Source organism: Haliotis asinina, chromosome 2 (assembly GCF_037392515.1).
Source record: "Haliotis asinina isolate JCU_RB_2024 chromosome 2, JCU_Hal_asi_v2, whole genome shotgun sequence".
NCBI lineage: Eukaryota > Metazoa > Mollusca > Gastropoda > Lepetellida > Haliotidae > Haliotis > Haliotis asinina.
The window spans coordinates 16556861-16617808 of NC_090281.1; the positions used below are offsets into that span (position 1 = coordinate 16556861).

The 60948-nt window shown below is 38.3% G+C and overlaps 1 protein-coding gene across 1 annotated transcript; it reads right to left on the reverse strand.

The window, feature by feature from the left end:
* Positions 1-25547: 25547 nt before the first annotated feature.
* LOC137271605 (putative protein FAM47C) lies at positions 25548-57192 on the reverse strand. The gene is made up of 4 exons (XM_067804047.1): positions 57094-57192; positions 26372-27002; positions 26104-26191; positions 25548-25995 (listed from the first exon to the last, which is right to left on the reverse strand). Exons 1-4 carry the CDS (start codon positions 57190-57192, stop codon positions 25548-25550), a joined length of 1266 nt encoding a protein of 421 aa, XP_067660148.1.
* Positions 57193-60948: the final 3756 nt, after the last annotated feature.

Here is a 60948-nt window from a genome sequence, read left to right on the forward strand (position 1 = left end):
GGTACTCCAGTATATAAGATACAAGGTTTTAGAAGAAGATGCCACAATTTAAGGGAAGGTTATGATACCCCAGTATATGAGTAAATACCACTGTTTAAGACAAGATACCACAATTTATGAGAAGATACCACACTGTGGAAGACAAAGCCAGTGTATAAGAAGATGCCACAGTGTGAGATCATACAATACTATACAAGAAGATATAAGAATTTCTGAGAAGATACCATGATTTATGAAAAGATACCACAATGTATGAGATGATGCCTTATTGACATTGTACCATGCAACACAGGGTTGAGATATTTCTTCTTGTGACCTGAATGTGTGATATGTATTGCACAGAGCGAGAACAATGGCTATGAGAGGCAGGAATGAGAGTGTTATACCCTCCGCTAGCTCTCTGACACCACTCCAATGGCCTTAATTGTCACCCATCCAGTAGATAATGTGTGTTATTCATCAGCAATTCTTGGAATGTAGCCAGCACAGACACGGCTTGCAGAAGTGCACTGTGTCTTGACAAAGGCGGATTCATGATACAATGATTTTTTGTATTTTCGGTGATATTGTCACAGAGGGAAGCTTCGGGGTATAGACTGGCACCAACAACTGCTGATAATGGCATAGCCAGAGAGCATGTTGAAGGCATGACGTCATCATTGAGTTTCAGACTTAGATTGTGTCACAATTTGATCCCTTTAGGTTGTAACGTCGTTATGCGATCATTCTACATGACAGAATGAGTGAGGAGAGAATTAAGCAAAGTGTGAAGGCGAGATCATGAAAAAACAAGTGGGAAAATGTGAATAGGCGAATGAAAACAGCAGTTTTGTAATGCATTTTGTTTAATGAACAGTATTTTAGTTTTGAGGAAAGGCCAAAATGATGTTGGTCTTACACTCTCTCAACTAGTCTTGGAAGAATTTTAGCAAAATTCCAATAATATCATGGTGGGGATATCCTGAAAAGTTACATATCAGACATTAATGTTTGGTTACAACACAACACTTAGTGCAAAAGGCCAGTGGTTGACAGCATGAACATGGTTTTCAGAGCATGATGAGTCATGAGGGACACACATTACCAGATGAGTTGTTGCTTATGGCTCCTCAAAAGCTACGGGGCATTTGTCCTGCTACAGAAACACTCACTTTGTAAAGACTTTGATAGTAAGGTTCCACCAAATACCTGTGCACCTAAGTAACCTCCATGTCTTCAAGTGTTTCTCAGTGGTTAGTGTGTTCACCCTAGTTACATAATCGAGTTTGTTTCTGATCTTATTAATTACTTTGAAGTTTTGATTAATGAAACCTTCCAATATGTCAGTTTTGTTACTAAATCTGTCAAATCAATAAAACATTGAGTGGAACAGCCTGCAGTTTTGTCACTCAGTCTGTCAATAACTGTGAAGATCTAGGTTAGAACTGATCTTCAGCAACCCGCTCTTGTAAGTGGTGACTAATGGTATCGGGTTGTCGGGCTTGCTGACTTAGTTGACACATGTCATCGTATCCAAGCTGCATAGTTTGATGCTCATAATGGATTTTCTGCAATGTATCTGAAATATATCTGAGTTTGGTCTTTAGCAACAAATTGTCAAACCAAGCAACCAGGGTTTGTCAGTCTTTATGCTTGGATCACAGCTTGGCTTTTAACTGCAACTATTGGAGGCACTAAAGACTGACATCTTGTGTCTGAAGTGAACTTATTGTTCAGTGAAAGACAGTTCTTAAGAATATCTAAAATATTATGAAATGGAAATTACTTCTTCTTTCCTGAAACTGCATAGATCTTGACTTGCCGAATATTATAGATTTTGCACAGGCTTTATTGAGTCTTTTTATTTCACTTTCTGTATGACCAACTAGAATCACAACCAACATGGCACATTACATCCATGGAAACAAGTCTCTGTTCCTATACATATATATGCCAGCTTGATGCTGTGTGTGAATAGTTAGGAGGATGGTTTTTGGTACTAGCACTAAAAGATCACTGAAAAACAGTAAAGAAAGTTGGTAACCATTCATGCGTTGCTAGTGATTACCTACTCCAACTAGTAAAACTCCCATCAAACCTGTGTAGTACCACATTATAGAGATGTAACACTAGCATTAACGTGTAGTATGGCAGATGTACTGTTGATGATGATGGTGCTGCTGCTGCTGCTGCTGCTGCTGATGGTGTTACTGCTACAGATGCTGATGTCCAGGAAGGATGTACTTGGGGACTGTTGCCTCATAGCAACTTTTTGAACTGGAATTATATCAGGTTAAAAGAGTTAAGAATTAAAAAAGTAAAAGTCAAGTATTTAGAGAATGTATAATGTGTCCATGTATCAGACAGCTTACTGTGTTTCCTTGAAAGGTTACCATGGCCACCAGTGTCATCTGTCATAAACACATGCAAAGGCAGGGCATTTTGTCTGTTGTTTGCTGAACATGATGATTGGATGAGCTGTGCTGGGGTTAAAATAGGTACTAAGAAATAAGAAGTAGTTAATCTCAGATTAAGTCTGTATAATGAGTGAAGGTTCATGGATGACAGCTTGAAAAGTTACCACATCCTGTCCACAGTGGCATTTGTTGTCACAAACACATGCAAAGGCATGGCATGGTGTCTTTTGTTCTCAGAATTCCATGATTTATAAGAGCTAGAAAATGTAAGATGTCATCAAGAACAGACATTTGTTCCTTGCTTTTAAAAAATAATTCAGTTGAATAAAATAAAACATTTTGTGAGCTCATTCAAATCCCATGTATCATATCTGGCTTACTAGATGGCAGCATAGTGTACCAGGATGACAGCGGAATACAACTCCAGCTTGTACCATTCAATCAATATCAAAGTCTTTTTGGCCATGGTGGCATTTGTGTATCTGTATGAATAAACAGTTTTTCATGTAGTGAAAACCGTATTAAATGAAGAATAATATCAGAATAGCACATGCAACACTGAGAAACTCTTTACTCGTTACGGGAATGATTATTGAACTTATACCTTTGTGTGTTAGATGTTATCAGGTATTCTTTATTGCGGTTATCTTGGTGTATGCACATATTTTTTCATCAGCAACACATATTGAAACCTTCCTTTTCATTACTTTTGAATAAATATTATTCCAGACATATTTACACTGACTTTGCTCCCATCAGTTTCATTCTGACCAGAAGTTGCTAGCAGTAATCCTCAAACGATATACATTTGAGGACCACCAATGAAGTTTAATTTTGAATCCATGTTTTGTTTTGTTTTTGTTTTTTTTTTAAATCTCTAAATGTGATGATGTTGATTATTTTCATTAGATTACTGTAATTCCATCTTCTCAGGAATGTGAAACCCAAAAGAACATAACTGATAATCTAATTTGTAAATTGATTAAGCAAATGATGTGTCAGGCTAACGTTTGACGTCAGTACTAATATAACAGCATTGAGGCTGAAGCGAAAAGACACCACATACGTTATTAATGCAGTCTATTATTAGGATTGTGTTATTTTGGATGTGTGCGTACATAGCAATCATCTATTATTTACAAAGTTTCACAAGTGCCTGAGCTACAAAAAAGCACCATCCATCCGTCGCCTCGTCACCTTTGGTTTCTGCACATAGTTGTCTCCCCTTACTCTCCCTTGCTGCTGTTATTGCATCAAGTCGAGGTCGGAGTCTCATGAATAATTGTGAGTTTCATCATGCAGTTTTCAGTGGAGGGCCACTTTTTATTGGAATTCTGAGAGCAGAAATCCCTATTCCATGGAGAACTCATGAAATTTTAATACCATCACTTTGTAAACTAATTTTCAGAAGTGCAATGCTAGGTTGAGCCTGGAGTGGGAGAACACAAAGCTAAATTATAGAGACTAACAGTAACTTTGAAGAAGGGTTGAGGGTTTTACAGGGTTGATATTCAGTCTAGAAAGTTTAATTTCTCTTTATGTGCTCCAGTGGTTAAACCGTCCGAGGATTACGATGACAATCAAAATGGGGCAGAGGATGTCACTGGTTGGATGATAGTCTTCTCTTGCCAGATCAACTCCCGCTAATAAAACCCGAGTGTCTGTCATCTTGTCATTAAAGATTAAAGAGATGGAATGTATGCCCAAAAAATATTGTAATTAAATCCCATTTTGGTGAAAGTATTTGCTTTATGGTTGACTGTTTTAACCGTTTATATGCTCAGTAAGTATATCCATTTAGCAACAGTGTTGCATGTCAGACTGTAGGATGATTCTAGAGATATGGCCCATATTTGTATCTCAAGAGAGATGACTCAGATACCGTTTTTTGGACAAAAAATATGAAAAAATGTTTCTCAGATGTTAATTTATGTGCTTTTCTCAGATTTTACAACTTGATGAAAATGTGATTAAATCAACACTTGAAACTCAATCAAAAAATAATCAGAAGAAATCAGTTAGCAATTTTTCATTTAAGGGCATTTTTCAGACATTTTCTTTTAAGGAATGGCCAAGGTTTTCCAAGTTATTTATGGTGAAAATGTGTTGTATTTGATATCGTGGATGATATTTGGCTGCTCGTCGGCACATGTGTTATTTATAGTTGTGATTTTCAAATTTCTTTTTAATTCAACCAATTTATAACTGTTTGAAGTTGAACCATTTCAATCATTTAAGTAGGTGCAGATATTTAATTCAGTTCTCTATTTTCTTGAAGTGTTACAATTCATCAGGGTTTTCATATATATTATGGAAAACATTTGACAGAATGATATGCTGGGCAGAGGAATGTACACAATTTATTACATATTTTTCATCTGAAGCGCATTAGTAAGAAATTCACCTAGGTAATTATGTAATATTTTGGACAGTAAATAATTATACAAGTTTATAAACATATATTTCCAGTCATTTTGTTTAATATAATTATGGCTTATTTCATTATGTTTAGAACATTTAAGGATAAACCGAAATTTGTCCTGTACTAGAGACTTTGCATAATCTTTCATTTATATTTAAGTTTAACATGTACCTGTTCCTGTTGAAAAGTATGGGATGGATGATAAGTTTGGTTTTATATTGTTTGCAGAGAGGAGGTATACATTTACGGAGGTCATATTGTAAACTGTGCTTTATATGAAACTAATATATCGAGTGCACTTTGAAGATAGAGACAACTAACTTGTAACATACTGAAAGGCAAAGATTTGTTATTTGATAACTAAGAAATTATGATGAAGTTCCTTAGCATACCAAATGTCTCCAAACCTGATACTTGTCAAAATACATTTAATCTGATATGCCCAATTCTGCACATTACACCTTGCAACATTATAATGTAAATATTCATAACAACCTGAAAACAGGCAGTGATCTGTAACTAACAATTTACTCCAATGTTTGACTGACTGACAGAGTGAGTTTGGTTTTACACCACTTTGTGGAATTTGCCAGCAACATCATAGCTTGAGACACCAGAAATGGGCATCACACATTGTACCAATGTGAGGTTTCAAACCCAGGTCTTCGGCATGCCAGTATTTTATGATTTGAAATATTCTTACAAGATATGAGTGTTACTGTGCAGGTGGACATGGATTTAAATAGGTATAAAGGCATAAAAGCATAAAGGCACAGGTCTGTGGTTCGAATCCCAGCTTTGGACTTGGAACTGTTGTGTGGCCCAGGATGTGCCTTCTGTTGAAGAAGGAGTATGTAGCAAGGTGTGGAGTCATCCCAGACATGACATCCTTACCTTGTCAGCTTGTTGACGCAGTTAACCTCTTTGGTCATGTGGATCAGGCATCCAACATCAGATCAGAAGGTCTGTGGTTCAATCCCAGCATGGGACTCAGAAATTTTATGGCGCCTACATGGGTGACCAACATGGGTCTGAGCACATTCATATTGATTTTCTATACTCTAAGTCTCATTACCCTGGTATGTGATCTGGGACGTGCCTTCTGTTGATAGGGAAGTATGTAGCAGGGCGTGAAGTCGTCCGACAGAGAACATCCTTACCTTATCAGCTTGCTACCTCTTTGGTCATGTGGACAAGGCATCCAACTTTGAATCAGAAAATCAGTGGTTTGATTCTCAGATTTTTAAACATTATGGTCACCAAATACAAATGGTCTGAAAGGTCAACCAAGTGTCTTGTGATCCTTGTCTGGTATGATACATCTCCGATAAGGGTGTTCCCAACCTTCCCAACATTTTTGTCATCACTTACCTATATTTAAACACCATTTACAAAGAGATAATCTTATTAATGAGTTGTTTGCACTGTAAGTACTGATGAGTCAAGATGGCAGTTACCAATCAGTGTCATTGTGGAACATGTATTGTCTCCCGGAAGGTTAGATAAGCCTGTCAGTTGCCATGTGTCTACACCAACCCCTGGAATGTCTGTATTATATAGTCCTTCCTAGTAACACAATTAATTTGTGTATATAAAATGACTCCTGACAGAAAGGAAATGTTTTCCATCGCTAGTTTAAAGTTATACACATTCAAATGAAGATAAGCACACAGCTACCATACACAATTATCTGCTAATTACCTACTTAATGATTTTTTTAGCTACCTTACATGTTCAGGTAACAAGGTTTGTCTGTAGCGGTTGATGTTCGTTATTAGTAACAGAATTACTCTCCAGTACAGAGTTGAAGGTCATGTATATTTGAAACATTCAGCATTTACGTATAGGTCGAATGTAATTGTCTTATATAGTGTGGTGCTGAAGTGCTTTAATCCCACATATTACGTTATGAGTTATACTGCTCAAAAGAATTTAAGGAATGCCCTGGTCTTTTGTATTGCTATTATTTATTAACACCTTGATAAACATTATATGGTAATATGAAAGACTTTGGTTTTCTGTAATTTTGTTGAGTAATGCATATAATATTTCACTCAAAAAATCTGTTTAAAATTCCTTTTAGGAAAGGTGGTTGTAGGGACAGATCTATGAAAGGGCAGATAGCATTTGTTGTTGAGAAATGCAACTGCTTTATATTTGCAAAGTAATGATATTTACTGCAGAGTGTAGTGTTGAAATGTTGATAGGTGATGTGTAGACCAGTTTGTGTTTGTCTTAAGTATCACTGAAAATAAACCTGCTCTTTTTCTGTCATTCAACATATTTCAATCTTATTTCTTCACTGAAAAAATCGGTTCTGGTTTAATGAGAAACATGTCTGATGTGTAGAATCAGCAGATGTTGTTAGCGCATAGCATTGGAATTATACCATTTAATTCATCATAGACAAAAACGGCTGATATTTATGGAGCTGAAATGGAGAAACCCCGTGGAAATAACTTGTTAATAATTATGTTTTAATTTCAGGATGTCCTTCCCCCATGTTGACATGTTTCCGGAACCACGGCAGATCCGCAGTGTCAGTAATCCTGCATTGAGAGTACATTTCCTGTCCAAGCATAATTACAAGGCAAGTCTGTAAAACATGGAAACTTTTAACAGAAAATTTTTAAAAACTTTAATCACTTTTTGGATGTTTTAATTGGAGACTTCAGTTTAAGAGCATGCCAAACATGCAAGCATTGCCATGTTTTTTCATTTTTTAACAACAGGGAATATAAACTGTTAGAATTAAATTGCCCAAATTAGTGAAATGCTCAGCATGCTAATTCTCAGCTTGTTATTATGACAACTCAGGACTGACCACATCCAGTCCTGTTGTAAATGATTTTAATGCGATGTATGGGTACAATACAATGTGGATACCAAGTGAACAAACTCTTCATAGCTAATCATTGATCCCCTTTTATGCATCAGAATATCATTTTTCATATTTGACAAATATAAAAAAGTTCAGAATAATATCAAACATTGCATGCTCAATGCATGTTTATCTGTACATGAAAGGAAAAAAGTATTTCATGAAATGTTTCCTGTATAAATGAAAAGGAAATGTAATTTCCTTTAAATTTTGTCAGCTAAATCAGCATGGAGAACTCAGATATGATTTATATATTAATTCAAAATTAGCATAACGTTTCAATTTAGTTGGGTTTTTTCTATGTGTAACCATGTGTTGCCATGTGGGACTGATTCTGGTACTATCAATTGCATCTCATCACACGTACATGTGCTTGATGTTGGCCGAGCCGTACACTCAGCCTTGCAGAATGAATTGAATACAACTGCCAGTTGTGTCAGAATGGATTCTTCAACAATTCTGAATTTAGCCTAATCCAAAAATATGGACATGAATCTTTTCTGTTAAAAAAAAAAGATTTTATTTTACAGATTTAAGATTTTAATCTTGTTGGATTTCTCATTCTCAGATATTTGAAACTTGGAATTAAGATAGATAGTGAATCCAAAGAAAATCGATCCATGAAATGCCAGATGAACTTGTGATAAAATGATAGTACCATATCTAGATTTGCACTGGGTGTGATATGTAATTTATATCCTGTTATCAGGGTATGAAACTCCAACAAAATTTCAACCAGACCACAGAGCTAGTTTGATGTAAAATTTGTCAGGTCTGACCAAAACTTACCTACCCACAAAATAAATATCTTCCCATGCATGTATCAGTTTTAGCCTGAATTTAAGAATCTTGGTGTCCAGGTTCAAATTAACCCACCCTTGCTGGTCAGATTGGCAGGTATTTCAAACAATGTTGTTAGTTATATCATTGCACCACATTTATGTGTATATTTGTTTTGAGAAACTGTGTGACATATTGCAATAGAGCCCTTTGGGGACAAGTTGGATCTGAATCCTGATTGGTTCTGGCCTGACCTATGCCTGATCCTTGTAGAACAAATGTTGGCTCCTTGCTGTTCTTGGCTGGTCACTGGATGTTCCTGCTTGAATCAATCCTGACTCCTTGCTGTTCTTATCTGGTTCCTGGGTGTTTCTATTTGGATCAATGCTGGTTCCTTGCCTTTCTTGGCTTTGTTAGACTTTTGTTGGATGTCCCTGGTTGGATCAATGCTGACTCCTTGCTGTTCTTGGCTGGTTACTGGGTGTTCCTGTAATCGGTGCTGGCTCCTTGCCTTTCTTGGCTTTGTTGGACTTTTGTTGGATGTTCCTGGGTGGATCAATGCTGACTCCATGCTTTTCTTGGATGGTTACTGGGTGTTCCTGTAATCAATGCTGGCTCCTTGCCTTTCTTGGCTTTGATGGACTTTTGTTGGATGTCCCTGGTTGGATCAATGCTGACTCCATGCTGTTCTTGGATGGTTACTGGGTGTTCCTGTAATCAATGCTGGCTCCTTGCCTTTCTTGGCTTCGTTGGACTTTTGTTGGATGTCCCTGATTGGATCAATGCTGACTCCATGCTGTTCTTGGCTGGTTACTGGATGTTCATGCATCAATCAATGCTGGCTGATGGCTGTTCTTGGCTTTTACTTGGATCAGTGCTGCTCCATGATGTTCCTGCCTTAACATGTCCAACCTGCAACCTTTTACCATTGTTCATGTTAAGTCTTATCACCAGCTGATGATACTTAAAGTATCTCTATGTTCAACATTGCAAAACACAGATTTGTTGTTGGTCTGGTTCCTGGACATAAGATGACATAATTACAACATTATCAGATATTCAACATATTTTTAAGTTCAGCATTGGGAGGTAGACTAGTCTAATGGTTAACTTAAATCCATCACTGTGAAACCATGTGAAAATATCTCAGTCACTCAGCAATGGTGTGTTTATATCCTTATTATGTACTTCCCAGGCTGGCAGTGATGGACCTTTTCTATGCTTGTCTCTGTCAATAATTATCTAGTGTTTATTTTTCCCTGACATTTCGCACTCTGTGGTACCAGGTAACATTCAACAAACATTCAGACAAGTTTTATTAGCTGTTGAAAGCTTGCTCCATAGAGTTCATGTTTAGAGTCCTGGAGTTGTCTACCCTTGGTGCTAAACCAATATCCAGCTTGTAATAATGTAAAATAAACACACACACAAATGAAGAAAATGGCAACAATGACTGCAATAAATCATAAGACTTGTCTGTAAGTTTGTTTGTACTGTTGGCAGGATACATGGAACTGCAGCACTGGGGGTGTCTCAAGTAGCCTTCATGAACCACAAAGTACACTGGACTTGGCCAGGTGTTGAAGTTGTATAGTGTTCTTGATGATTCCACATGAACAGGTAGCTGACTGGCACTCAAGTGACAGCTTGAGTGACAGAACTGGAGATTGTTGACTTTGGAACCTTTTATTGCTCTGACAGAATGTTGTCTGACTGGTTGGTTTGTTTATTGCTGCACACAGCAGTATTACAGCTACATGGTAGCAGTCTGTAAATAATCATGCATGGACAAGTGGATCCAGTGATCAAATCCACTGATCAACAGCTTGAGCATTGATCTACACGTTTGCGATACATTGACGTGTCAACCATGTCACTCAGCGTGACCACCCAAACATGTTGGTTGCCTTTTTCGACAAGCATGGGTTTATGAAGATTGTGGATGTTCACATTTTTTTTAACATAATGAGTGACAGAACTGGAGGCTGTTCCACTCAGTCTTTTAATTGATTTGATAAATGTAGTGAACTGAAGGCAGTTTGACTGGAATGTGGATTTGACAGAATTTGAGACAGAAATGGTGACTTTCTCTGTACAGGCTTGACAGCATAAGTGACAAACTGGAAAAGTTTTCACTGAATCTATTAATTTATTTGACAGAACCTTTGACAGAACTTGAGACATTTCTACTACAGGCTTGACAGCATGAGAGACAGAACTGGAGACATTTCCTCTGAATCTATTCATTGATTTGATAGAATGAGTGACAGAAGTAGCAACATTTCTGTTGAATCTATTCATTGATTTGACAGATTGAGTGACAGACCTAGAGACATTTCCACTACTGGCTTGACAGAATGAGTGACAGAGCTGGAGACATTTCCACTGAATCTGTCGACTGATTTGACAAACTCACTGACATTTCCACTGCAGGCTTGACACAATCAGCTAGTGAATCAAGAGGCAATTCCTAAGTAACAGCACTTATTGTCCATGAAGGTAGGTGGGGAAATGTTGAGGAAAGGTGTCTGGCATCCTAACCAGAATTAGTACAGCCTGACACCAGCTTAATTCTGACCCCCTGTAGTGGTGATTAGAGGGCTTGATAAGCTAACTGAACATATCATGCAAAGTGATTCTTGGAGATCATTTTGGTGTTGTGCTGCTGACAGAACTGCATTAACCCATTGATACATCAATAATGCATTGATTAACCCATTGATAACAATGCATGAACCCATTAGTATTCAATCAGATGACCTCATAATTGTGGAAAAGTTGACAGAAGATTAAGTCAGGTATTAACTTCTTACACTGCTCGCACTAAATTATACATTTACCAAATTGTAGGTCAAGCAGGCTGTTACCAAGCTAACAATGCATGATCCTCTGGTCTGTCTGACCAAATATAATTCTGCTAACATGGCTTGAATCCAGTTGAATGTCAAACCAAATGACCTCATGGTTCAAGACAGGGACCCAGTAGTACACCAAACCACCTAATGGTACACCAAACCAAATGAACTCTTGGTATAAGACAGGGACCCATTGGTACATCAAACCAGATGACCTCTTGGAATAAGAAAGGAACCCAATTGTGCACCAAACCAAATGACCTCTTGGTACAAGACAGGGGCTCAGTGGTACATCAAACAAGATGACCTCTTGGTACAAGACAGGGACCCATTTGTACACCAAACCAAATGACCTCTTGGTACAAGACAGGGACCCATTTGTACACCAAACCAAATGACCTCTTGGTACAAGACAGGGACCCATTTGTACACCAAACCAAATGACCTCTTGGTACAAGACAAGGACTTCATGGTACTTCAAACTTGTTGACCTCATATTAAACAGTTCATGTAGTAATAATGGTAGTGTATGTGGAGTAGAAGTTGCAGTGTGTCAAGTTTGTAAGCTGTAAATATGCCTTCCGGGTCGACACTTTCCACGACACCTGTTGTCTAGACAACCACAAGCTTCCTCTGGTGGCAGAACACCTCACAACACTAAGCAGATAGAAATCTCTTGATTAACTTGCCTCAAAGAACTTTAGTCAGTAAATCCTTTTCAGACTCTTTTTGAAGTGTGAGACTTGTGTTAGATCATGTCATGAGAGCTACAGAGATCTTCGTATCAGTCAATTGTGGATAGATTATTAGGTTATTTTTGCATGGACAGATAAAAATGTGTAACTATTTTTGCATTTGCTTTGTGTTTTTGTATTGGCTTTTGGGGGCATTTTTTCCTCTGTACCAGGAAACTTTTTTTATGCTTGTGCTGGTGTATTTAAGTTATTGTTTTCTGGGTTTTATCTTAACAGTGGCTTGGACACATTTCGCCTGGTTCGCTGTTTATACATGTCAGTTATTTAAGGATACATGGTGATTTGAGGGGAATTATTTCAAGGAGTTGTTGAGTAGCTGTACATTAAATGCTGACAAAGGAATGTGGTTTACATTTTGTCTATTGATAATTTTTGTAAGCAACCAAAAAGGGAATGTGGTTTACAATTTGATGTTAACTGGTTGTTGTAGGAAGACTTGTTTGTGAAACAGTAGTCATGAACTATTGTAATCTGTCTTACATAAGCTGCCAAACTTGGAAGAGAAATTTATGCTTTTTATATAAATCAGGAAGACTTGAAGGTTTTTTCCTGACGCAACTAAATAAACATGTCTTGAGTCATAACTGGATGAAGAATGTGTGAGTAGGATGATGGGGACAGTTGGAAAGGAAGAAAGTGTATTTGTGGGTTTTTTTCCATTTCCATTTTCTTACATTTCCTCTTCTGCCTAGCTTCTTCCATTTCCTCTAGCTTCTTCCTCCATTTCCTCATTTTTACTCTTTCATCCACTTCTCTTTCCTACCTTCTTCCTACAATTCCGCATTTGTCTTACTTCAACCGCTTCCTCTCATCTATATTCTTCCTCCAATTCATCTTTTGTTGTCTTCATCCACAAACTATCTTCTTTTTTATTTCCATTTTTATTCCTTCCACAACCTTTCTTGTCTATATCCTTCTCTATCTCTCTTGTCTCCCTTCTCTACATGTTTTCTCTTTTCTACCTTCCTCCAGTTTGTCTCTTTTCTCTCTTCCTCTTCCTCCCTTACCAACCCTCTTCGTCAGCTTCCCTCTTGGCTATCTTGTTCCTCCAGTTCTACATCATCTTCTTCCCCTTCTGTCTTCTTTTTCCACTTCCTTTGAAGGGTTCATTCCACCCATGCCGGCACTGCTAAATGAAATACTGCGCTGAGGAATACTAAACAGAAATACACACCCAAGACTTCCTTTTCCAGAACAGTTGTATATGTTATGTTTATTTTAATCAGATGAAGTCCAGAAGCATATTCCCAAGCTACACTCAAACACACCAATCAACCGATCCTGGTTCTGTTATAGCCAACATGACCAGCATGTATACGTAGCCTCGTCATCCTCCATCAATCAAACACAGACACCAGACGATCATGTATAACACTCTCATTACCTCATAGGTACAACATGTTATGTTCACTCAGTCGCCCTTCCCTAAAACCATGTTGTGTGGTTTGGTGAGCACAGGCTGCACTTCTTATCCACATAAATCCCCCTGAGCTGACACAACTTGTCTGTCGTTCCTGGAAACACTACAAGGTTTAAGAGTGAGGTTTAGGTATCCTCTGCTTCTGCAACCACATGCTCTACAACTGAGATAATACCATCAATAATTATTGTCCTCTTTTTAGCGGATAATTTATGTCAAATTATTTTTCCTCTTTTCTACCACCCTCACTTGACCCTCCTGTTGTGTCAATAATTTATATCAGTATTTGACAGTGTGTTTCTGTTCTCAAACTGCATGCTTTTATCATGTTTTAAGTGAAAAGATGTATTCATGTTTTATGATCATTGAATAAATCAGATCCAGTGCCAAAGCTAAATGATATTGACATGTTTCGTATTTGGTCTCACCTATAACAGAAATATTTCACAATTTGCATAAGAGGACTTAACACACTCTGACATGTAATGATCATTATTTTGGCTCAGCTTTCAGGAGAAAATTTGAAATTTTGTGGGAGAACACATTGTGACATCCTACAGGTTGACATGCACACATCCCACTTTACCCTGACTTCTCCCGAGCAGCCGCAGATGCAAGAAGCCCGCTTGGACTGATTAAAGTGTCAATTCGCATCACTACTTGAGTATTTTATTGTAGAAGAAAACAGTTGATGTTTAATGCAGCTGCAGTATAATGGCTGTGTTATTGTTGCCGGAGAAATTCCTGTGCACAAACATGCACGACTTGGACGTAACTCAAACATTTGACATTTCTTCATTGACATCCTCTTGTCTGTTGTGTTAACACTGATTGGTGACAATTGGAGAGTCTTCTTTTCTTTATTTGCATATTCGTATTATTCACAGATTCTAAGCTGCATTCCTGACAACTGCAAATGAGGTAGAGTTACGTTTCTATGCATTTATGAATTTCTTGCAGGAATTAAAGCAACACTGAAAGAAATAAATCGTTTCATAATTCCAACATCTATGGATTAGGAATGAGGCTTGAAATAAATGAGTAAATGTGGTCAAATCCCCAAAATAATTAGGCAGTATACTTAGTGGTTTGTGTGGCATTCATTCTATGTTTAGGTTCCATTATCAATAATCAGGGTTCATAGCCATTTAGTCCTATGAAGATCAGATTTAGTAATTGTCTTAAAAAAACGACATATCAGTTGGTTGTTGAGCTTGACTTAGATGATGCCTATCATTGTATCCCAATTCAATTCTTATGGTGTCAATTACTGGATTGTCTGGTCCAGACTTGATTTTTTACAGATTATTGTGTTAAACAATACCCATTTTGACCAGAAGAAGAGGAAATCTTTACTTTGATATGGTAAGTATGTCATCTGTGGGACAACTCCACACCCTGCTGCACTGACAGGGTAAGGATGTCATCTGTTGGATAACTCGACTTCCTGCTACACTGACAAAGTAAGGATGTCATCTGTGAGATAACTCCACACCTTGCTACACTGACAGGGTAAGGATGTCATCTGTTGGATAACTCGACTTCCTGCTACACTGACAAAGTAAGGATGTCATCTGTGGTATGACTCCACACCCTTTGCATTGACAGGGCAAGGATGTCATCTGTGGGATGACTCCACACCCTGCTACACTGACAGGGTCAGGATGTCTTCTGTTTATTGACGCCACACCCTGCTGCACTTACAGGGTCAGGATGCCATCTGTGGGATGACTCCACACCCTGCTACACTGACAGGGTAAGGATGTCTCTGTTGGATAACTCGACTACCTGCTACACTGACAAAGTAAGGATGTCATCTGTGAGATAACTCCACTCCTTGCTACACTGACAAAGTAAGGATGTCATCTGTGGTATGACTCCACACCCTTTTGCATTGACAGGGTAAGGATGTCATCTGTTGGATGACTCCACACCCTGCTACACTGACAGGGTCTGGATGTCTTCTGTTTGATGACGCCACACCCTGCTGCACTGACAGGGTCAGGATGTCTTCTGTTTGATGACGCCACACCCTGCTACACTGACAGGGTCAGGATGTCTTCTGTTTGATGACGCCACACCCTGCTGCACTGACAGGGTCAGGATGTCATCTGTGGGATGACTCCACACTGTGCTGCACTAAGTTAAGGATGTCATCTGTATCAGTATCCTAGTCATGTCTTGCAACAACACAAAGAAGTGGTTCACATTGTCCTGAATCAAACCCTGAACTCATATTTGACAAGCATCACATTAACATGAACAGGTTCACCATCTTTTATCAATAATGGAAATTCATAAAAACTGTTGCCTCCAATATGCCATCCATGGCAGTGATTTTGTGAGTAGAATGAACAGATTCACCAGGTTTCCTCCTAACATTGAGGGCAATTAATATGTTAGCATCGTCAAGGTCGTTGCAACAATGTTCATTTTTAATGTCCTTATCATGATGATATATCAGTGTAACCTCCAAAATATCAGGGAAATCTGCTTTCAGTGTTCCAATTGCTTTCTGATAGGTCATGAATATTACAAAGAATTCCAATTGCATTAGTTTGTGGCTCTGCATGCAGGTTTCCTTGTGTAATGGGTGTCACTTAGAGTCTTTTAAAAAGGGAAGTGGAATATCAATGCAACAGTTAAAGCTCCTGGGAGGTTGATATTAGCTAACCACAATGAGTATACCTGCACATACATGAATATAATCTTCAATGTCTAGGCATGATGTTAATAATGTAAATACCTGTAAAGATCCGGATTGAATATTGTTCTTCAGTAACCCATGCTTGTCATAGGAGGTGATTAACAGGACCAGGTGGTCAGACTTGGTTGACATGTTTAGTTAATACTCTAACCCACTCACACCAACCCAGCCACATGTTTGGCAGAAACTCTGACCCGTTTACATCAACCCAGCCACATGTTTGGCAGAAACTCTGACCAGCTCTCATCAGCCCAGCCACACATTGGGCAGAACATCAACCCACCACATGTTTGGCAGAAACTCTGACCAGCTCACATTAACCCAGCCACACATTGGGCAGAACATCAGCCCAGCCATGTGTTTGGCAGAAACTCTGACCAGCTCTCATCAACCAGGCACGTTTGGCAGAAACTCTGACCTCCTTCCATCAACACAGCCACATGTTTGGCAGAAACTCTGACCAGCTCTCATCAACCAGGCACGTTTGGCAGAAACTCTGACCTTCTTCCATCAACACAGCCACATGTTTGGCAGAAACTCTGACCAGCTCACATTAACCCAGCCACATGTTTGGCAGAAACTCTGACCCACTTTCATCAACCCAGCCACATGTTTGGCAAAAAGTCTGACCAGCTCACATCAACCCAGCCACATGTTTGGCAGAAACTCGCTGTCATCAACCCGGGCACGTTTTGTGTCACTTGAAGGTCAACACTCATCTTTGTGGTTTTCCTGATTAGCATCAGTCCTGAATCAAGCATCACCCTTAACAGCAGTATCCTGCCAGATCCGGACTTGTTGCCCATAACCAGCATGTTAGGGGCATTATTTTTCTGGCTGAAGCAACATGACTATAAAACCTCCCCCTATGGCTACACAAACACATTCTTCCACATGACCACCCTCACCTGATTAGGCCAGGCTATCACGAATGACATAACGCCTTGTAATTGAGCGCCATCGTTTACATTCCACCGCTTTTAACCGTTTGATCCCATATTTTCTTCTCCTAGACCCCATTTCCGTGCATTACCCAGGTACCACTACTAGCCACTTAGATGAGAGGAAAGTGTCGGTGACTGCTTGTCGTGTTGCGATGTGCCTGTGTATTCCATGACACCCCATGCTGCTGCTGCATATGCTGTAGCGGTGATGTTGCAAATGAGGAGTTGTGCATCTGCACCACTGCCACTGAGCGTGTTGTGTAATGCAATAGATCATATTACAAATATGCAGACTTGGTCTTAAAGTGCTTCTGACTTGTTCATCCTCAACATTTATGGCAAGGCAGTTAATGTCAACCAGCCATTATCTCAACTTGACACAAGTCTGTGTTATCATTTTACATATCACAAATTGGACTAAAACTCATTTGTAACTTTTGATTGCATCGATTTTACTCCTTCTGTGTATTATACCAGTGCAATATGGCTGTAATTCATTCTACTGCAGACGAATGGCTCAGCAATCTATGACATGCACTAGCAACAGTTCCTGAAAGCAAATCTTGTTCAATCTTTATGTGGTAATGCTGTTTTCTAATTTTGAGGAATGTTCATTGTGTGTGCAGTGAACCAACATGTCCTGCACGACCCTTACCTCTATATTTCAGTGGTGTCAACCTATCTTAAATCTACTATTTGTCAAAAAGTTGTTATAAATTTGCTTTTACACAAGATTCTCAGATAGCCCATGTGTGAAGAATTTAAACAGAGTATTTTATCCAGAAGTGTCATCTTCGTCAAGGAAACTTCATCACAGTGTGGATTCCACACTGCTATGGCGTCAACCATTAACCTCATTATCAATCTGTGGATGCAGTTGCTGGTTCTCTGTAATGAGCTACAGTGTCACCACTGGTTACTAGGTTCAGGTTCATTTCCTGCGCTCAGCTTTATCACCATTTGGTTTCCCATGTTCCTGTACTGAAATACATGATCAACCATTGTGTTGCCAAGGTTACAGTACTCAACTTTATCATAACGTTTCATTATGCTACTGTACTCAACTTCATCACCATTCATAAGGTTACAGTACTGAAATTCATCACCATTTATGTTACAGGACTCAACTTCATTATCATTTGTAAGGTTACAGTACTCAATATCACCATTTATAAAGATACAGTACTCAACTTCATCATCACCATTCATAAGGTTACAGTACTCAACTTCATGACCATTTATAATGCTACAGTACTCAATTTCATCACCATTTTTAAGGTTACATCACTCAACTTCATCATCACTATTTATAAAGTTCCTGAACTTTATAAATACTACTGAACTTCATCACCATGTTGTTTCTGAGGTTACAATACTGAACTGCATCACCATTGGTGTTTCTGAGGATACAGTACTGAACTTCATCACCATGGTGTTTCTGAGGTTACAATACTGACCTTCATCACCATGGTGTTTCTGAGGTTACCATAATCAGCTTAATCACCATGGTGTTTCTGAGGTTAGAATGTTGACCTTCATTACCATGGTGTTTCTGAGGTTACCATAATCAGCTTCATCACCATGGTGTTTCTTAGGTTAGAATGCTGACCTTCATTACCATGGTGTTTCTGAGGTTACAATTATCAACTTCATCACAGTGGTGTTTCTGAGGTTACCATAATCAGCTTCATCACCATGGTGTTTCTGAGGTTACAATAATCAGCTTCATCACCATGGTGTTTCTGAGGTTTGTAACTGGTGCCTAGTGAATGTTAGTCACGCCCAGTGACAGTGGAACCTAGCAGACACTCAACAAGTGTTGGTTGGCTGCTGAGATAATGTTCTTTGTGTTGTGGTTTTTTTTTCATAATTGGTCTCTATGTGATCAGTAAAAGTTGTCTGCAGGTTTTGTATGGGTGATTCCCAAGAAAATTTCCCAATCCAAGTCAAATAAAGTCATAATAAAAAGAATAATAGGTTTCCATTCTTGTTTATTATAAAAAATGTATCAAGAAGTTAGATCCAGTCAAATACTCAGAAGCCAACAATCCTGCATCTTTCTTCCTCTCTCTGCCTTATCTGTATCCTACTCAAATACAGTTAACTTTTGATTTGTCCTTTCTTCATCTCTCTGCCTTATCTGTATCCTACTCAAATACAGTTAACTTTTGATTTGTCCACCCCTTATACCTATTCCTGAAAATAAAAAGACAAACCCTACTTGTTCCTATGCTATTTGTCTCCCTGCCACTAAATCAATACCATATCCCAAAAACGATAAACAATAAATGGTACAAGACTCACAGTCATTGTAAAACGTACCTGATGCTGGTATCAGATGACTGATGATTTCCTACCTAGAGTAGGCTTACATAGCTGACATCGGGCCACATAACTGGGGAAATCTCAAATTTATCCAATGCGTACACTCCTTGCATCTCTGCCCTTCGAAATGGCATGCAAGAAGCGTGACATCATCCTGTCTCTCCAGCCACAAGGTCCTCTTGGGCAAAAGCTTATACATATATAGGACTACAAAGGTTGGTACTACATCAGCCACCCACCCAGCTACCTAACCTACCCCACCCATTATGAAATACCCATATTTACGTTACCTTTCTATACTTTGATAACCCATGACACCATGTTACAGCATTCAGCTTCATCACTGTGATGTTTCCAAGGTTAATACTCTAGTTCAACATCACTATGGTGTTTGAGAAGTTACAGAGCCCCACATCATCACCTTGATGTTTTCAAGATTACAAAATTCTACTTCAACATCACAGTGGTGTTTGTCAAGTTACAGAACCCAACTTCATCACCACAATGTTTCCAAGTTTACAATACTTTTCTTCAACATCACTATGGTGTTTGTCAAGTTACAGAGCCCAACTTCATCACCACAATGTTTCCAAGTTTACAATACTTTTCATCAACATCACTATGGTGTTTGTCAAGTTACAGAACCCAACTTCATCACCACAATGTTTCCAAGTTTACAATACTTTTCTTCAACATCACTATGGTGTTTGTCAAGTTACAGAACCCAACTTCATCACCACAATGTTTCCAAGTTTACAATTCTTTTCTTCAACATCACTATGGTGTTTGTCAAGTTACAGAGCCCAACATCATGACCACTGTGCTGGCTCCAGTTTGATTATCAAGTGGAACACATATGGGAGACCCAGTTTTTGGTCTCCTGTCCTGGAAACAGCTGGATATTGCTGAAAGAAATATAAAAAATAAACACTCAGTGATGCACTCACATGCACCAAATTTTAGGTTATGTCATTGATTTCTGGATTCTCAATATAGCAAATCTGTTGACCTTTCAGACATGAGCTTCTTACACCATATGTCTAAATCTGTCCCAGAATACTTAAATATTGATGCTGATCACTGCATCATGAACCTCGGGAGACAATCTTGTACTATTTGCCATAACACTATCTATATACAACAGCTTGCACACTGTTTATCAGATTACTTGGAAATATACTTGGAAGGTGTTAACAATGGAATATGGTGGAATATGTGTGTCAAATTTCGCAGGATTGCTTGCAACATCAGAGGTCTATCGAAAGTTATACCAAGATGATTAATTCCTTTCCCAGTTCTGGTGCTTGATACTTAGTGAAGAATGGTTAAAAGCTTTCAGAGTTCCACTAACATTATATGTGATCAGTAAAGCATCACTATACATGACGGTATATGTCTCTGGTATCATTACGATGTCATCAAGTGACAGTCAATACACCGTTGATGGCTGCTTTTGATCACGGCTCACATGACAAGATGGTAACTTTATGGACTTTGTCGGCTATCAGTGATGAATTATTTTTGTAATGACGGAATCTTGCAGAGTCTTATTCACAGTCACACAATGCCAGCAGACATGATGGAATTGCTTAGGAAAATAGCATCAGAGTCTGGGAAGATTGAGAATTCTTCTCAGCAAAGACCAGAGAACTTTGAAACTTTTTTTTACTGTCAAGTTTCAATCAATATGCTTTTTGTTGAACTATTTTGAAACAAATTTAGAAGATACTTTCAAACCAAATAGTTCAGTAAGTATTCTCTAAATTGGTATAAGAGCACATAATATTACAAGATTTCTTACAGCATTACATTTCTTATAGTGATGAGTGAAGAACAGTCGTTCCTTATGTTGCAGATGTACTCTGCCAGGAGATGGTAGGTGAATTACAAAGAATGTAATTATCAAAGATTAAGTTTTTTAACCATAACTTTTGAAACAAATGTTTTGACAAAAGTACTTTTTTTTCTATGGAATTAAGCATTTTGTCTTTTTAATCTTTTGAGAAATTCATGTTTAGCAAAATGTTTGGCTAACCTTGGGCAAAAACAACAGAAAAAATAATTGTCATGTCCAATCAGATGAAAATATTCTTTGAAATCGTAAATGTTGTCTGTTGTAGAACCAGATCAATTACTCATGAGATAGTTTGTGAGACTAGTTGAATTCAACCGTTATGACTATTCCACACTCTCACCACATGGCTGCTTGTGGCTATATTGCTCTATAAGACTGATTTCACAAGGGATATTACTCGTAATTCGACCAGTTTGTGAAGGAGGATGATTTGATTTGAACTGATGCAGACTTCAAAAATGATGCTTTGATATATGCCTATGTACCTAAAACTCAATGTCTATACATCCTGCCAGCTGTGGGAAATACAGAGCTTGCCTTATTTCAAATGGCTGTATCAATTTGGTTTGATTAATCAGAAATCAAATCTTAAACCTTAGTTTCGATCTTCAGTAACCATTTCCACTGTTTTGATTCAATATTTGAATACCCATGTAAATTATTTCCACGCAGCCAGAACATAAATTTGATTCCAACTAAAGCAGTTTCAAGCATTAGAATAAGGCAATATGTGATTGGTTGATGCCAGGCTAATTATCCAATGAGGATGGTTGTTAGCAGACATCGCCAAATTGACGATGGATTTCATGCTGAAAAAACCTGACTCTGAAAGTTAATGTTGATATCTAATGTTTTTACTTGTATGGAAAATCAGATTGAAAATGATCAAATCAAGTGTTCAATATCGAAAATCAAATCGAATGGAGGTCTTGGTGAATCCTTGCAGCCCTGTTGTTTCAGTGATGCTGGGTAGCTGACAAACACTTGCTTTCTATGCAAATTGTAGGTGTTGGGTGGGCAAGACATGCACACCCTGTACGTTTGCCTTATATGTCCACTGATTTTCATTCATTCATTTATGAAATATGTTGCTGAAGACAAATGTTATTCCGGATCCTGTTCAGTTGGAGATTAGCATGTGAGACATCTGTGGAACCTTGCCAGACATCTGTGGGACCAAGAAATCTTGCCAGACATCTGTGGGACCAAGAGATCTTGCCAGACATCTGTGGGACCAAGAGATCTTGCCAGACATCTGTGGGACCAAGAAATCTTGCCAGACATCTGTGGGACCAAGAAATCTTGCCAGACATCTGTGGGACCAAGAGATCTTGCCAGACATCTGTGGGACCAAGAGATCTTGCCAGACATCTGTGGGACCAAGAAATCTTGCCAGACATCTGTGGGACCAAGAGATCTTGCCAGACATCTGTGGGACCAAGAAATCTTGCCAGACATCTGTGGGACCAAGAGATCTTGCCAGACATCTGTGGGACCAAGAGATCTTGCCAGACATCTGTGGGACCAAGAGATCTTGCCAGACATCTGTGGGACCAAGAGATCTTGCCAGACATCTGTGGGACCAAGAGATCTTGCCAGACATCTGTGGGACCAAGAAATCTTGCCAGACATCTGTGGGACCAAGAGATCTTGCCAGACATCTGTGGGACCAAGAGATCTTGCCAGACATCTGTGGGACCAAGAGATCTTGCCAGACATCTGTGGGACCAAGAGATCTTGCCAGACATCTGTGGGACCAAGAGATCTTGCCAGACATCTGTGGGACCAAGAGATCTTGCCAGACATCTGTGGGACCAAGAAATCTTGCCAGACATCTGTGGGACCAAGAGATCTTGCCAGACATCTGTGGGACCAAGAGATCTTGCCAGACATCTGTGGGACCAAGAAATCTTGCCAGACATCTGTGGGACCAAGAGATCTTGCCAGACATCTGTGGGACCAAGAGATCTTGCCAGACATCTGTGGGACCAAGAGATCTTGCCAGACATCTGTGGGACCAAGAGATCTTGCCAGACATCTGTGGGACCAAGAAATCTTGCCAGACATCTGTGGGACCAAGAGATCTTGCCAGACATCTGTGGGACCAAGAAATCTTGCCAGACATCTGTGGGACCAAGAGATCTTGCCAGACATCTGTGGGACCAAGAGATCTTGCCAGACATCTGTGGGACCAAGAGATCTTGCCAGACATCTGTGGGACCAAGAGATCTTGCCAGACATCTGTGGGACCAAGAAATCTTGCCAGACATCTGTGGGACCAAGAAATCTTGCCAGACATCTGTGGGACCAAGAGATCTTGCCAGACATCTGTGGGACCAAGAAATCTTGCCAGACATCTGTGGGACCAAGAGATCTTGCCAGACATCTGTGGGACCAAGAGATCTTGCCAGACATCTGTGGGACCAAGAGATCTTGCCAGACATCTGTGGGACCAAGAGATCTTGCCAGACATCTATGGGACCTTGCCAGACATAAATGGGATCTTGCCAGACATCTATGGGACCTTGCCAGGCATCTATGGAACCTTGCCAGGCATCCATGGAACCTTGCCAGACATCTGTGGAACCTGGCGAGACATCTGTGGAACCTGGCGAGACATCTGTGGAACCATGCCAGACTTCTATGGAATCTTGTCAGACTTCTATAGAACAATCAGCAACCCATGCTTGTCGTAACAGGCAGCAATAGGGATCAAGTGGTCATGCTCACTGACTTGGCTGACACATGTCATTGTGTCCCATTTGTGTAGATGAATGTTCATTCTCTTAATCACTGGGTTATCTGGTCTGGACTCAATTATAGATAGATACCATGTAACTGCAGTGAGTCAGTATGGGAGTGAGTATGGTTTTGCACTGGATTTATACATGTGGGGAATCGAACGCAGATTTTCAGTATTCTGCAGTATTGTAGATGTCTTTGGCAAACACATTGGCAGATATCCTCCTACCTCTCTCACTCACTCACTTGTATCATGTCCTCATCAGTTTGTTTTACGCACGTGTTATTTTGTCTCTGGTTTGGCTCAGCCAGACTCTGTCTCTTGTCCAGGGAAAACATATTTTGGCAAAAAATACAAGATCTGTGACACTGAAATTTAAAGTTAATGATTTGATTTTTGAAGGTTTGTCAGTAAACTGATCCACCATGCTTGTAACTCCTGACATAGATGAGCTTATGAAATATGTTGAAGGTGATTCTTTGGGCATTTAATTATTTCACCACCCACTCACTCACTACACCCTGATAGCTATTGTCAAACAATCAATGCTGTACGTTCAGCCTTGACACGAGGCATTTTGTTCCAGGAAAATTCCACACAATACACTAGAAAAAATAGTTTCTGTAGAACATTGCAGAGTATGTATATCATGAAATATTCACCCTGCAGCAGCCAACTGTGTTTATCTTGTGAATAAGAACTCTTAACTTGATCACTGTATTTGACAAGTGTGATTGTATAGGGAACCTCTCTGTCTCACAAAGATAATATTTTTATGACTGGGTTTGAAAGAACAAATAATAGAGTTACAGAACAAACCTCATTTTTCTCATTTCACAGTTTTATTGAAAAAAATACTTTTTTCCATTAACAAAATGATCATGACCAGATTTCGTGTTGAAAAAATGTTGATTCAGCATTTTCATTGTACAAACATTAAATCATTGCATGATCACTGATTTCATTCAGAAAAGAAAAAAATAAAGTTATTCCCATGCTGCTTGTTGCGATCATCGAATGTAAATTGCCAGCGTGAAGTTAATGTGATCGTGACAGTGTACGAGTTTACCTGTGTGACCAGCTGTCTGGCTTCTGGGAAGACTTGGTGTCATTGTTACATAATAAGCATATAAAGTGTTAACCATTAGACAGGTGGCACTGTATCCACATTCATTACTTAATGCATCAGTGTGACAAGCCACCGTACTGACATACTCCCTGTTGTTGTTCATCAACTCTTATTGTCAGGCGATACAGGCATATCGACTGACTGTACACCATAGGTAGATAAAAGCTTTTATTGTTCAGGTTGGATTTGACTTATTTTTTATTGAAGTGATTATATTTCAGTGTGCCCTTTCTTGTGACATTGATGGGATGACACATGTGTTGCCATCATGTAATATAGGCTGTATGACATGGGTATACCTAGATGGGAGACTGGTGACCTGGGTACTGTAATGCCTACATAGTACTGGTGACCTGGGTACTGTAATGCCTACATGGTACTGGTGACCTGGGTACTGTAATGGCTATATGGGAGACTGGTGGCCTGGGTACTGCAATGCCTACATGGGAGACTGATGACCTGGGTACTGTAATGCCTACATCGAATACTGGGGACCTTGGTACTGTAATGCCTACATGGGAGCCTGGTGACCTGGGTACTGGAATGCCTACATTGAATACTGGTGACCTTGGTACTGTAATACCTACATGGGAGACTGGTAACCTGGGTACTGTAATACCTACATGGAAGACTGGTGACCTGGGTACTGTGATACCTACATTGAAGACTGGTGACCTGGGTACTGTAATGCCTACATGGAAGACTGGTGACCTGGATACTGTACTGCCTACATGGGAGACTGGTAACCTGGATACTGTAATGCCTACATGGAAGACTGGTGACCTGGGTACTGTAATACCGACATGGAATACTGCTGACCTGGGTACTGTAATACCTACATGGAATACTGGTGACCTGGGTACTGTAATACCGACATGGAATACTGCTGACCTGGGTACTGTAATACCTACATGGAAGACTGGTGACCTGGGTACTGTAATACGTACATGGAAGACTGGTGACCTGGGTACTGTAATGCCTACATCGAATACTGGGGACCTTGGTACTGTAATGCCTACATGGGAGCCTGGTGACCTGGGTACTGGAATGCCTACATGGAATACTGGTGACCTGGGTACTGTAATACCTACATGGAAGACTGGTGACCTGGGTACTGTAATACGTACATGGAATGCTGGTGACCTGGGTACTGTAATACGTACATGGAAGACTGGTGACCTGGGTATTGTAATACCTACATGGAAGACTGGTGACCTGGGTACTGTAATACCTACATGGAAGACTGGTGACCTGGGTACTGTAATACGTACATGGAATGCTGGTGACCTGGGTACTGTAATACGTACATGGAAGACTGGTGACCTGGGTACTGTAATACCTACATGGAAGACTGGTGACCTGGGTACTGTAATACCTACATGGAAGACTGGTGACCTGGGTACTGTAATACCTACATGGAAGACTGGTGACCTGGGTACTGTAATACGTACATGGAATGCTGGTGACCTGGGTACTGTAATACGTACATGGAAGACTGGTGACCTGGGTACTGTAATACCTACATGGAAGACTGGTGACCTGGGTACTGTAATACCTACATGGAATGCTGGTGACCTGGGTACTGTAATACGTACATGGAAGACTGGTGACCTGGGTATTGTAATACCTACATGGAAGACTGGTGACCTGGGTACTGTAATACCTACATGGAAGACTGGTGACCTGGGTACTGTAATACGTACATGGAAGACTGGTGACCTGGGTACTGTAATACCTACATGGAATGCTGGTGACCTGGGTACTATAGTACCTACATGGGAGATGGTGGACTTCTTTTATGTAACTCTTGCTGTTTTTGATAAACAGAAATGATGCTGAAAAATATCTACAGAAACACTGTATCAGGGCTAATGGTCTTTTAATGTTGTATACACATTCATATCTGGCCAATTTCATGGTGTTTATCATTTATACAAACTGTGTAATATATATTGAATTTCAACCAAAGTTGGAATTGTCCAGGGCTTGCTTCCTGCATCAATTATTCATTTGTGCCTTATTTGACATTAGGTGGTGTACATAGTCATTACTTCAACCAGTATTTGTCCTTCAAACAGAAGCATTAAATGGGGCTGGTTTTGGTTATGTTAAAATACTTTGATCTTTGCTTATGACATCATTCACTGGAATGCCTGGTCCAGACTCCATTTACGGGCATACGTCATGCAGGTGTAATGTTGTTGTGGTGGAGGTAGCTTAGTGGTTAAAGCATTAGCTCTTCACACCAAAGACCCGGGTTCAAAACCCACATGGGTACAATGTGTGAAGCTAACTTCTGGTGCCCCTCGTGATAATGCTGGAATATTGCTAAAGGCAGAGCAAAGGCCAACTCACTCACTCACACACTCACTCACTCACTCAGTACTGTTGTTGCATATGGCTTTAACAAGGTGCATACATTGACTGAGCTGATGCCAGCAATAATATGACTACAGTTTCTGTATCCTGTATTAGATGATCTAATCAAGCCAGATCAAAGAGATGTCACCTGTACACTGACTGACAGCAATACTTCCAGTAATCAGCGATATTCCAACACCTGACCAGCAACTATCGGTCAGATGGGGACAGCTCCGCATCCACAGGACATCGCTAGTATCATCATCGTGACAAAGCAAACATTTCACTCAGCTGGTACCTTTATTGCTGTGTGATAGTTCTCTTGTCAGGGAGCAATGCCAGATTACGTCATTCAATACCTGATCCTTGAAAGAGACTTATTGTTCTGAGTTTCACCTACTGTCTTTCAATCACAGGCAAGGAAACACAGGTGTATAATAACAGCACTCTTTGTGAGATGCACCCTCTTTATACAGTGATCAGTGATGAAGATATGCTTTGTAAAAATTGCAGTATTTTTTATCTCATTGAAGCATCAGATATATATATATTTCAAACTGGGAAAACATAGGTCATTTAATTTGATTTTGGGTAAGTCATGTGTAAGTCTCCCAAAGTTGGTGTTATAAAGGGAGTGATGTAATTTGGGATTTTGAGGGACTCTGGTGATTGGTATTGTCATCAAATTAGTTTCGGACTTCTAAGATTACTGGAATCATCTTTCACAAGACCTGTGTCATACGTTTAGGTTTGTTTCTTAATATAAGTGAGCTCCTTGCATGATCTGCCAAAATAAATTAGCCATTGTTATGTTTCATGCTTCGTCCATTAGCACCTCACTTGATTTCATTTCAGATTTTCATCATTGATAGAAATTGGATATTTTTGCAAGTCTGGTAGCTTGATATGTTTGTATCAGAATTTCAATTAATCACTTGTAGTTCGCGTGTCAAGCAGGCATTCATATTACCATGTTTCGCTTTGAGAGATTTCAGAGGTCACCAATTTCTATGGGGATTTCACCTCTGAGTTTTGTTGTGCAGATATTTGATATGAACAAGTTGCTAATGCAGCTATTCGCTGATACTGTTGCTCAAGTCAGCGTCACACGACTCACTTGGAAATCTCTGTGAATAAACCTAGGTCAAATTGTCAAATTTTGGCGCCATCATTTGGGTAAAAACTGAAATTGGACTAAATCCACATGGTTTGGGGTGATGGCGATGGCACCTTACATAAGGAGTAGAGTTCCACAAAGTGATTTTAGGTGTGTATGATAAGGATTAAAATCACTCATCTGTTAAACTGCTGATGTTTAAGTTGTACAACTATTAGATTAAAAGGAAACTGGATGATTCCTCTTTATGGCATTAATAAAGACTGTACTGGTATGACTTGAATGCAAAAACAATGTTTTTCAAACACATACAACTAAATTTAAACTTCCCTACCCAAGCCTGTAACATGTCAGGACATTTTGTGATTAGAAGCTCACTGGCTTGTCAACCATTTGCACATTCTTTGTGACTAATTATTTCCTATGTTGAAAGAAAAATGCAACACTGTGTAAAGGGCAGCAAGTGACAATAATATTTATGACTAAAGTAGTTTTTACACTGTTCTTTCCAGCATTTACAATGAATGTGATTTTTTTAGAGACTAAAATAATTAATTGGATAGTGAATCAATCATTATATCTTGCAAGGAATCCCATGAAATAAATGTCTGGATTTTTAGAGCCAATTTTTGTAATATGTTGAAAAAAGTGATGGTTGGATTTAATTCGCTGCATTATTTCTGAAAAGTGAGTGAGATTTACTCTACTTTTTGAAATATTCCAGCAATATCATGGTTGGGACACAAGATACCTTTTTCATGCATTGTCTCCATGTGGGGAATCAAACTCAGGTGTTCAGCATGATGAGTGAATGCTTTAACCACTGGATTACCCAATCTCCCCATTACTGGAAAGACAACTTGTGGTAGCTGAGTAGTGAATTTGAAAAACAGTTCAAATCTGTTCAGTCCAGACATCAGTTCTCACAGTTCTCTTTCAGGAATAAGAAATTATAATGTATTTGTTTTATGATCCTTGAAACATGTTCCTGCGTTGATTTTCAGGTGAATAATTGACTTGGCTTTGTATGTGTTTGTGACTGGTGCCGGCTGTGGTTCAGGATTTATGAACATAGATTCACCCTTTTCGTGAGGACTTCATGTCATCACTGGTTGAAAGTAATTCATTAACACACATCTGATATAGAGAGAATCACACAATGGCCTGGTTTCTTAAGACTCTGGAGAAGGTTTTATCGCTTTTATTAACAGAAATGCATACCCACTCATTCAAGAACATTTTCTGGTTTTCGCTGTATTCGAATGTGTGAGGTTTCTTTCCCCATCCTACAATGGCTGAATACTGATTCAGGTTAGGAATGTATATTAGTGTCCCAGCTATTAACTCATTCCTTTCAGTAAACACAAATATTTCTCAAACTTTCCAAACATCCCCAAAGATTTAGTTTATTAGAAATCCTAAGACTATATTCAATTCTTGTGGTTTATGAGTTGAACAGAAAATGTTTTCTATCCATTTATACTGTAGTGTTTGCCCTGCCTCATTCTCAACTGACCAAGTCATACTTTTCATTTGGCTAAAATGAGATTGTCAATGATTTATATCTCTCATATTGCCTCTGTCCTTTCGCCAGCTCACCCGTCATCCTTCTGCCTCCATTGTGTATCATAACACCATTCCAACACACTACACGGGGGAAATATTGAACTGAGCTTTTATTGGGAAATGTCAGCTCCAGTAATCAACTGTTCATTCCCAGAATTTAAAGCCACCAAGGCTATCCTCCATGTTTCAAAGACCAGTAATTGGAATTGGTGATAACTTGTAATGACTGAAACAAGATGGCTACCCTTGACGAAGAAGGTACATGACGAGCGATAGAAGCAACGCGTACCTTGTCAGACTTTCCCTGTGATTATTGAGTGATTGCTCTGAGGACAACACCTATCAGAGAGGCTGATTTACCTAGGACGAGTAGTCATTTTCCGCGATCAAGCTTGCCCAGTGAGCATTAACGCCGTGCTTTTATCCATTTAGTCGCCAGTCCAAGCTCTTGTCAGACCAGCATGTCTCTGCCGCGCTTTCATTATTAGGTAACCATGGAAACGTACAAAAATTCTCCTGGAGGAAATCTCTAGGTAGTGAAAGTAACCATCAATTTCCTACTCTGACACCTAATACATGGAGATGGTGGGAGCTAGAGGACAAGATAATGTAGAATTATTTTGTATGACACGTTCGGTCATCAACACTGTCATCATGTACCATACAGACCAACATACAGCATACAAACATACACTGGACCTGTCAACCAGTGACATCTAGAAATATAGCAATTTTCAACGAAGAATAATTCTGTTCTTTGCCATATCCATATTCAGCTTCTCATGGGGCAACATTAACTAGAAATGCAACTTATGAACTGAATTTTTGTTAATGAGTTTGTGTAAAGTGCAATAAAAATCTTTGGATTTTTAACGTTTGATTACCAAAGAGTTAAAGTGATTTCCAGACAAGCATACAATCATAATCCAGTTCCTTGTGTGTTTGCCTGTTATTGACAGGGTTGTACATGTTGATAAGCAAAACAATCTCAGTGACTGTCCTAAATCTAAGCTGAAGTAAACTCAGGACACTGGACATGCTTGTATTTCTTTGTAGAACAAGCACCTGTCTCAGTGCCATATGTGCATGGAGTCAGTGTGTGATAAACAGTCACTTAAGAAGGTTATGAAAATACTACAAGCTATGAACCACACTACTCAGAGACCCTCAACCTATCTATTCTGTCCCTCCTGCCTACTTGCCACACTGAGACACAATGAATCCCACAATCACTCACCTTTGGTAACCCTCACTTACTCACTCACTCACTCACCCACTCACTCAACCTGTATCAATTTCACTTGTGTTCCCTTCTTATTACTCACTTGCTCACTCACTCAATCTCTCACTCAACCTGTATCAATCTCACTTCAAAGCACCAACCCATCCACTCGCTCACTCACTCACTCACTCACATGCATTCATTCACTCACTCACTCTCCTCTCATCCACCCAGCCATCCAACCACTCAACCACCTACCTCATTCCAACATTGATTTGTTGAGGACCGTAACACTATTATAGAACATTCCCAGAGCTATCAGACAAGGTTCTGATGCAACCACCAGCCACAGTTATGAGTTTTGTGATATACAGCTTGTGAAAATGGCAAAGAGCCATCAACAGTGGTAACACACAATCAGTGCATTGGTGTGTAGTGAAAGAGCTGCAGTTATGGCCATATCTTCTGCTTTACTTACCATCCACACACCTCTGTAGAGACACACCAAACATTACGATCTGTGTGATTTATTTATCTTTGTCCATACAGCTTATCCACCGCCGTCTCACTGATCTCCATGGTTGATGAATTTCAATCAAAATATTGTTGTCTGCGGAATCAAAATTTGCATTAAAACCTCTTTCAGCCAAACAGCATTACGATTATGTGTTATCAGTGCCATTCTGTTATCCATGCTATTTGCTGTTATTGCCCTTCTGTAGAGGCAGGAGACTGAGGAACCCTGGGACAGAATGTCACAGGAAGTGGAGTGTCTGCCAGATGAACTTTAACCTTTGCTGATGAACATCAAAGACAGCCATCAGGCTAAGCTAACAGTTCAAAATGAGATTTGTTCAACAGTTAATGGTAGTCACAAGTAAAGTTTCAGGAATAAATTCTTTTGTGATGTACATATATTTAAAGTGATTCCATAGTATCTGGCTATCTCAATAGTTGTTATTTTAGGCTCCAACCACTATGGATTTCTGTTGTCTTGATTGGCTTATAATAGAATGGGTGTGTCTGCAATGCAGTATTTTTCTGATTGATGCTACTGATTTCATAATGTTGTCTGCTTTTTGTGTTTATGATCAAACAAGATGTCTTTGAAGTTTTTATTATTATTATTGCAACATTTATTTCTAAGAATAAATTGTGATGTATTTGTTTTACATTTATACCTACGACTGGAATAAACAGTCTTTATGGATGATCAACTTCTTTATTGTGCAATAGTGATGTTTCAGTAAAGATACTTATACCATTTTCATGCCAGAAACCAGTATAAGTAGCTGTACCAAAATATCGCTACTGTACAATAAACAAATTGATCGTCAATAAATACTTGTCGTTCTTATTGTTTGCAACTTCTAGAATGCCTCTCACACAGTTCCAGGGAGACTGAAGTCTATTTTTAAGTTTTTAGGGGATTCATAAATCATTTAGAAGTGTATCAAATAATCGAGTGCTTCAGAGTTTAAACTTTTTTTCATTAATTTACCTAAACATGCCTGAGCATTTGAATATTTGGTGCATAAACTGTCATTTTCATTTCATACATCATAACATAGAGTAAGAATATATGAAGCAAGCCCACAACACTCCATTGCTTGTGAAATTGTGGGGACCGATATGTTCCCCAGGTATCTTCCACTTGTCACCCAATGGAGACCAAGGTGAGAGTAGGTCCCCAACACTCAAGTGCTTGTCATCCTATTGAGGCCAAGTCAAGAGTAGGTCCCCAACACTCAAATGCTTTTCACCCTGTGGGACCAAGGCAAGAGTAGGTCCTCAACACTGTATTGCTGGTCATGCCATTTGGAGATTGCCCCTACAACACTGAAATGCTTGTCACTCTATAGATAGAACTTATCACCAGAACTCTATTGCTCATCACCTGATGGATAAATAAGGTTAGAAAAGGTCTCCAGATGTCAGCCCATGAAGACCTAAGCTAGAACATGTCTCCAAGTGTCTGTTACGTGCCATTCCTTGTCAGCCCTGGTTAGAATATGTCACCAGTACTTATCTGTTTGTCAGCCAATGGTAGCCTGGGTTGGAATACCTCCCCATGGCTCAAACACCTGACCTGCTCAAACACCTGACCTGCTCAAACACCTGACCTGCTCAAACACCTGACCTGCTCAAACACTGGCTGATATGCATTGACATTCAGCACATTCAATACCACTCATTTATGCATGTTCAACAACATAAACACAAGCACTCTTGTGATTGTATAAGCCTTTTGTATAAAGTGGTATGTGCCTGAATAGCTAGACTAGCACAAGTCTGTAAGGCAATAATTATAAGTTGAAAGATAATTCATAAAAAATATGTGTCAAACAATAACAAATTACCCCTACAACAGACGTGCAGTGATGGGTAGCCTAGTAGTTAAAGTGTTGATTTGTCATGCTGAAGACCCGAGTTTGATTCCACACACATGTACAATGTGTGAAGTCCATTTCTGGTCCTCCCACTGTGGTGCTGCTGGAATGTTGCAAAAATGGCATAAAACCAAACTCACTCACTCACTCACTACAATCACTAACATCCTTGTACTGTTCAAGATTTGCCCCTTTACATGACAGAATCACTATGCATCAGTGCACAAAGTACGGCCTTGGAACAAGGCTACTAAAGAACAGACAGTATGCATGATGGTGTGTAATAGCATTATTACCTTTATCCGTGCTGTCTTTTGCTAGGTTCTAGTTTCTTGTCAAGTAAAAGATGAAATAAAAATGTGTTGTATGTGTGCAATTGAATAAACTGCTTGACTTCATGTACACAGTGGTTCTGCCATTAATCAAGAAACTATTGGCCTGTAATTTAGTTAAGTAGCCAAAAGAAATAATACTAGATATTTGTGGAAAATAAATTCACTGCATATAAAGGTCATAAATAGAAAAATTACAGCTCAGAAAATCTGAAGCTTTTCTGCTTAGGGTTGTCTGCAGATTTTGAATGCTGGCATTTCAATGCATTCCCTGGTCTAGAAATGGGCTGCCAGATTACATACCCAGAATGACTCACAGTGACATTTACATCCTTTCACAAAACTAAATAAACACTTTTTATCAAAGAAGATTTCAGTTATCTTCATCGTTTGATACTTTATGTTGCTACAATACATACGTGGAGATTATACACTACATTCATTTCAACTGTACAAATTTCATCACACTTAATTAAATTTTATTGATTATCTTGCAGCATGCCTTGTCAACAGTAATGTCATCTTGTCTGAAGAGAGCCACAATGGTGGAGAAATTGAATAGATATATGCTCTTATTATGACTGTCGATATTTGTCTACGATGAGAGGACAAGGTAAGCTAATCTGACTATGGGCCATTCTGGCAGTTAAATCAACCAGTTATAAAGCAGTCTAAATGTTCCACCACAGAACAGCCTGTTACAAAATACATGGTTGAAGAAAACCAGAACCAACATTCCAAGTAATCACAACCTCCTGTAAATGCTGCATTTTGTACACTTTTAATCATGAAAAGGTCGTGTTCAGAAATAGCTCCTTATCAATTGTCAATAAAATTATATATGTATGTTCTTGTGAAGAGGTCAGGTTTCAGAGAAATAATGGATGGAGATCATCTGTTATTGTTCCTGATACTGTGCTAGGAAAATTTATCCATAACAATTGGGAACCAGTGTTCCATACCAGGGTTGGTTAGTGATGGATCTTGTTTCCATTTATATTGGTTGATAGTCATTGTAAGTGTTTTTGAATTTAATCGAGAACAGTGAAGTGCAATATTGGGTGATATACCCCATGAAGGCTGTAAATGTTCTTGAATTTAATTGGGAACAGTGAAGTACAATATTGGGTGATATACCCCATGAAGGCTGTAAATGTTCTTGAATTTAATTGGGAACAGTGAAGTACAATATAGGGTGATATATCCCATGAAGTAAATGTTGTTGCATTAATAAACCAGGAAGTTTAAGTTGTACAACTATCAGATTTAAAAGGAAATTGGATGGGTTTTTGTACGGCATCGATAAATACTACTGGCATGACTTGAATGTTAAAAATAGTTTTTTAAGACACAGAATTCAATTTACACTTTTCTACTCATGTATATTATGCCAGGATGTCTGAAGATTAGAAGCCCACTGGCTTGTCAACCATTGTATGCATTCTTTGTGCTGATTATTTCCTATCTTGAAGGAAGACTCTGTGTAAAGAGCAGCAAGTGATAATAATATTGATGATTGAAGTAATTTTGTATGCAGCAATGAAGCATTGATTATTTTCAATTTTTGTTTGTCCAAAAGATCTTTAGATAAGATATTGTGTTGGTGATTTTGATTGAATCAAACACTGAAAATCACATGGATTCATATGTAAGATGTTTTCGCATTTAACCTGAGATTAGTACACTTAAATGTTGGGTTTAATTCCTGTATCCTTGTTCTTCAATGCAGAAGAATGACAAACAATTGTGAGTGGTTTGTCCATGAAAATGTCAATTTCTTGGACTTGATGCAGGAGAATATAGTGTAAAATGTGGTGATATATCCCATGATTGCTATAAATGTTCTTGAATTTGACAACTGGACAATAAAGTGCAATATTGGGTTATACAGGTTAATTTGATGCAGAACAGTTAAGTGCAATACTAGATTATATATCCCTTAAAGTTTTTTCCTTTTGTACTTTTTGGTATAATTCAACCATACAATTAATTATTTGTTTTATCATATTCATTGTATATTCCACTACAAATATGCATAAGCACAGTTCTTCAGTGGACAAAATAACAGAAACAGCATATATTGTTTATGCCAGAAAATGAAAGTTTGAATAAATTAACTTGGAAAACATATGGTCACCTACTATAGATACAGTTAAAGCCTTATGCATAGCAGAACTGTGTAACACAACACCTGTCATTGTGATGTGATACATACAGTTAGTTGACAATGGTCACTTGTCTTTGTTCTCATCATGTTTAATACAGCTGACCAGGAACCCAACAGGTGCTTGCTGTGGGAATATAGCAGTATTGATGACAGTATTGAACTGTCATTAAGGACTGGTTTATATAGATAGTGGTGTGAACACAGTTAACATGCAAGGTTGAGGGCATTAGAATCAATACAATTTTATTCACTGAACCATATTCTTGCTTAAGATGGCATATATTTTAAACTGAAAGTGTATTGTTATAGCGAAGAAATTCCGGTGAAGTGAAGGTGTGTTGTAAAGGTGGAGAAATTCCTGTAAAGTGAAGGTGTATTGTCAAGGTGGGAAAATCCAGGAAAGTGAGGGTGTATTGTAAAGGTGGAGAGATTCCACTAAAGTTATGGTGTGTTGTTGAGGTTGAAAGATTCCAGTAAAGTGAAGGTTTGTTGTTAAGGTGGAAAGACTCTTGTAAAGTGAAGGTGTGTTGTTAAGGTAGAGACATCCCTGTAAAGTGAAGGTGCATTGTAAAGGTGGAGAGATTCCACTAAAGTTAAGGTGCGTGGTAAAGGTGGAGAGATTCCACTAAAGTTAAGGTGTGTTGTTAAGGTGGAAAGATTCTAGTCAAGTAAAGGTGTATTTTTAGGTGGAAAGATTCTAGTAAAGTGAAGGTGTATTGTTAGGTGGAAAGATACCAGTGCAGTGAAGGTATGTTGTAAAGATGGAGAGATATCAGTAAAGTGAAGGTGTATTGTTAAGGGGGAGATATTCCACTAAAGTGAAGGTGTATTGTTAAGGGGGAGATATTCCACTAAAGTTAAGGTGTGTAGTTAAGGTGGGAAATTCCACTAAAGTGAAGGTGTGTTGTTAAGGGGGAAAGATTCTAGTAAAGTGAAGGTGTATTGTTAGGTGGAAAGATACCAGTGAAGTGAAGGTATGTTGTAAAGGTGGAGAGATATCAGTAAAGTGAAGGTGTATTGTTAGGTGGAAAGATTCTAGTCAAGTGAAGGTGTATTGTTAGGTGGAAAGATTCTAGTCAAGTGATGGTGTGTTGTTAGGTGGAAAGATACCAGAGAAGTGAAGGTATGTTGTAAAGGTGGAGAGATATCAGTAAAGTGAAGGTGTATTGTTAAGGGGGAGACATTCCACTAAAGTTAAGGTGTGTAGTTAAGGTGGGAAATTCCACTAAAGTGAAGGTGTGTTGTTAAGGGGGAAAGATTCTAGTAAAGTGAAGGTGTATTGTTATGGTGGAAAGATTCTTGTCAAGTGAAGGTGTATTGTTAGGTGGAAAGATTCTAGTAAAGTGAAGGTGTATTGTTAGGTGGAAAGATTCTAGTAAAGTGATGGTGTGTTGTTAGGTGGAAAGATACCAGTGAAGTGAAGGTATGTTGTAAAGGTGGAGAGATATCAGTAAAGTGAAGATGTATTGTTAAGGGGAAGATATTCCATTAAAGTGAAGGTGTGACGTTAAGATGGAGTGATTCCTGTAAAATGAATGTATATATTGAGAGATACTGGTAAATTTGGGTGTGAGGTTAATCAAACATCACAACCATCCCAATATTGACTGAATCACAAACATGGCTGTTTAGTGCTAAGGTATGTGAATGATACATCACTCTCTAGTGTTGTAATCTGCAAAGCAAATAAGGATTTTTGCAAAATGTTGTGCAAAATTGATGATGATATTTCAGTTAGGTAGAAATTAATGTATCAGTTTTCACATGAATAGTCATTTCAAAGGATGCGTATTGATCGATAGAGATCTACTGCAAATATGTGATATTTGTGACTTCTTGTGTATATGTCATATATACATATGATTTGTGGGAATATACATATGATTTGTGGGAATATACATATGATTTGTGGGATTTGTCATCATCATCATCATCATCATTATCATCATCATCACTATTGGCACTACGCCAGATTCAGAAGTATACCTGGTCTCTGATTTGAGCAGAAAGATAAAAATAACCTGAAATACTGTTACCGTGGTAACAAAAACGTTTTCCTTCATTCCAAGCTATTCCTGAAAACATCCATTTCAACATGTAAAAGGTTTATTGAAAATTTCCTTTTTAGATGAAAACCTGAACCTTTTCTGTTGTTTTTAGTGGAGCTGCAGTTATATTGATAATTGTTATTGCCTAAGGGCCAGCAAGGTATATGTATGTTTTCTACGATCAATATCTCACCAGTTCCACATCATTATCACATTCTCAGGAGGTACCTATAGCATCCTTTTCACAACGGATGGAATGGTTCTCACTTTCACCAAGAATCTATCCTGCAAATATCAACCATATTCGCCAGTCTCCAGGGACTGGGCTTGGAATATTTTCAGGGCTTTTTTTTTGTCTGTGTCATCTTTACATAAACAATTATTTCTGACAGCATGTGCTGATGTTGTACATGTTGTGAACACATCTGATATTCACCTGATTTGGATTAAATTTAAGAGATATGTGCAACAAATCCTGTCTGAGTAAAGGAAGAAATTAGTGTTGCCTCACAATATTTCTCAGTCATCTTGACATAATCAATTTTGTCTTTGTTGAAATTTGTGTAATTTGAGAAATGTTTAAATATTGATTGAAATTCATTTGTTTGGTTTTGTTCTTCACATTTTTTCACCGGTTGTTTGTTTGAATGTCTCTGCCTATAGATTCAGTGATAACGTCTTGCATGTTCATGTGTTTGTTGAAGATCATCGGCCTGATTAAACAGTGTTAACCCTCAATAATACCCTAGAACATAATTGAAGGAAGACAGAATTCATCCATCTCATGCAAACACTTTAGGGGACAGACCTTCTTAACGATTTATGTTAATCATGATATATTGGAAAATGGAACCGCTGGTCATTTATCATGGTTGTGGAGGGACACTGCTCGTAAGGTGAGGTCGTGAAAAATGTCCCAGCAAAGATGGTGTCAAACAAAAGATATCACAGATATATTTTGGAGGTGTTAGTATGGTGCAGGGGAACATGTTATTTGCATTTAGGGGTCAGGAAAAGATGTGACAGATTAGCAAAAAAATATGATACTGTCCTGAGACCAATCCCCACCCTATCTGTCCTGTAACAAATGACCAATCACTAATGAGCTCTGACAGGCAAATTGAGTTGATGTCTGTTTATTGTCCAACTGACTCACCAGATTGCAATCATTAAAATTTAATTTGACAACTATTCTAGTTATATATGTGTACACATTGTCATCTGGCCTCAGCTTCTGTCATTAAGCAGAACTGATTTCATGACAGGTGTCCTTAATAAGAATATAATTTATCCTTTGACATCAGACATATGAGGGCCATTTTAATAGAGATCTGAACCAAGTTTCTGTTTTTTGAAGGAGAAACCGTTAAAGGGCAAGAAACTGAAATAGAAAAATATCCAGATGCCATTGGTCAGCATAGATCATAAATATATATATATTCACTATATGTATTGTATTTCTATAATCTTTCTACCTACTATGTCTATGCAACATATGTCATGTTTGGGATTTCACTTTCTTAGTAAAGTACAAATTCTAGTACTTTTTTGGTTGAGTCCCATCCTCAGAGTCAGGCACCTAATCTCCAGCACACAAAGTCAGCCGCCTAGCCCGCTCAGCCACCACGACTTCCAAAGTGGAAGTCGGACAACTGGTAGTCAAGACTGCGTACTATGTGTACCCCTCTGATAAGTGTGAACTGGCACGGCTCCCACGACCAACAGCTATGATTATATGATGCCATGTAGAAAGTGGTCAAATGTAACGTATGTCATAGTTGGGATTTCACTTTCTTAGTAAAATACAAATTCTAGTACATTTTTGGTTGAGTCCCATACAGGATTTGAACTCGCACCTTCAGAGTCAGGCACCTAATCACCAGCACACAAAGTCAGCCGCCTAGCCCGCTCAGCCACCGCGACTTCCAAATGAAAGTCGGACAACTGGTAGTCTAGATTGCATACTTTGTGTACCCCACTGATATGTGTGAATTGGCACTGCTCCCATGGCCAAAAGCTATGATTACACGAAGCCATTTAGAAAGAGGTCAAATTGACTCATGTCATGCACAGATCGATGCTCATGTTGTTGATCACTGTATTGTCTGGTCCAGACTTGATTATTTACAGACCGCCGCCATATAGCTGGAATATTACTGAGTGTGGCATAAAAATCAACTCCCTCACTCACTCAGAAGTTCATGGAAAATAAATTCTAAAGTCATAATTGATAATGACGAAATATTGATTCATTATTGTGTCTGTATTTTGTCTTCAAAGGATAAGATATTTATTGCTTAGCATTCCAGAGAGGAATAGTGGTAATATTCTATAAACTGAAAAGTAAACAATGTAGGTTCAACATCACAGGAAAAGATTTATTACACATCTGCGTCATTTTATGAATATATTTGTGACAGAACTAATTGGGTTTTTTTTCAGGTGTGTGATTGAGATTACTACTATGTATGCAGTAATTTGGGAAAAGGCCTTCCCATACAGATACAGTGATTGTGTTCACTTCTTTTACAAAAACTACAGAACAACAAGCCCTGCACTGTTATACTGAAGACAGTAAAGGTACTTGCCTTGCCTAATGCATGGAATTAAGGGAATACATCAAGGATGGCAGCCATTTAAATTTGCTAGCGTTTACAATACACACACTAATGCACAGACAAGCATGTGCGCACATGCACAAATGCATGTGTGCATGCACGCACACACATGCGCATGTATATATATATATTAACATAGATATATACATACATTAACACAGATCCATACAAACATGCACACACAAACATATACATTCACTTACAAACACACACATGAGCACGCACATGGACATCCAGTGACCCACAGATAGATAGAGAGACACACACGAACACACATGTACATGCAAGCAAAGATAGAAATATATATGCTTATACAGAAGCATGCAAAAAGACATGTGCATGCATGCACTCATGCACACACAAAGAGCCACAGATGCAGATAGAAAAACACACAAGCACAAACACACAGATGTACACACAAGCAAAGACAGACACATGCATGCATACATGAGTCCATCTGTCTGTCCTACTGGATATGTGCACACAAACACACAGATACATGCACATACACTCACAGACACAAAGATACACGTGTACACACACACACACGCATCCACACACACACGCATCCACACACATGCATCCACACATGCACACGCACACACACACACACACATGCACACACACACACACATGCATCCACACACACGCATGCATCAACTCCAACTCACCTCCCACAAAAAGTGCACTTGCCCCTTCTTGCATGGTGCAATATGTGGATTGATGCATTGTGCAGACTCTGCGATTCACACACACAATACCCCAGACAATAGTGCAACTGCTCATATCAGTCAACAGGAAAATAGTACATACAGAATGCTACTTTCTGCAGACATGGTTTCAGGCAGGATAAACATCTGTCTGATTATTGCTATCTTGTGATCTATTGGAATTTAGCATCAGATGAAATTTGAAGGTTTCACAAATGATGACATGAAATGTTATAGTTTAATCAGCTGCTGGAGTCTTGATTTGAGGCATGGATTCTTCATACACTCCAGTCACATGTTTTTGTCTAGTGATATTCACAGACAGTGTACATGTTTTGTAAAATATGAAATGGTAAGAGAACTGGTTATAGTATATTTGAGACAAAATGCATTTTTTGTCAAATATTTTATAAAAGTTCAGGACATTCTCCCATTATATATTTATATTTTAACAGTCAGACATCCATACAGTTGGATGAGAAAGGGATCATATTTTCAATATCTTTCCAAAGCATGCCTATCGTGATTCATTGTACGTGACGCTGATATGAAGCCAATACTACCTGCTTTGAAAGAGTCTCAGCAAATTGTAAAAACTGCACGTTCAGCTGAGTGTAGAAAATGTCGACCTGTTTTCTGTAAGTCGTGTGTGATGTATTTTTAATGCCGTTGGCTGAGCATTGTCAGCTACCAGCAAGGCCATCACTGTCCCCTAATCAATACCGTAGTGAGAAAGCACAATGTAGATGTGTATGCTGGAATCTGTCTCTACACAGGTACAAAGCCTAACGAGGTTATCTCGGACAGGTAACAGCATCTAGATTGTGTGAGCTGTATTTTGGACGATATTCAGAGAATTGACGATACTATTGTTCACGAAGGAGACACTGCCATCTGTTTAGAACCAGGACTTATTGTGTCCACAAAAGCAGGTAAATATGATGCAGGTGTATTTATTTGAGCTGCAGGTGTGTGTGATACCATCCAGAGATGTCTTAAGTATATTGGGATATATATCCCATTTTAGCTTTCATGCAAATGAGTCATAATTAAAATTTTGCCTGACAACAGATGGACACTTTTATTTATTTTGGTATAATTTATATATATTATTGTGAAACATGAGTTGATGTTAGGTATAATTGTGTGTGCAAGCTTCTATCAGTGTTTGCATTGACTGGAAGTGTGGCAGTGTTTAATGCAGCATTTAGGTAGATACAAGGAAACTGTTGTAATGGAAAGATTCACAATGTAAATTAATGCTTTTTACATATATGTGTTCTCAGTGGTGCATGACGTAAATGACACTGACGTTTGTTGTGGGGTTGTCAACAGAGCAAGACTGCACTGAAACAATAGTTATTGTGATATACACTGAATCTTGCTTATCTGGTTTGATGTATATTGACTGATTAATATTGTCTGATATTTACATTGAATCCCACTAATGTGGTCTGATATACACATTGAATCCCACTAATGTGGTTGGATATATACACTGAATCCCACTAAAGTGGTTGGATATATACATTGAATTCCACTAATGTGGTTGGATATATATATGTTGAATCCCACTGATATGGTCTGATGTATTCATTGCATCACACTAATGTGGTCAGATATATATATAAATGTTGAATCCCAAAAATGTGTTCTGATATTTATGATGAGTCCCAGTAATGTGGTCCGATGTATGTATATTGATTGACTGATTAATATGGTCTGATATATACATTGAAACCAACTAATCTAGCCAGATATAAAGATTGACTGTCAGTAATTTGATCGGATATATACAGACTAATTTCATTAATCTAGTCAGACTTTCGTTAAGCTGATTTGGTATTAAGACTCAGGTGCCCTTTTCAAAATGTTCATCAGTGCTTTGTAGATGTTGCTATCCAGGGAATAAGATACATAATTTGTCTGATACTGTGTAGTGGACATCATATTGACATACCACAGAGTGAAAAGACAGACCTGGTACTAGTGCCAAAGGCTGGCATGGAGGCTCTGTTGCTTGACACAAGTCATGATAAATTATCAGCTTTGAGAAACATGAAATTGACCTTCGTTCTGATTAATTACAAGGGAGGTCTGTATGAAAAATGTGTTCACAAATAAAAAAAACTTCTATATTGTGAAATATTGAACATTAGATGCTTCGTCAACTTGAAGTGAGAAGTAGCATGCTTTATGAACCTGAGGATTCAATACGAGCTGGAGAGAAGATATTAATAGACATTGATCTTGGAATTCTGTGGAATGAAATGTACCTGAAGAAATGGACATGGGTAGACACTGACAGAGATGTTATCAGTGTGAACAGGTAGAATAGCTTTAAGTCCTCTCTATGACTAGAGGGAGATGGGGTAGTCTAGTGTTTAAAGTGTTGGATAATTATGCCTAAAATCCAGATTCCCCACATGGTGCAATGGTTTGTCAGTAGGACTGATAATAGTCTTATTAACTGAGGACACAATAATTCAACATCTATCAAAGACGTAACGATCAAACAAATAATTGTATGACAGAATGTTCAATTTGTCACTAATTTCTTTCCATTCTGAAGCCAAAATAGGGCCATAAATCTGCATATTTAAAAACAGAATAGAGAACTGTTACATGACAGTAAGCTGAAAGAAAGGACATGGTTTCAAAGTGAGGCTGATAGAGCCGACTATCAATTCTTCAATTTATTATCACATTATCAGTGTCTTATGCTGATTGGACTGAACTGTGAGGCCTGAACACATCCATTGATCCATGATGAAAGGGTAGTAAGCAAACACCTGCCACGTCTCGGACAGCACTGACAGGTTTGATGTGATGAACTACTGATGGAACTGTTTGATATAGGGAATACGTAAATATATAGCACAGGGACGGGATAATATTGGCTTATGACATGAGTATTTGAAGACTGCATGTTTTAGTGTATCTTACTATTGTTACTCTTTGATGTGTCTGATCAACAGGGTTGGTAGTGTGGCTTCAGTTGGAGGGTAATTATGGAAAATAGGAAGTAATATTTTACTTATGAAGATGGGAGAAGACGACAAGTGTAAGGAATACATGCAGATCTATCAGACGCCATCTTGAAAGAACTCTTTGTAGCTTTATGTAGGTTTTAATGAAGATGCGTGTGAGTGTTTGTTGTTTTATTCAGCTTTGTGACAGCAGTGAATAATCTTGACCAGAAAAAAAAAACAGTGATCGATATCGTAAGCATTGATCCAGGGTGGTATGATAGTTCCATGAGATGGATGAAGATCAGTCTGAATTGGTATTCAGCTACCCATGATGGTTCTAAGAGCAACTAACATGATCAGGAGATTGTTTGATGACTTGGTTGCATTATTGCTGAAACAAACAATGAAATTAAACAAACAAACTAAACAACCATGACCCTAATCTGTTAATATATTTTGTCTAAGGAATGCAAGCAGTAGTTTTGTCCAAATATACCACAAAAAGATTCTATAGAATAAGATTTGTTCATGTCACTAAACTTATGAGAGTAATATGAAAACATCATGTATTCCTTAACTTCTTTTGAGTAGTAGATATTCATCATCATGGTCCGGATGACACATGCAGAATAATATGTTTAGTTACTTCACCAAGTTGTTGTCCTGTAGCTTTATGAGCATCTTGTTTACCAAGAAGAAATCAAATCTAATGCATAAGCTGTGTAGTTTTTGCCAATATTTGGGTAAAGAGTGTTAAATTTGATGTCCTATTAGTCATCACTGGTAAACAGTCTCCGGGACATCCACCAACAATAACAGCATTTTTATACTCTACACACATTATAAATCATTCAAGCATTTTTAATTGCAAGGTGAATAATTTTCCAAGTGATAGTAACCATTGATTGCTTTTTATAACCAACTGGTACATAACGGAAGGCCAGGATGTCACAATGGCCCACTGTTGTCACCAACTTGAACCATATATTGATTTTGGTTCAGAATGTCACTAGCGTTAGAACCCAAGCTGTGTTAGGCAAACATAATGGGAATTGTCATGGTGTTGTGTAGTGGAGCTGTACCATGTATGGAATTGGTGGTCCAGGGCTCAGTGTGACATGACAACAGTGCTCTTAGAGTGGAGTTCACGCACGTTTCCTGCTCTGATCTATATTGTCAATACCATTATGCGTGATTGTGTTGTAATTGTATTGCACGGAAAAGTACATGTTGTTTTGTATTTGCTAGTGACTAAACAAAGTATACACTTTGATGAATTATTGATAATAAATAAGACTGATAAACAGTTATTCAATGGCAGTGTATATGATACAGGTCTCATAGTGGTGGGTTTTATTACATTTGGTTTTCAGGGTTTCAGGAACCATTTTCCGTCTAGTAATGAGATTTGGAAATTGCTGTCACTTCCGGTTTTCAAGTGACTATTTTCTTTAGCCCTTTGTCCTGTAAAGATGTGGGTTAGAATTGATCTTTTGGACCAATGCTTGCCGTAGGAGGCAACTAATGGGATCTGTTGGTCAGATTTGCAGACTTGGTTGTCTGATGTCATCATATCCCAACTGCATAGATTGATGCTCATGCTGCTGATCACTGAATTGTCTGGTCCATACTCAAGTATTTACAGATCACGACCATGTAGCTGGAATATTGCTGAATGTGGCGTATAGCTAAGCTCACTTGCTCACTGATTAGCCTATTTCTTTACTTATGTGAGATTATATGTATGATTTATGGCACATAGGTTATTCAGTTTGATCACCTCCTAAATGGATGTTTTTCCTTGAGGATATATTCACACAATGCCATTTAGAAAGTGATCAAATGTAACATATAGGATTATACGTTCTCAGTAAAGTACAAATTCTAGTACTTTTTGGGTTAAGTCCCATCCAGGATTCAAACCCGCACCTTCAGAGTCAGGCGCCTAATCACCAGCACACAAAGTCAGGCGTCTAGCCCACTCAGCCACAGCGACTTCCATGTGGAAGTGACTCTGAGAGTGCGGATTTGAATCCTGGATGGGACTTAACCATAACAGTAATATAATGTGTACTTTACTAAGAAAGTGTAATCCCCAATATGACATATGTTACATGAAGGATATGGATAGTCCATCTGTCTCGTCAATACTTACCTTGACTCCTGAACTGTGTCAGTTCCTTTATGAAAGTTGGTATGCACATCAGACATATATATATTCATACAATTTTTCACACCTATTATTTTTTCACTCCAATACGTTTCAAATGACGGATCATTATAAGTTCATTTTTTTTTAAATAGTAATCTTTTCAGTACGTCTTCTTGAAACAAAGGCTTGTTGTGAACTGGTGCCAACTGCTTTTTAAACCATTCAGTTTATTTTGATGAAAGTAAATCAGATATTTGCATCATACAGCCATGAAGTCTAAACTTGATTCAGCTTGGTGACATACAGAGCAATGTTTACTGAAATAAAGGCACAATATCTGATATTTAGTCTGGAATTGTGCACCTTCATACTGTATTCTAAATATATATTATTTCCAGATGTTATTTGTCAAATTGCTACAAATGATATTGAAATATGTCATAACTTATTCATGTTCTATCAAATTTAGCAAGCATTAAGAAATCACTGAAGTTATTGTAGTGTCATTTGCAATAAAATGGTATTATAATCTATAAAAACACTTTTTAACTTTTTGCTCATATTGCTATCAAGTTTAACAATGTCTGTCACTTTAGGTGTCTTTTCCATTTGGCAGTCATGGACACATTGATAAATAGCAATATTCAGGTTAGTTAGATCTGTATGTCTGATTGATCTGATATGAAAAAATATAAATATTCAGCTCAATCATACGACAATGCATCAACACTGTACTCCATAATTGATCACATGAAAATGTGTTTTCTGACCATTACAAAGGACTGGTGAAAGAACAAGAACCTTAAAGTAAACATTTAACAATAAACATCCTATTTAGCTGTTTACTCATAGAAAAATATTCACAAACTTGTAATAACTTGGCCAAAATATATAACAGCATCATAATTTCAGTCCCAATAATCAGTAAACATTTTAACACACCATTAATGCATGAGAAAAAGCCTCACTGCACTGCTTTACAATGCCAAACCATTGTTAATGCAAGAAGAATAAAGAATATTCCAACTAGAATCTCCCAAGGGATCTGAGAATGAATATTGAATGTACACTGATCCAATGACAGAGGAAATAGCAATATAAGACCAGGATGTTCATAGGAGGAATGGAATCTGGTGCAGGGTAAATGGACCTATTTCTGTTTTACTGGTCACAGGTTAAGCTTTGTAAACTTGACATTGCTAGTAGTAGCCAAGTGGCGAAAGTGTTCGCTTGTCACGCTGAAGACCCTGGTTAGATTTTCCACATGAGTACAATGTGAGACCCTGTTCTAGTGTCCTCTGTCACGACGTTGCGCAAATTTTATGTACGGAGGCATAGTGTCATTCAAGAATTTACACTTACACTAGTATAACATTGTGTGAATAGCAACCTTTGTCAAACCTGTAATACAATTGGACAGGTGGGCATTGAGGTGCAAAGTAACAATGTCTTTCAGTTTTTAAATCTTTTTCTTTTAGTTACATCTAGAAGTTGGTGTGATGAAGAAAGGGGATGCTTCTGTTGAAATACAGCTTCTTTATAGCAATATAATCATGGAGGTGAATAAGGGAACACATGAAAGTACAAGTGTCCCTTTAGTCATTTCCAGGTTTCATCACAAGCTTAATGTTGCACTGTGAGTGAAATTCCAGAAATAGGTAAAGGAACACTTGTACATTCTTATACTCACTGTTTATTTCTGTGAATATATCTATGCATGTTTTGCTGTAGATGCTAACATTCTGACTTGCTCAGTAACAGTGATATTAAGAGCACTGAAATGTTGTAAGTTTGGTAGCTAACCCTCTTGTCAGTCTTTAAATCGCTATTACCTCTTCTGTTCAGAATGCTCAGCCAAATGCTCTCAAACCATCAAATATATAATCAAATTTTGAATGAACTTTAAATTTGATGTTTTCAACCTACACTTGGAATATGTGGGCCAAATATCAAAAACAGTTACCTCCACTGTTGAGCTGTAACATTTAGATATACACTTGACTTATTTTGAGATCATGTATGTGTATCGTTGAGAAAAAGATCAAAGTATAAAACTGAGTTGTGTGCAAGTAGAGCCACAATTGATACTTTTCAAATTAACATGATTTCACTATTGGGATAAATATTTTACTGAGTTTTACCCAAACATCAGTCTGTTCGATATCGTTATCAGTAATATTATCTGTGGGCACTTTTATCTCCTGTGTCGATGGAGTCGGTTCTTTATCTTGGAGTATTGTGAAACATAATATCGGATCATATAATCCAGACCAATTTATGGTGCTGCCACTATTTTCTGACTCTGCAGACTTCAACCATTTCCATTTTTCTGTGTGAGTCCAGAATCAGACCTGCTTGTGGAGAATTGTGCGACTGCAGCCATCTTTGAGCCATAGACAACTGTACGCAAAAAAATAAGAATTTCATGTTGACATTATAGAAATACTAGATTTGTAGTTTAAAAGACGATGATGACAAATCGATCGCAACATTTCATTACAACTATTTGAGAAAAAGTAAAACCTTTATTAATATTATATGTGGTGTTGATTCTGTCTGAAATCTGAAACCTTTCTGTATAGTTCTGAACTATAACAGACACAGAATATGTGTTACTACAGCTACACTATAGACCGAAGCTGAAATGTATTGTGGACTTAATGTCTTGTAAAGATATAAAACTTGTGAGCTAGTGACCTAGATTGTGGCCATCTTGAAGATGGATTGATTGCAAGATGTATATGTCCCCTGATTATCGATATCTGCCAGACAGGTAGCTGGTAGTATCTATATCACATGGCAATGTGAAGCATCTGATTGGTCAGCTTGTGATGGAAGTGCTGGAAGTCTGTAGACTATCACTGGCACACTTAATACTAATCCATGACAGTGTCAGATTAGACACCACCCCTGTCTGGCTTCATGTTTGTATTATAATGATCACATCAACCTATACCCCCTTAGTGTGTGTGCTACAACCTGTCATAGTGTTTACTGAATGCTTTATGTCTTAACTTGTGACGCATTGTAATATGTAGTGGCCTGATTTCCACAGGACATGTTGCTACTAATGAACACTTAAGATTTTTTCACAGTACACCATCAACCTCAGTATTGACCTAGTTGTACAGTATTCAGTAATTGTCATGATAATTGAATAGGTTCCCAGTATTCAATAGTATATTATTCATAATAGTTAGTATGATAATCAGCTTGAGGTAGAACAGGTTCCCAGTAATCAACAGTTATTATGATAATCAGCTTGAGGTAGAACAGGTCCCCAGTAATCAACAGTTAATATGATTGTCAACTTGAGGTAGAACAGGTCCCCAGTAATCAACAGTTATTATGATAATCAACTTGAGCTATAATCGGTTATAGTTAGCAATCGTATTATGATAATTGACTTGGGATAGGTTGGGTTCCCAGCGTTCAGTAGTTCTTATGATAATCAACTTGAGCTAGAACAGGTCCTCAGTAATCAACAGTTATTATGATAATGAACTTGAGCTAGAATAGGTTCCAAGTACTCCTTGGATATTATGATAATATACTTGCATTAGGATAGGTTTGTAGCATTAAACAGTTCTTGTGATAATTACATTGAGGTGGAATAGGTTCTCAGTATTCAATAGTTATTATGATAAAATGCTTGATATAGAATAGGCTCTCAGTATTCAATAGTTATTATGACAATCAACTTGAGCTAGGATTTGTTCCCATTATTCAGTAGATATCATGATAATCAACTTGAGTTAGGAAAGAATCAACTTGTGCTGACTTATGTCTCTGCTCACTGCAATCGTAAAGATAATCCACTAAAGAGATTGATTCATTACAGTGTATGATCTGTGAGCCTCATGATACAGCTGAGGTATATTTGACACTGACATGTTTCTTCTTACGATTGATTATCCAACCTATAGATTCACTAATTCACTACTCTTTTATCATGGAGTAAAACTTGTATCATGAATGAACACGTCAGAGGCATGGCAAAAAAACCAACATTTCAGCCGCAAGTTGCTTTTCACAAATTTTGCTTCTTAGTTCTTAAATGTAATCAATTGAATGTTTTTACAAAATAAATATCTCCCTCTACCCAGAAATAGAAAGATGTACCATCTTCTATCAGTTGTAACTCCATTATAAACCTTCTTTTCAGTTGAGCTGTATACAGAATTCCTTCCTGAACACAGCATTAGTTGATTACAGTCCCTTTGATAGAAGGATCAATTCAAACCAGTTGATGTTTTTAGATTTCCACCTCATCTATCAGCTTGCTGTTCAAAAATCAAAGTTCAAAGTACACCCCAAAGCAGGTTTCATCCTATTCGTTGATCCAGAGATCTTGGCTTGGCTCTGCTCCATCAAGTGACTGAAATGCTACGACTGTCATAAGACTGTACTTGCAATCAAGCTACCACTCGTAAATGCCTACATCACCAATCATCTTGTATCTCCCTGAACTGTACATGATTCCTCACAATCCCTGAACCACATTATTTCCCCAACTGCCTGGCCCTCCTTGCAGTGTAGTCTGCCTCACAGTCCCTAAACCTAGACTGTCCCACAGTCCCTGAACACATTATTCAACCCTGATTCACATTATTTTCCCTACTGCCTAGTCTGTACTGTCTCACAATCCCTGAACTACATTATTTCCCCCACTGCCTGGCCCTCCTTGCAGTGTAGTCTGCCTCACAGTCCCTGAACCTAGACTGTCCCACAGTCCCTGAACCACATTATTTTCCCTACTGCCTAGTCTGTACTGTCTCACAATTCCTGAACCACATTATTTTCCCTACTGCCTAGTCTGTACTGTCTCACAATTCCTGAACCACATTATTTTCCCTACTGCCTAGTCTGTACTGTCTCACAATCCCTGAACCACATTATTTTCCCTTCCACTTAGCTATTTCTATAATGCTCAAGTCCTAAATGAAGCAAGTCTAGACTTCCAGAGGTTTTAAATCTTCCATCTCACTGTGGTTCTGTTCAGTTCAAAAGGAATTGTTTCTTCTTATCAAAGTTATATATATTCAGAGATTTTGCATCAGTCAGCACACCTTCCTGTCCACCAAGCCTACACCTCTGTCCACTAAAGGTATACCCTCTCCCAACACAATGCACTGGTTCACCCAAGCTACAACAGACTACCAACTGTATGCATGTACAGGAAATTCCAGTATGTGTGTGGATATCTAGCCACACTCCATTTGACTGTTACCAAACATGTTACCCCTTGTTACATCACACTATCAACATCCCATGGTGTGGAACAAATTGTTACATAACACGCTGACCCATTACCCAATCCTCCCGCCCCATGTGGCCCACCATAGTTTGAGCTACACCTAGTCATACAGGGTGACAATCAACGACCTTGGTGTCACTAAGTGGCTTAGTACCACAATCAGTGGAGAAGAAAGCACTCAGTGGCTCTACCCATTCAACTTTCACACTTTGTTAATCTTATCTCCTTATACTGATTGAATTGATCAGTGATCCAGAACAGGTAGTTGTTCATTAGTACTTACGTGGATCCTTATATCACAGTGACATGCAGGAGACTTGCTACAGTGATGCTCCTAAATGGGGACAAATAAATAAATAAGTAAGTTAAGGCAGTGTACAATTGATTTTCTTTCCAGCGACCCACTTCAAAGTCGCCAGTTTCTGTTAGATAATTACCTGACATAGGTAGGACTGACTGTTGGGGGAAGGAGGGGTTCTCTGGTGTAGTAATGTCATGGTGGTTCAGTCCAGTTTTAAACAGGTGCCCTTCACTGTTGAATTGTCAGTTTTTCCTTGCAAAACTGGAACAACATACCATCTAACTGACATGAAGATAGATAACAGATCAGTAAGGATTAGAAACCATTTGATAAATATTATCATATTATACTGGGTCCGCTGCTGCTGCTGCTGCTGCTACTGCTGCTGCTGCTGATGATGATGATGATTAGGAGGACAACAAAGGTGGTGATGATAAAGACGATGGTGACAATGATGATGATGGCTGGCACTCACTTGCACACATGCATCCATACATGAACACACATGCATGGACACGCACACATGCATGCACACGCTATTATCACTACTACCAAGGCAGGTGCCCCTCCGAGCCCAAATATCAGTTACTTGTCAGATTATGACAGCACACTTTGTCTGTCTAAATCTGTGACATATGTGAGAACATTGTGGTCTCATGACTTCCTGCTAATTAGGCATCTCCATAACAAACAACCCTTGGTTGCTCTGAAATATCGGCCCAACTTTAGGTGCCAATCACTTCAACTTAAGAGATTTCATCCTATTTCTTGTACAGTAATACCTCAAAAGTTTCCCCACCTTGCCCACTTTAAGTCCACTGTTGTCTATTTAAGGTATATCTGTCTCCATGTGGATGGTGTCTAGCATTCAACTAATGCAGTTAGTGGACATTCTGAAATCTCAAACATCATTTTTCATATTGATTCTTCGGTTTATTTCAATCACTGGAATGTGAGAAGTTTTACAGTAAATGTGTAATGGTAACAGATGAGGTTGTTCGCTGATAAACCACCTTGTTAAGTGAAAAAGTGTAACAAGTAGAGAAGAAGTAGACTTCACATGAACTAGGAGGGGGAAATCTAGTTTGATAGATGTCAATTATACAGTGCTCATTTCTAAGGGAATTTGAAAAAAAGTGTGAATCTCTGAAGATCTTCCTGGTGTGTCTATAACAAACTGATAGGGCTGTTTTAGCCAGACATTTCAACTAAGGCCAGACCAATTTTATTTCTTGTTTTAAGGATCTGGTATTTGCATTTTTTTAAGAATAAGAAAACAAAATTAATTTTACATGCTCAAAAAATTGAATCCTGAGGTTTTCATTGGCCAAAAATGTAAAAATTACACAAAATTCATTTTGTAAATCGTGGTTTTTTTTTGGGCACATGTACACTTAATATGTTGTCAAATATGAAACACTTTTTGTATTTGAAAGGAATATTGCGTTCTCTAGTGATTTTTTAATGTTAATTTTCTCTCCTACCTTTAGGGTTTCTGAGGGAAAAAATCCATAAAACAAGACATATAACTGATCTGGCCTAAATCAGTGTTGAAATGAGATATGGTTTTATGTATTTAATTTAAACTGAACCTTCTGGCCTTGTCTGTGTATCTGTCTTTGTCTCTTCTGCTATAATGTTACACACCTTCCTCACTTCCTGGCTCTTTTGCAGGGATTGTCAAGAATGCTTTTTCCTGTGTTTACAGAAGTATCATGTTTATAAATTTAGAAATGGGAGAGTGATTGAACTGGTGGGGTGCCTGGGGATGGAGAAGCAAGAATGAGGGTTTGGGGGGTGGGGTGGGTGAGACAGGATTTGGAGGCACAGTGTGTCATTTTTCAGAAAACCTGATGTGTCATGTGAACAATTAAATGCTCTTACTAGAATTTACAATACAGGAGCAGAATCATTACATTTTTCATATTCAATAAAAATATTTTTAGTTTTAACTTTTCAAAACTTTACATTTACACTTTCATGTGTCTTTGATGCAAAGTTTACCTTTTGACCTTCTAAGAGAAGAATCACTATGAAAGTATTCTTCGTTCAGCTCACAGATGTGCTTCATCCAAACAAAGATCACTGATTTACCAAGAGGTACAAGAACAGAATCAGTGTTTTAATTACACACTCAGTATACGAATCTAACTCCCCAAATCCTGCACTGTGATGCTAGATTTTATGTATTGACTTGTATGAAAAACAAAACTTATCATGATTTATATGAAAGCAGATCTAAATACCTCTAATATCAACAGCAGAACAAATTGTTTTTTAAATTATAAGATGAGAGAAATGTGATAAATGATTTCACAGGCTACATGTCTGTCTGACATCCACCCTCACCATCCAATCCCCGACTCCTCTTGGTAAGGTTGTGTCAACCAAACAAAGATCACTAAATCATTTTTTGTTAGGTATTTGCCAGCCCATTTCTTGTGTCCTCTGCTGTTATATTGCTGGAAAATTTATAAAAGTGACTTAACACACACTCACTCACTCACTCACTCACTCACTCACTCACTCACTCACTCACTCACTCACTCACTCACTCACTCACTCACTCACTCACTCACTGTGACATAGTAGGGCTGACAACCATGGCATTGTCACATATTTTTCTTATCAGTTTTTCACTATTTCTCATTATTCACATGTGCATATCATAGTGTTTTGCACATCTTTTGTCAGTTGACGTTTTGGGTTACATATCTGTGGGAGTGTTATTGTTTAAGCGTGGAGAAATATACATGAAGAACACTACTGGCAACTTACAGCAGTTATAATTAATTCTTACAATGTCAACAAAAACTTACCAGAGCAAGAATGGAGAGTTATTACGAATGCTTTTGTTATGACTGTTCACAGCTCCAACAGCAGGCTGTGGGGAGAATTGTGTTGCCACTGGTGACAGAGATTGGGTTAAGGGTTATATAAGAAATGCACTTGAAACTTGATGTGTGAAGTTTTGGCAGGCGTCTCAACTTGTTAACAATGACAGACCAATATTCGGAGAGTCCCAAGAGGTTTTTGCCAGGAGCGCTGCCCAGAACACTAAATCTTGTCTTTTATAGAGTTCAGTTTTAAAATTCTAAACACTTTGTGAAAGCTGTGGGGTAAATTCTTTAGATTTATGAAGAAATCCACTTATGTTGTGTGATTGTTTCTGTCGTGCGTTGAGCACTATTGCAATCTGCTGACTTGGATTGTAAGCTTGAAGTCGACTCAAGGAGCATCTATCCTGATTTATCAGTTTACACTATTGCACTTCATTGACAATCTCCAGCTTTGGAGATAAACAAGTCTACAAGCATGAAGATGTCCATTACTAGGAGGAGATTTTGATGTTCAAGTGAAACTTTTATGGGGCGTACTGAAATGGTGTGCAAGTTAAATTCTATACCCGAAAAACAGTTCTTCATTGAAACATCTTTCTTTCAAATTTATATCTGTTTTGATGTCATGAAAGTCTCCTTCGTGCTTCTTAACAACTTTCTATACATTGGCTTGTCCTTAGCATTCTTGTATTGAGTCGTCTTCTAGTTAGGTGGGATAACTGTATTGCACAAGTAAGTTACATCTATGGGGAAATGTTTTTGTATTTTGGAACCAGTCTGAGCCAATGTTTGTCACGTCTGATAATGGTAAATATAATGAGTTGTTTGTTCCTGGTTGGTATTTCATTCCAGGTTTTCTTTACACATGTTTCCTATTGTCTCCAATGAAGGAATGCAAAATGTCCTTGGAGTTTGCTTGGGGATTCAGGAAAATTCTAACTGAAATTGCAGACTGCATTTTTTAATGTTCTGTTCCTATACTGATTTGAATTAAGACATTTAATTGAATATTCAATTAATCAGCCCCATAGTACACTACTGCCTAGATATCTTATAAGCAATAATAATTTGTTTGTGTACTTGTTCATTCAGGGGGTTATCCATCAGTCCTTCGGTCCACTCCCTCAGCCACCCACTCATTCACTCCAGTTCATTATAGCAAACACCCTGCTTGTTTTCACTACAACTTCATTTCGTTAGTGAATACGATGATATAGTAACAAGCAACTGGATGAAGAGCATAGCATGGGGCTGAAAGGACTTTGGTGTTATTTGGCACCTATTTTATTTCTTCTTTTTTTTCTAGTGTACTCACCTAAAGTGCAGGGTTCCATTCAAGTAGCAAAAACATTATGGCATGTCAGAACCTCAACGAACCCATTTTATGTTTATGTTATTTATATTCTCTATCTCTGCAAAGTGCAATGCAATAAATGCCATAACATGATATTTGTCTTCCCACATCAAATCTTACTCTGCTGAAGAACATAAAAACTTGCAAATCTGGTTCTTACACTTTTTTAGTCTATCAGTCACCCCCTGCCATTCTGCTTTAGCCTGACTAACTGGTAAACCAACATTAATGCTGTCTCCACAACTGTTTGACTTTGACCCAAGTGGAACTCCTCTTCTTCAGATCCAAGGTTAGGTGGCTGTGTCCTGTCACGAAACACAACAAGAGGCAAGCCATCTGGACATCCAAGGATCCCAGCGACTGTATTGTCTTTAAGTAACGTTGTTAAAGACTTGTTTGAAATGTGCCACTTTGCCTTCCCTCTGTACAATGAACCCATAATGCTGTCCAGACTCCTGGATACATTAATCCTACAATATCCACACCTGTCCCCTCTGCTAGAGACTCTCCCTGTCTGAATCTCATTAATCTAGTAATTCCCATGCCGTTCCCCTCCTCTCCAGTCCACTCCATTCCACTCTGTGTCACTCCACTTCACTCTGTAGCTGCCTAAATACTACATTAACCCTACAATACCCACACCTGTCCCCTCTGTTATACCTGCCTTGTATCATACATTAACCTTACAATACCAACTCCACTCCACTTTGTAGCTGCCTGAATCCTACAAAACCAACTCCTCTCCACTCCACTTTGTAGCTGCCTGAATCCTACCTGCCTTGTATCAAACATTAACCTTACAATACCAACTCCACTCCACTTTGTAGCTGCCTGAATCCTACAAAACCAACTCCTCTCCACTCCACTTTGTAGCTGCCTGAATCCTACAAATCAACTCCACTCCACTCCATGTTGTAGCTGCCTGAATCCTACATAAACCCCACAATACCAACTCTACTCCATACTCTACTTTGTAGCTGCCTGACTCTTACATTAACCCTACAATTGCACTGCACTCCATTATGCTCCATTTTATAGATGCCTGAAATGCTACATTTTCCTACAATACCCACTGCACTCTGCTCACCATGCCATGCCACACTTCATCATACATGCCATGCCAAGCCACACCATGCCATGCCGTAGTTCACTGAATCCTACTTCAACCCAGTAGCACCTAGCCCTGCCTTACCCAACTGATTCCAAAGTTCACCCTTCAGTATCAGTTCCAGCTACCCCCAGCTACAGTTGGCTAGATCCAGCGCTAATGCCTCAATATCAACCCTTGTTACCTTCATAACCCTCTAAAACCTAATCATCCTGAACATCCATTCAGACAGTGAACTGGCAGATTTATTTATACTGTACAGTTGTCAGGAATATATCATCTTTCTAGCTATATAGGGCAAACCTCATTTGTGTGTACAGAGTAGATGAGATATGGTCTCACTGTACCTACAGATGAGATATGGTCTCACTGTATATGTAAATGAAGTATGTTCTCACTATGCCTACAGATGAGATATGGTCTCACTATACCTACAGATGAGATATGGTCTCACTGTATATGTAAATGAAGTATGTTCTCACTATGCCTACAGATGAGATATGGTCTCACTATACCTACAGATGAGATATGGTCTCACTGTATATGTAAATGAAGTATGTTCTCATTATGCCTACAGATGAGATATGGTCTCACTATACCTACAGATGAGATATGGTCTCACTGTATATGTAAATGAAGTATGTTCTCACTATGCCTACAGATGAGATATGGTCTCACTATACCTACAGATGAGATATGGTCTCACTATACCTACAGATGAGATATGGTCTCACTGTATATGTAAATGAAGTATGTTCTCATTATGCCTACAGATGAGATATGGTCTCACTATACCTACAGATGAGATATGGTCTCACTGTATATGTAAATTAAGTATGTTCTCACTATACCTACAGATGAGATATGGTCTCACTATACCTACAGATGAGATATGGTCTCACTGTATATGTAAATGAAGTATGTTCTCACTATGCCTACAGATGAGATATGGTCTCACTATACCTACAGATGAGATATGGTCTCACTGTATATGTAAATGAAGTATGTTCTCACTATGCCTACAGATGAGATATGGTCTCACTATACCTACAGATGAGATATGGTCTCACTGTATATGTAAATGAAGTATGTTCTCACTATACCTACAGATGAGATATGGTCTCACTATACCTACAGATGAGATATGGTCTCACTATACCTACAGATGAGATATGGTCTCACTGTATATGTAAATGAAGTATGTTCTCACTATGCCTACAGATGAGATATGGTCTCACTGTATATGTAAATGAAGTATGTTCTCACTATGCCTACAGATGAGATATGGTCTCACTGTATATGTAAATGAAGTATGTTCTCACTATGCCTACAAATGAGATATGGTCTTGCTGGATCTACAAATGTGATATGGACTCACTATGTGTTTTCAGTTTTGTAATGAGGGAGTGCTGTATGATTTAAAAACAACAACAAAATCTAGCATACACATATTCCATACAATGTTTGTACTGAGTTCAAACTTTCGTAGGGTAGAGTCCTGAACTTTTAGAAACTATTACCAACATGCAGAAATGTATGACACGTGATTCTACAAAAGGCGAAAATGCAGAGAAGCATATGGTATACACAATATAATTAGAATTTACTGAAGACGCTTTTCTGTTTGGAAGTTTTTTATATACAGTTTGGGAAACGGAAGAGGTAGAACTTCCACTTTGTTTTAATAGCAGGATAACAATGGATGAATTTAGTTCCTTCTAACTGCTAGTTGCCCTTGCACCTTCATTGAAAAATGGTTCTTTACAACTGAGTACCTTAACTGACACATTTGTTTCGGTGGTTTTTACTTTAGAACTGCATCATGTGTTTACTCTCCACGTGATGTATGAATTGACATGATGGGAGATAAACGGGAAAAACACCACGAAAATTTTGTATATTGTCACAGCATATTCCTAAGTCAGAACATGAAATAGTGGATGTCTCAGTAATATAGTATTGAAGCAATAGTGAAAACTCACTTTATTTATCAGCCCTTATGTTACTTCCAATGACAATTCCATAGCTATTTCCGCATTCAGTTCTAATTAATAATTGTTATACTACCGCTGACGTCAATGTAATATGATCAAATATACACCCTCATATGCAACCAATTGGTATCTATCGCAGATTTAATATCTATGTATCCATGACTTCATAGGTAATTGAAGAAATACCGCACAGAATATAGCAGTTAGTTGTAGTATAAGTATCATGTTTTGATTAATTTAATGATATGCTCACATTCTGACATGATGTTTTTCAAAAACACTTAGTATACCATGTCGCTATCGTCAAAGTCATTGACTACTGCAGAGATATCAGTAATTTCAGTCTAAAATACATGTATAAGATTTACACATAATATCTATCCCACATAATATGTCAGTCAGTGCTATGAGTCAATATGTATGTTAATTTACAAATACACCCTGTCTGATGATGGCAGATGTGCTAACTGAGGGTGTTACACACACATATGAGGTTTTTCTTTACTTTACTAGGAGACTTTACCATTGGGTTGAGTTGAGTTGCGCTTTACGTGAGATTGGCATTATTCCAGCCATAGAGTGATGAAATCTAGTTTACTTTTGTTACCATTTATTACCATTTTAAGTCCATGGTCCAAACACATTTTATTTAATAATTGTATATTTGCATTTCACTACCATTTTCAATTTGTTATTCACTTTCCAAAACTACAATTAATGATACAAGTTAACTTCCCTCAGGTAATTTATGATCAGATGCCTGCTCTCAGGGGAATATTGGGCTTTACTTTGAGACTTTACTGTAGTGAGTGTACGTAGTTTTATGCTGCTGTTAGCGATGTTCCAGCAATATGACAGAGAGGAACACCAGAAATGGGCTTCAAACATTGTATACATGTGAGGAATCGAACTGAGGTCTTTACCATGATTAGCAAATGCTACTTATCCATCCCTACTGTACTTTGAGTTCTATCTGACTTTACTGTGAAGCTTTACCATTAAGCTTTACTGTGAAACTTCACCTGTGAAGAATTGGTCTTCAGCAACCATGCTTGTCATAAGAGGTAACAAATTGGATCAGTTGACCTGACTCATTGACTTTCTTGATATATCTCATATCCTAACTATGCTCATGATATTGATCACTGTCTGGTCTAGACTCAATTATTAACAGACTGCCACCACATAACTTAAATATTGGTTTTTGAGTTGTCAGACAGCCAAGAA

Excerpts from the sequence above, each read along its gene's own strand:
- LOC137271605 (XM_067804047.1), bottom strand. The coding sequence starts at position 57,192 with ATGGAGTGGACTGGAGAGGAGGGGAACGGCATGGGAATTACTAGATTA. Across the intron at positions 27,003-57,093 it reads AGGGGACAGGTGTGGATATT|TCCACCATCTCCCATGTAGG; the intron begins GTAGGATTAATG and ends ACATAAAAGAAG. Across the intron at positions 25,996-26,103 it reads GTAGGTATTACAGTACCCAG|GTCACCAGTCTTCCATGTAG; the intron begins GTCAGCAGTATT and ends TACAGTACCCAG.